Source organism: Macrobrachium rosenbergii, chromosome 52 (assembly GCF_040412425.1).
Source record: "Macrobrachium rosenbergii isolate ZJJX-2024 chromosome 52, ASM4041242v1, whole genome shotgun sequence".
In the NCBI taxonomy this organism is placed as follows: Eukaryota; Metazoa; Arthropoda; class Malacostraca; order Decapoda; family Palaemonidae; genus Macrobrachium; species Macrobrachium rosenbergii.
In genome coordinates, this window is record NC_089792.1 from 11,219,070 (window position 1) to 11,289,076 (window position 70,007).

General features: G+C 38.0%; 1 protein-coding gene across 1 annotated transcript; it reads left to right on the top strand.

The window, feature by feature from the left end:
- The first annotated feature begins 13,348 nt into the window (after window positions 1–13,348).
- Window positions 13,349–57,311, top strand: Axud1 (AXIN1 up-regulated 1). Its single transcript, XM_067095872.1, is given in 10 exon segments — window positions 13,349–13,610; window positions 19,181–19,762; window positions 19,764–20,733; window positions 34,076–34,305; window positions 34,482–34,598; window positions 38,152–38,331; window positions 38,536–38,889; window positions 41,286–41,391; window positions 53,201–53,790; window positions 53,792–57,311. Coding segments are annotated over 10 exon segments (3,546 nt in total). The 5' UTR covers window positions 13,349–13,433; the 3' UTR covers window positions 54,032–57,311.
- The last annotated feature ends 12,696 nt before the right edge of the window (window positions 57,312–70,007 follow it).

The window sequence follows — 70,007 nt, forward strand, 5'->3', positions numbered from 1 at the left end:
AGGACTCCTATTAGTGTATATTTATATATATATATATAATCATATATATATATATATATATATATATATAATAATATATATATATATATATATATATATATATATATATATATATATATATATATATATATATATATGTATATATATATGCGTGTATCGTCATATAACGTTTATTTTAGTTGCATGAAGAGAAATGAGAGATAAAAATTAAATCCAGTGATTAACGCGCAAGATTTTATGTAACCGCTGAAAGACTGTATTAACGCGCAAGATTTTATGTAACTGCTGAAAGATTGTTATCGTATAATGGAATTTGCTGTCAGCATCTACTCAATAAAATAAAAACAAAACTAACCAAAATATAGGAAAGCAAATAATCCTACAAACTAAGTTTATGCATTACTATTCATTGAGCCTACACTAGGAGTTAGTCTCAACTTCTATACAGAATTGCCTGTGCAGGCCATAATATTCTAGAGCTCAGGAAATGAACTGTCATTCTAGAAATGGTACAGTATTTCTAGACCAATCTAGTCTATATGTTGGAAAAACGGCAGCCGAGACAGTGCCTTTTAAACTGGCTTAATGTTTGTTGCTTCTCAATCTATATCTACATGGCTTATACCCGATGGTTGTCTATCATTTGTACATCCTAAAAGCAACCTAATAAGGCTTGTCAAACCTTATAATTGGAGGAATAGAAGTTTGTTATACGAGGATAAACTAGAAGAAATGGGCTATTTACTCAGGAGAGTCTGTTTTATGTCGACAGTTTGGTGTAACATCATAAGTGGGTGGTCACCAGACTACCTCTATACCAGTGGATCTTAACTTTGGGGACGCAGCCCCCTGGGGAGGTGTCAGCAATTTCCAGGCGAAAAATTAAAAATTCTCTAATTATATTCGTTATTCTCTTAACAAGAGTGTGGAACTAATATTCAGAAGTTTATGAAAAATGGCAAACGTACCGCCTCATAACGTTAGTTCCCTATAGTCTACTACTCTGGTTAGACTCATTGGGCTTCCCATGTTTTGTAATTATTTACCTCCCTCCCTATCCCTCGAAACCCCTTCTTTTTTTAACTTTTTATTCTCCTTTAAATCTGGGAGGGAATTTTACTCATAGATGCAAGAGGGGCGTGGAGGGAATGGTACCAACTCTTAGAGGGGACGTGATAATAAAAAATGTTAAGAACCACTGATCAACACTCTCCCAATTTAGAAATGTACGGCATGTAAAGGGACATTATTATGAAGCTACATAATTCATGCTATTTTTATTGAGGTCACTGTAACACTGAAATTGGAAATAATATAGTATGTCGTCCAAATTTATTTAAATGAAAATCTAAGAGGACTCGCAGCAGCGATCACAAACAGCCATCTTTGTTTCCATTGTGCGTCGTCATTCAAGATGAAGAGGAGAAAAACAAAAGCGCATCGCCAAGACGATGGCAAGGTGCTTGAGATGGTGATCGTTGATGAAATGCTTCCTAGCCAATTAATATAATACAAGGTGGGTTTCATGCGTGATTTTATAAAGAGAAGAGATGTGTTGGTGGCAGAAGTGTTTTGGGAATAGTAAATGTTGGCAGGAAATAATATAATTTGAATTTAAGGCGATTTAATTTGTCGTTGGTGCCCTTGTTACCCGGAACAGGGTTAATCTTTAGATACATTAGGAGTTCCAAGACATATTCCTTCGTAGAGCGGCATAACAGAGCAGTCATATCTCTCTACGCATGGAGGCCCACCACAAAGAAATACTGGTCGTATATGGCGTACCCATATACGACCGAAATTTATGCATAGCCGCACAAGAAAGTTCTAAATTATAATATGAATATATTATTTGATAGAATAACCTTCCTTTTGACACAAATGGCGTTTTAACATGACACGTCGAGCTGTTTTGCGATCAGCGAAGTTAAGCTGCTTTGGGTGTGGTCAGGTAACTGGATGGGTGACCGCCACTGAATCCCTGTTTTACGCTCTTTCTCGGCTTTTAAGAGGGTTCTTTTGTTTCATTATGAGAATCTGTTGTATATATGTATGTATTTATACACAAATAATTTATAAAATGAAGAATTAAAGAAAAAAAACTGACGTCCGTGGTGGGAATCGAACCATTACCCTATAGTGTCTTAGGTGGTTAAGGCAAGATCTTGTTGATGTGCAGGATTCGAGTCCATCACAGAATTCAGTTCCTTTTTGGTTATTCTTCATTTTATAAATTATTTATGTGTATATTTACATGCATAATACACTTCTGATGATGAAACTAAGCAACACTTTTCATACGAAAGAGAGCATAAAACAAGTTCTCAGTGGCAGTCACCCATCCAGTTACTGACCACAACCAAAGCAGCTTTACTTCGCTGATTGCAGAACAGCTGTCGTGTCTGTTAAAACGCCATTAGTGAAGTAAAAGGAAGGTTATTCCATCAAATAATATATTCACAACAAGTAACTTTCTTGTGCAGCTGTGCAAAAACTGTCCAAATAAAACAACGACTCTTCAGAGTAAATAGCCCATTTCTTCTATTTTATTCTCGTTTATCATATTACTTCTAAACAAACCTCTATTCCTCTAATTATAAGGTTTGACGAGCCTTATTAGGCTGCATTTAGAATGTACAAAGATAGAGAACCATCGGGTATAAGCCAAATAGATATAGTTTGAGAAGCAACAAACATTAAGCCACTTTAAAAGACATTATCTAGGCTGCCATTTTTTCAACATATAGACTAGATTCGTCTAGAAATACTGTACCATTTCTAGAAAGAAAGTTCATTTCCTCAGTTCTAGAATATAATGGCCTGCACAAGCAAGTTTCTATAGAAGTTGACATTAGTTCATAGTGTGGACTCGATTAACAGACATGCAAAGCCTTGGTTTGTAGGACTATATGCTTTTATATTTTTGTTTAGTTTTGTTTTAATTTGAATGAATGGTTCCAGCTTTGATCTGGTTCTAGGGAATTTTTCGTAGAGCAACTTCATCATGAATTTATGACGCGTATTTCACAAGGAAGATAAATCAGCTGATGCTCGATGTCTTAGAACATATTTTTCTATACCTGACCTGACGGTAATCCAACATGAGTGTAAGAAAATCAGTACTTGTTAGCGCAAATATATTCTGCTTTTCTCTGTCAAAGAAACCTTGTGCAAAAAGATGTATACTGTCTTCCGCATAGCCTATTCTCTCTCTTCTGGTTTGTCCGAATTTCACCATGAGATAATCTTTTGCGACAATACTTCATGGAGAACTGCTACCCAGCTAAGGTTTCTTTCAACACCTCTCCAAGTTCCTAAATAATAAATTAATAGGGAAAAATATCAGATCAACTGTAACAGGAATGCCATTCTACGCTGGTGTCCCGTTTATCACTGACACAACGTTTTATACACAAATTAAACGTTTAATATGTGAACATTGTCCAGCCATAAAATGCGAATTAATCTTAAGAAAAGAAACTCATTAACTATTGGGTCCGTATTTAGATATAAAGGAAAACTGAGCCCTCGTTTGACATCGAATGCTGTCTATTTATTTTCCTGTCCCAGATGTAGTTTGGGAAATTATGTCAGGGCCTCCCAGGCTTCTTAAGGTGAGTTATCGAACAGATGTTCGGTTGTCATCTCCAGAATTCTCGAACATTCGAGAACATACAAAGAAATGCAAATTTAATGTAATTTAGAATATAAAAGTTTTAAATCATTACTCGGGCTTCTTCCCCGCAACAACTTGTGGTCTTCGAATCGCTTTTCATAAAAACAACCAAACTACAGCAACCCATTTTCACCTGACATAACCATATTTTCTTGGGACCTTTCGCTTCTTCTTCTTCTTCTTCTAGTCCCTCGTCTTCTTCCCTTTCCTTGAAATGGTTATTCTCTTAGCTCTTTGTGTTTATTTTTTGTGAATTTTCTTATAAATGTATGCTGGCGATTAGGATGAGTTTTCATTATGTTTTATTATATGTTTTAATAAAGCTGTTCGTCGTTGTACAGCTGTGATGATAGGGCTGAAATATACACTGTCGCTTAATAAATATATTTATATAAAATCACCACAAAACGTTTATATATATTTCCTTATATAATATATATATATATATATATATATATATATATATATATATATAAATATTTTCCGTTAAAAGCAAAGCAGAATCCCCAGCCATCTTTGTTTACACTGGATGTAAGATGAGAAGGAAAACTGCTGGAAAATAAAGCTATATTTCAGAGACCGAACTGTCTCTCTCCTCTATTTTCCTTTTTAGTTTCATTTCGGCGCTTCCATCAAACATGGGCTCCTGTGGAAAATAAAAACTTATTTTCCACATTTTGGCGTTTCCATGGACTTCTGCTGCTTAACAGAAAAATATTTCACAGTCATCTTTAGCCCATTGCGGAAGTCAATCGTCTTTCTACATTTATATAAATACCTCATTTCTGTAGCTTTTTCTCATTCACTATTCGCCTGAGGAGAGAGACACTTCGGTCTCTGAAATATAGCCTTTACTTTGCACATTTTGGCGTTTCTATGGGCTCTCTTATATTTGATGGATTCTGTTTTAACAGAAAATATTTCACAGTCTCATATATATATATATATATATATATATATATATATATATATATATATATATATATATATATATATATATATATATATATATATATCTGGTAATTAGGCAGCTACTTGAAATCTTAGCTTAATGATAAATAATACTGCCAAGACCAGGAAGAACATTCTTATTATATGAGCTTTCGAGGTATAAAACCTCATCATCAGGCTGAAAAACCGACAAGGATGAGAATCAACGAAATTATAGTAAAATTAACTGTAATAATAAATCTTCAGCAAAAATACTAACCAAATATATGAAACGAACGGAAAATACAAACTAGAAGGGCGAAACGCAAAATAACGAAAAATTAAAAACGAACACAAACATAAAAATATGAAAATAAAAATAAGGTGAAATGTAAACAAACTGCCACTCACAAAATAAAATATTTAACGACCCAATTGTGTACCTACTATGAAATTACACAATAGCTAGTTGTAATTGCCTTACCTTGGTCAAAGTAGCGATATGGTCCGAAAAAAGTTACAAGAAATACTTAAGCATTGTTTCCCTCAAATTAGTTTCCGGTTTGTTTTCAATAATCCTTTTACTATAAGATCACTTTTGAGGGGGAAGCCTACTCTGACCGTGGACCTTAATTCCTGTGTCGTTTACTTGTTCTCTTGTTTGCAGTGTGGTCTGAGATACGTGGGATCCAGTTCCCGCTGGCTCAGACGCGGAATTTTGGGAACACAGAGGCCTTTCTGTTAGAACTATAGGTTTCCTCTTTTTGAAACCACCCTTTTCTGCCATTAGGGAACTTTAGACTTCAGTTGCTGGTTATTAAAAAGATGAAAGGTGAACCATCCCTTATTCAACTGACCTGGACTTTGAGGTACTGTCTTTTTGTTCAAATAGACCGTGACCTGGTTTTGACATTTCAGATTTTTATTTTCTATTTTTATGTTTGTAAACAAATGAAACCTTTTAGGTATTTTTGTCAACTTTGGTTTGGTATTCAACAATTCTATCGTTATAATTTCATTGGTACACAACCTTGTCGGGTCGTTAAATATTTTACGTTGTGAGTGGTAGTTTGTTTGCATTTCACCTTATTTTTTATTTTAACAATTTTTATGTTTGTGTTCATTTTAGTATTCTGTTATTTTCGGTCTCATCCTTTTAGTTTGTATTTTTGTTAACAAGTTTTCTATGTTTGGTTTAGGGGTTTAACTGAAGATTAATATGACAATTCATGTTATTATAATCTCATTGCTTTATCATTGAGCTATATACTGTCGGTTTATACCTCGAAAGCTATATATAATAAAGAATATTCTTCTTGGTCCTGGCAATATTATTTATCATTATATATATATACTGTATATATATACATATACATATATATATACAGTATATGTATATATATATATATATATATATATATATATATATATATATATATATATATATAAAAAATAAAAAAAATACAGTATCATGATTCTCAGTTATCTACGGTAGGATCCACAGTATAGCTATCTTGATGATAAAGACAAAATGTATTTATAAAAATATGTACAGATCTTAAAGCTTTCGTCCATCCCTCTGCGGGCTTGATCACTAAACTAAAAAGAGACATACAACAATGGTGAAGAAAGAGAACAAAACATAAACAAAATAAGAATGATAAACAAGGTTAAAAACAAGCCTTCTCGTCACTGAGCCATATTTCTTCCCAGAATTCTCAGTGATCTGGGAGTCGGGACAAAACGCTGCTCGTTTCTGGAACGATGTCTTGAGGGTCGTTAACCAAAATGGAAGTTTGATCCACAGAGTCTGGAACAGGCGAAAGGTGGTTATCAACATTAACAGACTGAAGATGGCGATACACATTTTTGAAGTTCTTAATTCTGGTCCTTTTTTGAGTCCCTTCAGTTAAAGGAGACCCCGCCTTACCCACTTGCGACTCTTGCTGATGTGCTGGGCAGGGGTTCCAATCCCACCACGGACGTCAGTTTTTTCTTTCTTGATTTTATAGATTATTTATGTGGGTATATACATACATATATACAATCGATTCTCATAACGAAGCAAGAGAACCCTTTTAAAAACCGAGAGAGAGCATAAAACAAGGATGCAGTGGCGGTCACCCGTCCGGTTACTGACCGCACCCAAAGCAGCCTATTCTTAAAACGCCATTAGTGTAGCAAAGGGAAGTTATTCTATCAAATAATATATTCATATTATGTAACTTTCTTATTCGGCTGTGCATAAATTCATATCGTACAGAGAAACGCCTTGTAAGATCAGTATCTATTTAGTCCATGATCCTACTGGAAAAAAAGTATTACGACTCAGTTATGCCGCTCTGCGAATGATAATGTCTTGGAACTTCTACTGTATCTAAAGATTAACCCTATTCCGGGTAACAAGGACTCCAACGCCAGACCAAATTGCCTTCAGATTCCAATTATGTTACTTCCTGCCAACATTTCTTACTCCCAAAACACTTCTGCCACCAATACATCTCTTTTCTTTAGAAAATCACGCACGAAATCCACCTTGTATTATATTAATTGCATAGAAAGCATTTCATCAAATCCCATCGTCTTTCGGTGGGTTTTTTATCTTGAATACTTCAGTGTAAACAAAGATGTTTGTCATCAACGGTCACTATCTTTTTTTTTTTGCATTTCCTCAGTCTCTCTCTCTTGCTCATCGTCTTTCGATGCGTTTTTGTTTTTTTTTTTTTATTATCATCTTGAATATTCTAGTATAAACAAAGATGAGACTTATGGTGAGTATATCAGTTTGGAGGCTTTTTTTTTTTTTTTTTTTTTTTTTTTGCAAGTAAATTTCTTTCTTTAATGTTTTTTTTTTCTGATAATCATGCAAATTTTTGATATCAACCATAATAGATCAGTATTTCCTCTGTGCTTTCATGTAATTTATGAAGTTAGCTATTCTCGTATAGTTGTCTAAAAGTGACCATCCTTTGTAGTACCGACTTTATGGAAGAATAAATTTCCAATATTGTATCTTTTTTGTTTTAGTCACAATCATCAACAAAATTTCTATCTTTGCTTAATCTTGTTCATATTTGCTGGAGAAGACAGCGAAATTAAAAGCGTCTTTGCTACATAACTTGTCAGCTCTTAGCCCTATTATTACATAAGATGGTAGGTATGTATATATATGCATATAGATACATCAACACACACACCCACACACACACACTATATATATATATATATATACAATATATACATATATGCATATATATATATATATATATATATATATATATATATATATGTATATATATATATATACACAGGAGGCAGGTATATATGTCAAGATCCGAAGGGGGAGAGGAACAGGCATGTTGATAATATCATGACTTTATTAAAGTTCTTTCTGGACCACAAGTCCCATTTTCAAGGCTAAAAAGACAAACAAATTCGCGTCATTAAAATTAACAAGAGTTCTGTTGTTATTAAATGACAAGTTGAAGTACAGAATAGAAGTATGAAGAAAGACAGACAGCCCAGTCAGTTTGGAACACTCACGTTTTTTTTTTTCAGTTTAAAAATAATGATTCTATAACCGATTGGTCATTTCAAGTAATATTTCAAAATCATCATTAATGTTTCGTTTTTCAGATAATTCTCACCTTTAGCAGCTTCCATGTGCAACCGACATACGTCCCCAGGTTTGATATCATATTACACCGGTCATTAGTTAATTTTTTGTATTTAAATAGAGAGCCAATCGTCATTTCCTCTGGAATATGGCGACTGATGATTTTGTATAATTCTTCATAAAAGACTTTTATGTATTAGTGAAGACTTAAAAGCTTGGACGGGAAGTATTACTTTTGGAGATACATTGTCTAAAAGAGATCCATCCTTTTTAAAATTAAAAAGCACTAGTCCCAAAACGTTTTTTTCTAAAATGGAAGAATTAATTCCTAAAACTAAATAAAAAAGATTATATCTTTTTGTTTTGCTAAAAAGCTATCACATCTTCAGCAAAATTTCTGTCTTTGTCTTCTAATGTGCTTGAGAGCACATTTAGCAAAGGTGGGATACACCATCGATTTGCTGGAGACTTACCATTAAAGCGAAGGCAGTGTGCAGCACTGCCAGTCGAAACAACTTAAAAATTGTGTTTTTCTATCTAAAATTATGCGAATGGTCTTCCACAGGTAGCCCATTATTATTACATCCAAGCTAACCAAAAACAAATCGGGATCCTGACATAAAGCTGCAACTCTCATAGAATCTTGTTCATATTTGCTGATATATACCTTGGCAGCGCTATCTATCATTACACAAGATGGTAGGTATGTAAGATATATGTAATAGATAAAAACACACACACACACACACACACATATATATATATATATATATATATATATATATATATATATATATATATATATATATATATATATATATATATATACAGTATACACTATATGGATTAAAGGTAATTTTGTTCAGACGATAAAGCAACCTACTATATATATATATATATATATATATATATATATATACACATATACACACACACACACACACATGTTCTTCAAGAAAAGTCTGTCTTTGTTATATCTCCTCAGTAGCAGTTAACTCTTTTTTTCATTATACCAAAATGACTCATCTCAATAGCGTGCATGTTCCACTTTACAAACTCTGCCGAGTCAAGAAAAAGATTAGGGAAGGTCGAGAATCCTATATTTACATAGTTATTCATTGCCGCACTACGTCCATTCACCTCTCACGTCCTAGTACTTCATAGTAGTACTCAGTGACGTTATATCAATCAAGTAAATTATCCACACGCACTTACCAAGGAGTGCTCGAACTTTTGTTTGCAATATTCATGTTGCCATCTCATTGTGTCGTCTCTTCCCCATTATGCTGGATAATGGACACATCACTCGAACAGTTGCTCTAGCTTCCTGACAGCTGACGCTTATTCCCCACGTCGGATATTTCCCCAGAAATATTTATGACTGGCGTCTCGGAGTTAAAGGGATGCGGGACGTCGATTTTATTAATGTTTGATGCTGTTTGATTATTTCGTATTGAAGGTCTTGCGTTTTTTTTTTTATTTTAAGAGAAGGCCAATAATATGAATTATCTGACGTTTATGTCGTGACCTGGGCCAAGAGAAAACATGTTTGGGATAAGGGTAATATTTGCTTAGTATAATGTGTAATTTTATATTGACAATGACAATGCAACGATGTCCAAAAGATTTATCGATCTGAGAATGAAGATTTAGGGAGAATGCTAGGAGGCAGATGGCAGAATAGATTGAGAAATGATACCATAAGTTCCGGATGTAGATGAGATAATGAAGTTTAGAGAAGTGGTTTGGAAGTGTCCTTTGCACAATTTTAGGAGAATAGTACGTGATTGTGTCAACTGGGCATCAGAAAAGTTGGGAAACCTGACATCCTAGGAAGAGAGTCGGGAGACTGAATGGAGATGTGTGGAGGATAAAGCACAGGAAAGACGTGAGAGTGGGAATTCCACGGAGGCCCTTTGCGTTATTTTATACATCACGTCACCGACACACACACGTCACGTCAAATTTCTTGTTCACACCATCACGTCACGTCACCATCAAGCACACGGCATCCACCGTCACATCACGACAAGTTTTTTTTGGAAAGAACATTTTGACGTGACGTGACGTGACGACGGGATTGTGATGGATAGTGTGAATACGAGGCACGACTGACAGGACGATGACGTGACGTGATGTGTCGGTGACACGATGGTATAATGTGAATCAGCCTTACTCGGCGTCGGAGGCGCGACAATGAGGGTCAAGACCTAAAGTATTCTCTAGACCCTGACGAAGGTAATACTAATGTCGCCATGCTTTAATCAATTTATTTTTAGTTTTATCAATTTTCAACCCGGTTATCTGCTGTCAGCCAAATTCCAGTATACCTCACCGACGCAAATATAAAGATAGACTGTAAATATAGCCTAGCCATATTCACGCGTCGTGAGATAGAGTAAGAGAAGCCAAGAGGTTGATGCTGGAGTTACTAATTTCGCGATTTCTGACCCGTCTACCTATTTCAGTCCTACGCGCCTGCAACCTTGATTTCATGATACGTCTATATTCTAAATAACTTGAATAACTTCAGTAACCTTATCACCACCGTTGGCAAATGAAAACCTTCTTGACTCTTAGCCCTGAATATGGATGCAAGGGTTGTATAATCCATTGTATTCAGTTAGTGCACTAGACCCTAAGTAAAAGAAAACAAACAAGGAATGCGTGATGTCGGCGTCTTGATAAGTCTGCTTCCTCCAGGGCAAAGATAAAAACATATCGATAAAATCTTATTGTTATGCCAACGTTTAACAAAAGCAAGGGCTACACTTCTATTACTGTGATGCTGCAAAAAATCATATGTATTTATTTGCGTTGAAGACGATACGATAACTCAGTTAGGCAAGTGTACCATGTATGTATGTATATATATATATATATATATATATATATATATATATATATATATATATATATATATATATATATATATATATATATATATTGTAGGTGCCTAGCCCGGTTTTTCTCTAGCACTGCTTCTATCCAGTTCCCCCATCATGCCGGATGTCACTTCGTCCTTTGTCAATGTCTAAAAAGTCCTGACTTTCCTGACCCAACAGGGCTAAAAATGAATATTCATATATTTCATTCCTTTCTTTATGCTATGAGGACTCGTATGAAGCTGAAAGTTGTTTCAAACGCACCAGAATAATAAAAGGAAAATCACCACTGAATATCATTCGTCACAGAGTTGTGATATCTAATAAATCGACAAGTTTTCTGTGACTGAAGTGTTTCTTATAAAACTTTTAAACTTTTATTCATTTTCAGCTCAATATTAAACTTGCTGACGTGTCGAAAATGTGATACAAAAACTTAGAATTGCCATTCTTCATCCTTTAACGAAAAAACGCTACGGAAATACCTTTTAAGAAGGAAAAATTTGAAAGAAAATGTTGATTTTAAACAAATTATGCAATGAATATAAGCAAAAATTGATAGCTGAAATAAGAATAGTCACTCCATCATCACTGACAAGGATATAAAATTTAAAAAAAAATGGAGAGAAATGTTATGAATTAAAAAAGGACTTGAAAAACAGCTAAAAAAATATATATATATATAAAATATATATATATATATATATATATATATATATATATATATATATACATATATTTTATTAGAAATTTGACACAGTACCGGTTTCAGTCCAAATAAATATAAGACTTATATATATATATATATATATATATATATATATATATATATATATATATATATATATATATATATATATATACTAGAGAGAGAGAGAGAGAGAGAAAACTTAAACCCATTTTGATTCAATACTGTCAGTCTTACGAGTTAGTTTATCAGCCTTTAGTTATAAATTTTGTTAGGACTTCATAGGAAAAGAACAGCAAAATTATATATATATAAAAATAGAAATGAGTTTCTTCAACAACGAAGCAAGCTACAGAGCTTTACCCTCAGACGCTGGAACCCGCATGCAAGCTGTACGTTGCCCTAATTTAAAGAACATCGTGGCTATTGAACGAGTGACGTTCGTACGCATGACAAAAAACAAAAAAATCCTTACTAATCATCTTACTGTATATACAAAGAGGGTCTCCTTAATCTGCTACACAACCTCTTTGCGCATGAAGTTCATTTGACAGATGTTCACGGAATCAGGAAAATGTGTGTAGAAATATTTTTGTTATTTGTCATCGCTCAATTCAGGTCTGACCAAGTTTGGGTGACACTCTTGGCCAACTGCCTTTCAGCAGTGAAGATGTGAGAAGCTTGTGGCCTATTTAAGATTAATGTTACGTGACAAAATCGTTTTGGTCATTCACTGTTTAATAATGCATAATCTGAAAGAAAAATCTGCTTGTAAACAGCTTTTGTTTGCCCAGAACGAGAATATATTAAAAAGAAGTTAGTCTATTTCAGAAGTTGTATAGATTTTAGGGTAATGTAAACTGTAAACCACGAACAACAACGAATAAATAACCATTGAGGGTGAATAATAAAAGTGCATAGATTTAATTTTACCTTTGCCGAAGTATCGTGTGTGGAGACAAATCTGGATATTGACGTCATGAGATTTGAACGATGATTGGCTAACATGTAATGACGTCATAAATACGTGACTCCCAATTGGTTATCAACGTATGACGTTTTTAAATGTGTCCGTCATCTGTTTACTGTTCGTAAGCCTCACTGTTGGCTTGAACTGGTATTAACCTTTAAAGAAATGCGCATTTGTGAAATTTGTTGCTTTTATTTAATTCCAATCGTACAAAGTGTCATTTTTTGTATATTTAAAAACATATTATGGTTTTTCAGATAAATTAAACTGTATTGATTAATCAAAAGGCTGCAGTACAGACCGAACGTCTTATTTAGAGTAACTGAAAACACCGTAAAGTTCACCAGCGTCTCTGTGCCTCTACTCGATAGTGAAAAGTTTCGTTCTTTTTCAAAATTCCAAACTATATAGTGATATATGTTTACTAATAGTAAGTGCGCTGAACACGTTGATATTCCTACCACTTTAGTGAAGGCAGTCTGAGATCTCTAAATCAAGGGAGAGTTAATTAAGGGTTGCTCTTCGGGGAGGAGGGGTTCAAGCCAGGTAGAGAGGCTTCGTGGGGGCACCACAGGGTTTATAGCTTGCAAGCAGAGGCGGAGCCCTTGCAAGCACATATGGTCGAGCGCAGGTGTTAAGAAGGCTATTTTGCAATTTTACTCAACTAAATGTATAGTCACAGGGAAGTGGGTCTGGGTACGAACGTGATTCTGTCTTGTGGCTTGTGTGAAACCCCTGCTGTGGTCATGTTACCACAAATTTCTCAAGGTTGCCTCATGAAAGTGGTATCGTTTGTTGCTTATGTATTTGGTTTACAAAGGCTTGCCCAAAATTATTACCCAGGGGTAAGTAAGTAGCGTACGTGACAATAACTTATCCAAACCATTTACCGACCTTTTTTAACACATAGAGGGAAGTGCCAACAGTGCCCCATACGCTGTGCACTGTAAGCTTTATTCAAGTTCTTGACAGCATCCCTTCAACCCTTAGCTGCAACCCCTTTCATTCCTTTCTTATTCTCTTTCTTTCATCTTTCCACCATCTCCTAACAACTGTTTCACAGTTGCTTTCTTATTCTTTCTTTCATCTTTCCACCCTCTCCTGACAACTGTTTCACAGTGCAACTGCAAGATTTTCCTCCTGTCACACCTTTAAAACCTTCTTTACTTTCAGTTTCCCATTTAGCACTGAATGACCTCATAGGACATAGTGCTTGGGCATTGGCCTAAATTTTATATTCCATTCCAGACTAGGCTGTTTATTGAGAATCTACAGTGGTGTGAGTAGGCTATGCAGGCTATCCCCTGTGATGCTTTATTCCACACTGAGTGTAGCCTGGCTGGAAACTATAGCTCCAGTAATCCAGGCCAAAGTTAGCACCTAAATGAAATAAAGGAATGGCTTAGACCTAACAATGAAGGAAAGAACTAGCCACCTACCTCATAAAAGAAGGAAAGTTATTCCTGTTCTGTAGCTTAAAGAGCAAAAGTTATCTCTGTCTACAGGCTAGGAGGAGAGTACAGTATTAGATTAGGCTTTTAACTGGACCGTACAGTCTACGGATTGTTTAGTTATAAAATGCGACTTGCTGGTAATTGAGGCCAACCTTATATGATATAAATTCTGTTTTGTGATGTATGTGTTTTTTTGTTTTTTTTTTTACCCTGGGTCCCAGTGGTGGAAGACAGAAAAGAACAGTGTCAGGTTATGATTATGTTTTGTGGAAGGTGGACACTGGGCACAAAAGAAAAAGTGGTAGTTGGAGTGAAAGGTTAAAAACTTACAAAAAAGTAAATTTACTCTACGGTAAATTGTTTATGATGATGATTGAAAATTGCTGAAAGGTCATCAAAACTAAAATTTGAAATCTTGGGAAAAGAATTTAGGGCAGGTACCATGTTGCCATAAAGTTAGAGGAAGTGCAAGATAAAAGGCACTGGTAAAATTACTGGTACATCTGATGTATTGAGTGAAGAGTCAAAAGGAAGTTCTTATAATCATCCCAATTGCATGACTTGAAATTTGCAGACTGTCAAGAATATTGAAAGCGTAATTTGAAGCATTTTTGATAAGCCAGGTGCTGGAAATACCAGGCTTTGCATATTAAAGTGTGGTCCAGTTGTGAAAGACTTCATTTTCATAAGAATTATGATAAAATCAGACTTGATTGGGGGACAGCTAATATAAGAAACTTTTGTCACATTCTGTTATTATTATTACTACTACTACTACTACTACTACTAGCCAGGCTGCATCCCTAGCTGGAAAAGCAGAATGCTACAAGGCCAAGAGTCCTAAGAGTAAAAGTAGCCTGGTACAGAAAGGAGATTGAGAAATAAATGATAACTATGAAAGAGGAATAAGTAAAAAACAATAGCCTTTGGTAAATAACATGATGGAAGTGCAGAAGTTCCATTGACTCACTTGCAGGATACAGTTACGATATTCAACAGTTTGTTCACAACAGGGATAAAGCTTGTAGAAAAATGTGTTGAACCTCACAAAAGAAAAGACAAGACTTAGAATTACTGTAATTGAAATCTAGCATCACGTGTTTGTATGGTATAGCCTGGGAAGATCTGAATGAAAATGATGGATCACAAATACGAAATATGTTCTACAGCATGCACAGTAAGCTATTTAAGTGACTGTGCCAGAGATGTATATCAAGATGATGGGGAAGAAATTTATCAGGCTTAAAGTTTTTATGCAACAATTCAGCCATTTTGTCTTTTGAACTTGTGTAGTTTTTAAATGGCAGTATTGTACTCCAGTATAAATGTTCCAAGTACATAGTACGTTAAATGTGATACTCCTTCGGTAACAAGCTGTGTAAGTACTCTTGAGTAGTAAATTAGTTGATGACAATAGTGTAAATGTGCCAAGGGGCCTAGTCAATTACTGTACTCACTGAACAACCAGTAAACTCGAGTGATTCAGCTTATCCGTCTCTTATCAGTAAAAGTCAGATCATACAGTAAATCTATGGAGGAGGTAAGGAAATAAACCTCAAAATCATTCAAATCACATCATAATACAACAGAAAACCTATATTTTATGAAAGAACAATGACATTTTGATAAAATAGAAAATCATGTGACTAACATACATAAAAGTTATTCACATGGACTTCAAAATTAATGTTAAATTGTCTATTGTATATAGACTGTTTCCCTTGTAAGGTATTTTATTTAATTTTTTCCCTTAAAGAACCAGTGGTGAAAATTCTGAAGAGATGTAATTACAAAAGACTGAAAATCTGGGATTATGTTGCCAAATGAGGAGAGAGACAGTTGGTTGACGAATGGTAGAAATGAAAGTGTCAGCACACCAATCACTGAGAAGCCTCACAGATGATTATGGAGTACAGTATAGCTTAATGAAAACTTGGATCACATGGAATATTGGCAGTGTTTATATACAACAGAAGGCCATGTAAGTTCTTTGATTCCTGAAGGGAAATATAGAATCTCAAAAAATAATGGGTGTTGATTCATATGCAAATGTTAGATTGTTGTTTATTAGTGATCTGAATGTGATGTGGTTTCACATATCACAATAAAAACAAGAAGCTTTGTAAAAATGATTACTAATCCCCAGTGTTTACTATACAATAGGCTGAAATTGAACAGCTTTGTAACAAAGTTGTTACATAGAATACCTTTGCCACCTAAAAAAAAGTAACTAACATTGAAAGACCCATGTTTATGTGGCAAATTTTAACCCTTTTTTATTTTTCAGTGTTTATTTTAAAGTAAAAAAAATGTTGGATGAAAAATATTTATATTTTTACATACTAAACCATCTTCTGGTTAGAAAAACTTGCAAACAATAAGAAACTTGCATTACATAATAAAATAATGAAAATGTGCGGAGTCATACCTATTGTCCTTAACAGGATGTAAGGTTCACAAAAACTTCTTTTTTTACTCTTAAATATTTGATGGGGGGAGGGGGTTTGATAATGGACTAAGCTTCAGGTGAGCTCAAATGTTGGGTAGCTTTAGACCCAAGGGATTCCATTGGACTTGGGAAGATATTCTATTTATACTAAAGATAAATTCTGTTAATTTTATACAGTGAAATACATTATTTTACATGAAAATACATATTATTTATGTGCAGTTAACAAATAAAAACTAAAAAAGTAAATAGCAGATTATAAACAAATCATAATATTTAATTTTCAGATTGCTCTGGCCTGGAATGACAAATGTGACACCTAACAGTTAAATATAAAAAGTGCAGATACTGATGAGCGTAGGGATAAATAAACATTAAGTAAACTTAAAAAAATAAATTACTGTCAAACAAGAAATTAACTGCTACAACCAAATGTCATAAAACATCCCAATATCTTCACTGTATTCCATTAAATTAAAACTTGTAAAATCTACAGAACCAAAAGCACTAAAAAAAGGAGACAAAATTCTGTCAAATTATGGGATGGAAAAAGAATTAAATATTAATACCAGACAGATAAAGTAAACACAGGGAGAATATTTCTATTGAATTTCTTAAGACTCCTCTATGATCGAGAAAAGTTTTCACAAGCGTAAGTCTCACCATAGAATCAATATAAATCACTTTCCCCTGATTAAACTTACATGAAAATGATTGGCATTGCCCATGTTTGTGTTGAGTGGTTTTATGAAATGAAAAAATACCTCATTATAGGGAAATAGCATTAGTATAGACATTATTCCTCTAAAACTTCAGATCCCAGGGCTTGGCCTTTGGCTTAAATTCTGTATTTCATTCCATTCTAAAACTTCCAAGGAAATTCTTGTAAATGCATTGTTGGTAATTTTTCAAGAAAATATCACTGCAAGAAAGCATTAACCTATGGTGTTGAAAAATCTGTTTTCTATGATAATATGAAAAAGCTTCATTGCTAAAGGATTAAGAGGGGAAAACCTCACCGAAGAGGAGGAAAAGTCAGATTGTGGATTGTTACGTCATGGGAAAGTGACTGACAGTAGATTCTATGGTGTCACTTATGCTTGTGAAAGGTTTTCTTGATCATAGAGGAGTCTCTTAAGAAATTCAATAGAAACATTCTTCCTCTGTTTACTTTATCTGTCTTATTTTTAATGTTTAATTCTTTTTCCATCCCATAATTTGACAATTTTATGTCACCTTTCTTGTAATGCTTTTGGTTCTGTAGATTTTTAAGGTTTTAATTTAATGGAATACTGTGAAGATTTTGGGGTTTTTTATGGCTTTGGGTGTAACAGAGTTATATAATTTCTTGTTGAATAGTAATTTATTTTTTTTATGTTTTATTTAATGCTGATTTATCTCCACGCTTATCAGTACTGTATCTGAAGTTTTTATATTTAACTGTTAGGTGTCATATTTGTCATTCCTAGGATTAGATGTGAAAGGAGTTACTTCACCCTCATTTGTTTTCTGCACATTGAATGTGGATCTGGTGTAGGTCTTTATGGATGCCCATTTTCTCATGATTTTCTTTTCTGTTTTATTGGTCATCAGCAAACTGCTTCCCTATTGACCTCTTGACTATGATTCTGACTGGTATCCTCATCCAAACTAACAGTCAGTTTTCCAGTTGCTGTACACCTAATCACTCCACAGCTTCCTCGTTTGTAGCACAGTCTTCCCACCTAGTGAATTTTGGCTTATCAGTCTTCATATCTCTGCCACATATAGCTAGTTATTGTTTTGACTAGTTAAATGAGACCACTGAGGTAAATCTCTAGATTCTCACAGGGCTCATTCAAAGGATTTGTTCTCAAATGAGATGTAAAAGTTGGAGATCGGTTAAGTTTAGGAAGTGAGACATTAATAAAGAGAGCAAATGGAACAGAAAATGTACTGTATGGGGAAGAGAGCAATGCACTTGCGATCAAAGGGACACTCCAAAGAGCCTTTTGTATAATCTGTCGTGAGCTATGTAAGGCACTCAGAAGTGATATCCCACTGTGGGGAGAGAAGCTAGTACAATCCTTATTTATTCATCATAAAGTTTTGCCCTGGGGTACTCTTATTTACCTGCTTCATAATTCAGTACATCACCAAGGTAACCAAAAATATTTTCAAGGAATTAGGATGTAGTGGCGAGAACACTATATGATATTTCATTTTGTTTAATGATGCTGAGAATTTTATATTTAATGTTATTACCATTAAAAAAATTTTTATTTTATGCAGTATGGCCAACTTTGTTACCTGTAGCCTATCTATCATACCAAATATACTATACATACTTACCTTTCCCTGATAGGCTATATTAAACCTGCTCTGTTAGGCTTCTGTAGATTCCAGTGTATAGTCTACCCCAATGTATATTTTATACTAGTGTGTATTTTATAAGTACTGTATTATGAATTACTGATTTTCCTTAAATATTTTGTGCTTTTTCAAACCATTAATAGTTCCTTGTTTGCTTCAGGTCGCTACTATGTCGGAACAAGAAACCAGCAGAAGCTCTCAAAGCACAACCCTGAGTGTGGAAGTCAATTTGAAGGCCACCAAAGATTTAAAAGATTTCCAAGACACACAAAGTTGTTCAAATTTAAGTAGCCCAGACAGTGGTATGGGAAACACAATCTTTTCTTCGCCTGAAAAGTCTGATAAGGAGGGAAGTGACAGCTTGGACAATAAGGATCGAGATGTTTCGGGAAGGAACAGTCCTGGTACTCCACAAAGGATAAAGCTTGCAAGAAATAATGTGTATGGGGCAGGAAGTAAGAGCAATTCAAATACGTCAAAGGATTTTACGAGTTGGAATCATTTGGTTAATAATGCAAGTCATCTTACAAGCAACCTCTGTGCTCTGAAGTGTTCTGACAAGGCAAAACAGAATACAAGTCCAGAACGTAATCATGGCCTTTTTAGCTCTGCTCAGGAACTTCAGAGTGAATCATTTGTCTCAAATAATTTAAAAGAAACCAGTCCTGGTGATCACTGTGTGAAGAAGGTGCCTGACAGTAGAAATGAATTGCCTTTACTGGACTACCCTCTTTTAGCAGGGTAAAAATGTTGAGAGTAACACTAAGGTAGAAAGGCCAACATCAAATGCAGAGAATAGAAAAGAATTTGTGAAAGAAGAGTCACTAGTAAGAAATGATAGTGATAAGTTTGAAAAGTCAGAGGAGAAGGAGTTAAATGTAAAATCTGGTGTTAATGTGGATGCCAGTACATCAAGCAAAAATGGAGGTAGTATTTGGCAAATTACTGCCATATCCAGTGAATTAGAGGAATCTCTAGATAATAGAAAAGGAAATGACAGTGCTGTGAGTGGAGATGGTGCATTTAGAGAATGTTTCCAAGTGATACCTTTAAATGGCAATACAGACAGAAGCCAAGAATTCAGACCAATCATTGGCATTTCTAGCACTGATCATAAAGGTGATGGAGAGAGTTCTCTGGAAAATCCCAAAGATGCCAATCAAAAGCCATCCATAGATAGTCATATAAGAATGGAAAATGTGAGTCCACAGATTGTTTTCCAACCCAACAAAGAACCAAATTTACAGAGGGAAAATGATGCGGTAGAAGAAGGTATACTAAGCAGTTATGCAAACAGTACCTTACAGGAAAGTGAACCAAGTGAAAAACTGAAAAGTGATGTGAAGGAGATGGGCAGTGTAGAGAAAATTGAAGTGAACTGTACTCATAATGAAAACAAAAATTTATTGTGTGATAACGAAAGGCTTAAACCAAAGGAGATTCTTGACGTAGATGTGAACATGGGGATTGACCTAGATGCCATAAGGGATACAGACTCTGAAGCAGGTGAATCATGTTGTAGTGAAGACCAAGATATGTGTGAAGGGGAAAATGGGTGTATTCACCAAGATGGTGTTTGCAGTACAGAACAGAACTGGGATTACCTCATGGATGAAGAGTTTAACGTCCCTAAAAAGCCAATCCTGAATGGATCTGCTGATCAGCTCGAACGACGGAGTAGCCTCAAGCGTAAAGCAACGGAGGAAGCTGAAGGTAAGAGTTTTGTTAAGACTTAGTTAATATAACCGCTCAGAAATCAAGGGATTTGATGCTATAAGAAATAGTATTGCAACACACTCCCTGAACACCTGAAGTCGCCCTTAATCCCACTAGCCCGAACAACTCTCAATTACCAATCCCCCTATTGGGAATTTTAACGGCCAGCGTTACCAGCGCTGCAGGTAAAGTCTTGTCACTTGAGCTACCATAACAAACGGTTGGCAACGCTGACACAGGTGTGCGCCGACACTCCCACTTTTGGCAATTGCTTTTTGTTCACGCTGCTGGAAGGTTGTTTCCTTCTGTAGTGTGAGGTTTTAATCCTATTGCCCGACTTCTCTCTGTATTTTTGACTTCTGGTAAAGACCTGGATTGTATTTACCGGCTTTTTCTCCTGGATTTTCTGGATATCTTCGATGTGGAACGTCCTTTAGAATTGGACTTGCTGGTCCCCGGGCTCAATTGGTCATCATGGACTCTTTCACCTTCTATTATTGCGCCTTCAGCTTTGACATCGACCTCGACTGCCCCTACGACTGTGGATGCTGGAGCTTATCGATGCTTCTTCCTGCCAGAGACGGATGAGTACCTTGAGACATGATAGACATTCTGTCAGGTATGTTAAGCTGTGATGTGCAGAGTCATTGCAATGAATGTTCTGATTGGAAGGCACAAGAGATGGAGGATTACATTCGTCATCGCAAGTCTTTGGCTAGTAAGGGCGGCAGACGTCCGTCAGAGTCTCATTGCCTCAAGTGTCTCAGGCTTCTGCTATGGATCAGTTGATGGATTTAGCGAGTTCAGAGGTAGTCAAACAGATAGAGGATAGGATTGCAAGTAGTATGAAAAATTTAATAGCTAGTCTTCTTCAACATTTCTCAGATACGGATAGGAGTAGTGTTAGGATGTCTAATCATTCTTCCTTTACAGCGCCCCTGCCTGTTCCAGAACCAGCCCTAACGGGTGCTGAGGGTAATGGCAGAACCGCAAGCCTCCGAGTGGGTAGGGTCTGCCGGCCCCCCTGGTGCAGAGCAGGCTGTGAAGGATCCCCCCCCACCCAACCCCATTGTAGCATTGATAAATTTAATTTTCATAATGTTAGTCAGGATCAAGATCTAGGTGTGATAAAGGAGGATAGGTCTGGGTTAGGTAATGAGGAGAAGGTATCAAGGGTGCAAAGTCGTTCTCCTGGACAGATTCCGGTTTCGGGTTCGAGTGGTTTTTGTGCTCTGGCAAGAGTTCCGCCTTCATCGCTTCTTTTCGGTCTGGCTCAGTCTCAAGTCAGTGTTTCAGTTCCAGTGGTGCAGAATCCTTCTGCCCTAACTCCTAACTCACTTCCGACTGTTTCTGAATCTTCTACAGTGGTTTCCCCCTTCTCTGTTTTTTACTCCTCCATCTAGTAAAGCAGATTCTGATGTGTTTTTCAGCTTCTAAAAGTAGTTTGCAGGACATGCAGTTGGATGTGGCGGAATATAAGGCAAATTTGCTGGGTCTTTCAACGGGTACAGACCTATAGTGAGAGGTTGTTTTTTTGAATGGTTTCGCTAACATTAGAGAGTATGTGATACAGTAGTGTCCAGAATTCATGTCGGATATGTTTTAGGATTACCAAGGGGGGGCGGATTCGGTGTACCTTTAGTCCTTTCATGCTAAGTTTTCTTCTAGGTTATCTGTCGCTTCATCTCCTGCTCCCACATTCTCTGTTGCTCCTTTTTCAGTCTCCTCTTCGGTCTCTTCTTCTTCTGCTCTGGTCTTTCTTGCGGCTTCCGCATCTTCCGTTTTCCCTCCTTTGACTTTGGCTTTCCTCCTCTCGGGTAACTTTTTTTATGCGCCTGCTATTCATCTGCCTCCCACCTTTCCTTCCTCAGTACAGTCTTCTCCGGTAGGAGGAGCTTCCGGACAGGTGAAAACAGTTTCGGCAGAATTTGGCCGCAGGCATTTCATGTTCCATCCCTTCGGGTATGCGCAACCCCTTGCTTCCGCTTCAAGCGGCTGTTCCAGTAGTATCAGGTATTTCACAGGGTTTGCCTGTCACTTCCAGCTCGGGTTTGTGCTCCTCAGTTTTGGCAGGGCTTGTGGTGCCTTCTTCGAGCGGTCCGCGGCTTGCATCACCTGTATTTTCCGCGGCACTAACTCTGAGGGTAGCTTCTACCTCTTTCATTCTCCCTCCTTCTTTATCTTCTTCTGTCCCTCTGCAAGTGGTTTCATTTGCACATCCTCCCCCAGGGTTTAGCAGTGTGGGTTTGGCTACTCTCACTCGTCTTCCCCTTGGTAATAATGGGGAATCGGCTCCGGGTTTTTTCTCGGTTCAGCCTTCTCTTCTTCCCGGCGGGTTCAACTATGCGGATTCAGCTCCGGGTACCTGATTAGGTGTGGGTGCTCAACATTCTGGTGGGTGGTCCGCTTGCGGACTCTTCATAGTTGTCCAGGCTTCATTCAGTTCCTCCTCCTTCGTCGGTCATAGACCGTTTGGACATTGCAGAACAGGATTCTTATCCGGAGGTGCAGGAGATTCTGGCGGACTAAGAATATCCTCTTGCCAGCAGTAATGATTATGGACACATGCTTGAGTATGCTACTTCTTTGTACCCTCAAGCAAGAGCTCCGGACCTCCTGATTTTGTCAATTCAGTCTTTTTTTTTTTTTTTTTTTTTTTATGCCACTAAGCCAGCTCCTGCCTCTTTTTCGTGTTGGCTGGTTTGGTTCAGTCGGGTTAGACAGGCTTTGGAGGAGGTGGACGGTCATTTAGCGTTGGTAGTGGCTTCTAATAGACAGGACTCTTCTCTTCTCTTTCCGCGTAAGACGATTTACGCAGTTCGTGGTAACCCTTCAGCAGGTGTCAGGTTGCCATTCAACGAATCGGAATCGGTTGAGGCAATCCTGTCTAAGTCTCTGGCGTCATCTCTGCTCGTAGGGACTTCTCTTAGAGAAGCAGGTGCTTGAGGATGTGTTGCGCAATCAGACTGAGGCTCTTGCGCACTCTCTCTGGATGATGTTGGGTTTACTCTAAGGGGGTTCTAAAAGAGTGACAGCTATGTCCCTTCGGATCCATGGCTGTTTGCAGCCTAATAAATTTGTCTCGAGGGGTCTAGCTCACCAGGTGAATGCTTCGGCTTCATCTACAACATTTGGAGCAGAAAAGTCAAAATTTCTATTTTGTTCATCTTCCCCCCTCAGTATCCGGATGTTCATAAGGGGGATTGCTTAGAACACCTTAGCCGTAGCTAATTCTTTGTTTAAGGATGATGACGTAGCCAGTATGACGAACATGGTTGCATCTAACACACGTCTCCAGTGTCAGCAATCATGCATCATCGATGGTACAGAGTTTTGAGGTATCTAGACAATTGGTTGATCCTTGCCTCCGCTTTCTAGAGGAGCTAGCAAGAGAGAGGGAATTCTTATGGAATTTTTAACCTATTCAGGTAGGAGGATTCTCTGTCTTCCTTTGAGGTTTTTCCCAACCCTGGGGAGGATCCAGTCATTCCTTCAACAGGTAGAAGGGTTCCTGTCCAGCAGGGAACGGCCGGTACCAGTTTGGAGAAACCTCTTAGGGAGAATGTCTCTCTCTCTTTTAATTCTAGGGTCTTGTCTCCGGATGTGCTCTCTTCAGGTATGTCTTAGGAATCGCTGGGACTTCCGCAACGAGAACGCAGTTATAGTCGGGAGCGATTCTTGCCTGTTGGATCGTTTTTGGTAGTCAGAAGAAGTGCATCTGACACCGAGTCTATCGACTCCCCTCTTCCCAACATTTGTCTGTACACAGATGCCTCAGATCAAGGTTGGGGAACAACCTTGGAGGAAACCCAGGCCTAGGGCCTCTAGGGGATTCGGGAACGAGAGGAGTCAATAAATCTTCAGGAAATCAAGGCTGTAAAGGAAGCCCTCAGTTGTTTTCAGTCCTAGTGTGCAACAGAGTAGTGGCTATGTTTAGCGACAGCATAATTGCCATGTCATATCTGAAGAACTCAGGAGTGGGTGGGGGAACAGGCTCAACAGGACTAAATATTATAGCACAGAGATTCCTGAGAGGGTGCGAAGAACAAAAAGTGTCTCTTCTTCCCCAATTTATATCAGGGAGTCTCTTATATCAGGGAGTCTCAATGTATGTACTGGCCAGTTCGCTAAGTCGCTCCTGTCGGGTATTTGGGGGGAGAGTGGACTTTGCCTCTGGATGAAATATGTCAGGTTCTCCAGAAGTGGCCAGCAACTGTGGACTTATTCGTGACGTGATTAAACCATTGTCATCCGGTTTATTTCTCACCAGTGGTGGTCCCCATGTCGATAGGCACCGATGTGACGTTACAAATTGGAATCACATGCAGGTGTATTCCTTTCCTCCATCGGGTCTCATCCATCAGGTAATAAGGAAATTGCGGGAGTGTCAAAACATCTATAACTCTAATAGTTCCCTGCTCGCCCTAACATGCTTGGTTTCCTGAACTCCTAGAGCTCCTTACAGAAGTCCCGATGTTCCTACCCTTGCGAAAATTCTTCTCAGACGACCGCACTCTCACCATTATCATCCAAACCCTCGCGTGCTGTACCTAGTTGCAGGGCGACTGTAGAGAGAGCAGCTAGACAGTCCGGACTCCCTAAAGCGGTGGCTAGACAGCTTTCTTTCAGCTTGAGAAAGTCAACCTGTAAGCCTTACCAGGTTCAGCTGGACAAGGTGTAGAAGTAAATATCTTAAGGAAGGTCATTCCATCTCTAGACCTTCCATAGCCAAAATAGCTGATTTTCCTTTATTCCTTCGGAAAGTCAAGGGTCTTTCATATTCTAGTAGTAAGATAATCGATGATTTATTACATTCTTTTAAGATTGAACGTCCTGTCTTGCCGACTCGGGCCCCTCCGTGGGACTTGTCAGAAGTACTTCAATATTTTTCTTGCGTTCCTCTGCCTTTGAACCCATTGTAGCTATAACGTTAAGACACTGACTAAGGAGTTTCTTTTTCCTACAGCTTTAGCTTCAGCTAGAGGGTTGGGCGAGCTTCAGGCAGTTTCTAGGTTGGGTTCCCATGTGAGAAATGATACATATTTGTCTGTCTTCCGGAATTTGTGGCAGAGACAGAGTTGGAGGTTAAAGTTCTTTATCTGCAAGTGTTCGTTACTGGCGATCCAGCGGAGATATCTTTATGTCCGGTACAAGCATTAAAGTCTATTTATAAAAGGTTGAGAAACTCCGTCAGCTTCCGCGTACACTTCTTGTCTCTCTGCGGAATCCTCCCTGTCTGCTGTCAAAGAATGCGATTAGTTACTTTCGGAGGGAGGTGATTACCCAGGCTGCTTCTTCGTCGTCTTCAGCTCTGTATTTCCCCGACCGCACAGTATTTGGAGTATGTCCACTTCATCTTCTTTTCTGAGGAATTATTCAGTGCCTTTTATTCTGGAGGCAGCTACTTGGAAGTCCATCTCGGTGTTTACTTCCTTTACTTAAGAGACGTTTAATTCGCTTCATAGCGTGTAGCAGCGAAGTCTACTATCTAGGGTGCGTTCATTTAGCTGAGGTGGTATTCGCTTAGTGCGGAGGTTCGGAGGGTTATTCTCTTAGTCCGCGTGTAGCGGCGAAGTCTGTTATGTAGGGTGCATTCATTTAGCTGAGGTGGTATTCGCTTAGTGCGAAGGTTTGGAAGGTTATTCTCTTAGTCCACATGCAGCGGCGAAGTCTATTATCTAGGGTGCGTTCATTTAGCTGAGGTGGTATTCATTTAGTGAGGAGATTCTTAGGTTAACCAGATAGAGGAATTCCTTTTAGTCTTTAGAATTCTTAGGCAACAGTGGTAGTATAATCACATGAACTTAGGTTTAGTACATTTTAAGTAGCCTAGTCTTTGATAGTTTCCCTACGAGAGTCCAAGGGGTTGCTCTAGTAGGCTAGGCTATTTCATTGGTGCTGAGAAACTTATTCACTTGTCGATTGTTGGGCCTTACCCGGAGGATCAGTGGCTTGGCGCACTGCTTCATTTCCCTCCATACATGAGAGGCTATGAATAGCCACATGGGAGGTTCACTGTACTCCTCCGTACATGAGAGGTTCTGAAGAACCACATGGGAGGTCGACGAACTGATGGTACTGACCTGACTGTCGATCAAAGTACTCTCCAACATGCCTCTTCACTGAAAGCATTGATTGATATAGTGAGTGTATGACTAAACGGATATGTTATGCAGAGCAGATTGGTGAGCTACCATCTCTGCGGTTGTCAAAAGGCATGCAATAGAATTGATCCCTCCTCCTCTAAATGTTGTTAATCAGGCGAATTCAGGTGTTCAGGGAGTGTATTGCAATATGAAGTTTTCATAATTTTGACCTTGAATAAAGTAGTTGACGAAAGTGGCAGTGTCAGCACACACCTGTGTCAGCGTTGCCAACCGTTTGTTATGGTAGCTCAAATGACACGATTTTACCTGCAGTGTTGGTAATGCTGGCTGTTAAAATTCCCAACAGTGGATTGGTAATTGAGAGTTGTTCGGATTAAGGGCGAATTCAGGTGTTCAGGTAAGTATTACAATATTAGTTTTATTATGAAAACTTCATTTTATACAAATACAAACCATAGCTTTACCAAACTCTTTACTTCTGACGTTTGTTGAAATAGTAAGTTAAGGATTATAACAGATATTAAATGGCATTTAAGGGGTAAGTGTGCACCCTTTGGGTAAGGTAGCCACTTACCAGTATAAGGTGTGCTTTCAGTACATATCTGTATTTTGAAGAATGCAAAACATTTAGGGACAGCGTGTTCACTTGACATTGAATACGTGTGGCAGTTTGTACTACTGTATATATGTTCTGTGCCTTCCGATAGCGTGAGTAGTTGATTAAATTGAATTGAATTACCTATCAAATAATATTTCTTTTACTATGTCGGTAAGAAACATATATAACCAGCCTAGTATGATCTGCCCCATGTATGTATCATGTGGAGTTATTTCATCTTATTTATATTACTGAATTTTTTCATTATACACAGACTGAGGTAACATGTCCATAAATTATCCATTAAAATTACCATGAACAGCTTAGCTGTGTTCTTTACAATGCATTTGAAGTATTTGTGCACATCATACAAGTAACTACAGTGTTGTTTCTCAGCGAGCTGTCAGACAGTGGTAACGCTTGACATGTTGTAAAATTGGGGATATACTGTATTTTAAATGAAAATTCATGTAATGTAATGAACTATATTTTCTGTATAGGCTACATACATTAAATGGTAAATTACAATAAAAGCCTGATTAGGATAAATGTTAAGCCAAGCTCCTATAGCTACTGAATAAAGACAAATTTCTCATGAATCTGGTGATTTCTGGGTGCATACACGTATGGGAACCAAAAATTTCCAAATTAAATTTTTGCATGTTTTTATACAGAATTTTTTGTATTGAAAAAAAAAAAGCCAGTGGATATTAACTATGAATTTGTGTAATACAGTGAATATTAAGTCTGGACAGTGTACTCACCCTAAGCAATAAACCTGACACAGGCAGTCCTGTGTTAGCCAGATGATGGTGGGGCAACATCAAGTTGGAGGATTTGGAGATCAGTGATGTAGCATTTGATATGCTTTCTTGTCTTTCCTTTGATAGCAGGGAAGATGATAAGATTTTATTTTATACTGGTACATGCACTCCCTGCTGAATCCTGATATTCATGGTCCTCATACTTCTGGAGTGGAGTAGAGCACCTGCATGCTTTGCGAGCATGATGAAATTGAAAGGTAGTCATCTACACGAGCACTTGCCTATTGACAGCCTTGTGTAGAGTACTGGTGTCACTATGTCATTCTCTTCTAATTTTGGTTCTGGTTTAGTGACTGCTTGCACCTCTGAAACAATCTCATCAGACTGGAAATGATAAACAAGATCCTTAGTTTCAAGTTCAAATCAGTTAATGATGTCCTCATCACTGATATCATATTCTCCTACTGTGTGTAATATCATAATGTACCCATCTTTAGTGAAGCCCTAAAAACCAACAACAGCCTCTGCTTTCTCTTACTAGATGGTATAATTTAATGCCAAAATTACTTTTAGGCTATGGATATGGGGTAGCTTACCCTAGGCTAAGCATATAACCCTTTACTTAATCTTTTTCAGTTTTCCACATGTCCTTTGGACATGTTGTTGGAAAAGAGATACAGATTCATGCACGTTGATCATACTATAATGGAGAAGCAATAGTATGGTTTAGCAGATGTAGCCAAAAAAAAGTGGAATAATTATTTGTGTAATATTGCCTCTGACTAGTCTATACTTTTGTTCCCAACAATCATGAGCCTGATCTTCAAAGAGCTGTCTGTTTTGGGCACAGGAGGATTGAGATCCAGGACTCATTTTATGACCTAGTACAGAAGATGGAGACAACATAACCTTGTTGTTCTGTAGATCTTTCAAAGGAAGCCAGTCCTACAGGTTGGCCTCTCTGGATACTGTACAGGCAGTCCCCTCGTTAACGGGGGGCTTGGTTAACACCGATCCGGTTTTATGGGGCTTGTCTAGCGACGAAAATTGGCAATTTTCGGCGCTGATAACCCCTGAAAATCGCCGAAATCGCCGATTTTCGGTTATCATTACACCCTCAGAAACAGAACCCCGCCGATAACCGGGAACTGCCTGTATTCAGATCCTCACATTCTACATTAGAACTGACCCTTTCATTATCTTCAGTATGGTAGTATTGATAGTTTTCTTTGCATACATTTTCCTTACATGTTCCCTTTGTTCTTGAATGATGCTTTCCAATTTCTAAAGTTTTATTTTGCTCCCCATTGCAAGTCTAGAAAAATTACTCTCTTGTAAACTAATTTATGATATTAATTATCTTTTTATCCCACAATCGGCCTTGTTATGTTGAGTGGAGAACTGTGCTAGCCATCCATCACTTTTCAGTTCCCAGCTATAAAGCAAACTTTTTCTATGGAGCATTTAATTCAGTTTCCTTCATATGTAGTCCTATGGCCCTTTACTGCTTACACCAGCTGTACAGAGCAGCCACAGCATTTTTATGGGTGGAATTTTTCTTGGACTATTGTAGGCTTTTGGATTTAGACCTTGTACCAGAGAAAGTCTCAGCTTTCAACTCATAATCCTTTCTTATATTATAGGCTAGGCTTCTCCTACTCTTTTAGCCCATTATAGCGGTAATAATTACCCCAGCCTCAGGTTTGACAACTCTTTCAAGTTTGTGGGCTGTTATTAAGCACTTCATAGAATCTTTGATTGGGCTATCTTTGTTCAATGGTATCTTGGACATAAAGGTGACAGTTACACATATAGGACATACACTAAAGTAATAATTTAAAAATAACACTGTAAAGCCTTCAAGTTTTGTCTAGCTGAAGGTATTTTGCTTCTCTTAAACAAAGTAAAAATAACTTGCATAACTTTTCATATTGAATTTCTCAGTGCTACAAATTACTTAAGGCAAAAAATCTCACCACATGAGATTTTTTATGAATACTGTATGCTAAACAACAGTGGTGTTGTCTTATCATAATTGATAGGCTTTGTGATTGAATGCACATTGTCATGGACTTGGTTGCCAACTGATATCTGCAAAGATTGGTTCCACAACCATTTTTGAAAGCTCATCCATTATCAAAGAAAGATGGTTGGCATTGCCAATTAAGGCTCTCATTGTCTACAGTATCTGCCTATGTAGTCATTTGTGGAGAATGGTTATATTAGGTGTAATTTTTTTTTTCCTCTTGAAACAGTTGCTATCATTCAGCCCATAGACCAAAGTAATTTTGTAGTAACAAAGATGCATTACTAAAAGTGATGAATTGGTGGATCAATAAAGGGAAATGCCTTATATCTTATCTGGAAGTTTGATTTACATTACTAGAGTGATTAGTATCCAGGGTTTGAGGATATAGGCTTTCATTGCTGGTTGCCCAGGTTGTATTAGTGTATTTTATAAGTCTGACCGCATTTATCTCACACATAGTCTTTTCTGTGTTTCCTATTAGTTTTTCTGGAGATGGTGTGTGCAGGAGTGTTCAGAGGACAAAGAAAACATTTGAAAATTTGTCTTTCTTTTAATTAAATTATCATTTTGCTAAGATGCAACTTAGCACAATACTAATGGAATGACAAAAAAAAGGAAGGATGAATTCTGTGCATACACAGAAAATGGATTACAGTCAAGTGTGTTGTCTCTCATTCTGGACTCTGATAGGTGGTTTGATCCAGCAGTGGAATTTGCTCTTTCCTCTTGTTTTGGATTCTGATTTGTCGTCTTCTTGCTGTTGAATCCACCTCTTTCTTTCAGCCATGACATTCTCTTTATGTAACCTTGTGTAACAGGACGGGGGAAGGGATATGTGAATTGGCATGACCTCCATTGATGCTGGTGTGGCCATTCAATGTGACATCTGTTTGCACGTTTGGCACATCGGTTTTCTGACATCTCCAGATGTAAGTTGGAAGGAAGTAACTTCTCTTTTTGTGTTTGTCAGCTTCTTTTCCTTTACTGTATATGCAAGGCCTGTAGGAGACAAAACTGGCAACAATCAGGTGTGAAGTGAAGGAACTCTGTGGAGTAGAGTAATTCTGTCTATTCAAGGTGTCGTACATGTTATTTTAGGCAATGATTCTAGAATGTTGACTTCATTCATTTGGGATGAGAGAGACTTGGAGAGGCGGGTAGAGGTCATTGCTAAGCAGTTTTGACAGCATCTGTTAAAGGAGCATTCAACGAGTACACCGCAATCTATCTCTTCGGGTCATCTGCAATAGCTCACTGTTTTTTAGATTCTTGTAATGAATAATGACCTAGATGGTATTTTCTGGGCAGACAAAGGTTACATTAATGGCAATTATCCATGTGAGGGCACCTTTTATCATTGCATTTTTCATGCTTTATGCTTTTGTTGAAAATCTATTGGTGTTAGTGTTTACTTGTTTTCTCATTCTCAGATTGCCCCAGACCTCGCAGTTTGAGAAACTACTGTTGGTATTTGGGTAGACAACAATTTCCTTGATAGTTCCCCTCCAATATGAATATTGCGTTAGCACTAACCTAACGAAAGTGTTTACCATTGAAGCATAGGCCTGGGTTCATGGGATTTTTGTGGACAAGAGTTGAAGTAGGCTTTCTGGAGGATTTGCTTCCCTTGTACATCAAGTAATAAGAGGATGGTGTCATGGCTTCACCTACAGGTGACTTTAAGGAGCAAGCATTCTTCAGAGGTTTTTAAGATTGCTACTTGTCTTCACTCTGTATACTTGTATGAAGTTTGTCAATTTAGCAGCGATAAATTGGTGTGGTGGGGATTTCTTTAAGCCCGCTTCCACTCTTCCCATGTAGAAATTAATGGAAAGGACCCCTAGGAGGATCCCATCATGACCTCATCTTTTTGGCTGCAAAAGTGGCCCACTGAGTTTTAAAGGGAGCCTTCTTTGTATAGTACTCTAACTGGAACCTGAGTACTTATTTAGGAATGTTAAGGATTGGTGGGTTGTCCCTCCCTGGGTGGTCCTTTTTGCTAATTTCTATGTCAAAGTATTGACAAATCTGAGGAAATAAAAATGTCCACCTTGTAAGCTTATCACAGCTATGTTGACAAAACTCAGGCCATTGCAGTCAGTAGCAGAAAACAGAATTTAACTTCTCCCCAAAGTAAGTACAGTATTGAAATCAGCAGGAAGAGTAAAGAGGCCTGCCTGTCATTATCCTGCACCTTAGCCAAGATGATGACAGTGCAGTCAAGAATATTACATAGAGCATGTTATCTAAGTGGATTATGATAGATAAAACAATACACTGCCATACCTCTAGGAATGGCATCACATTTAAGGAGTGTGGGTTTCTTGAAGCAACAAGATTTTTTGATTATAGTAAAATTATCAAACTGGCCATATGCAACATTAAGGTCACAAATATTGCCGTGTAATCCAAGACTGGTCTGTTGTTATAAGTCAAATAGCAACTGATGCTGTTTAGAGCACTTAGTGGGCCAAGATTTTGCTCATTATCTCCAGCCTTCATGAGAATAAGAAACAATAAAAGTTACATCATGCTTAAATACAAAATTAACAAAAATTATAGCATTAACAATATGAACCATATTTCTTCCGCATTTCGGATCGTCGGCAGCATGCTGTATATATAAAAATTTAGAGAGGATCCATACATAAGGTAACAAATGTCAGATGAGAACTGGTCAGCATGTTGGAGCAAACATGCCAGTAAGGCAAAGTACCCTTCAGTATAACATTTTTGATCGGTTAGATGGCTGCAGTTGTAATCATGGCTACTGAATTCGTCTAAAAAATAAAGAGCTGCATTAATGATGCTATTGATGCCAAGGATGATAATGCCTTTATTCCTGATATCAATAAGCTTAGGCAAGGACAGGTCATTGCTCAAAATCCTCATTGTTTGCTTACTCTGTAACTGGGCCAGAGCTGAGGTAGGGTAGCCTAGGTTACAGAGTGATTGTTTACACATAGGTTATCTTTACTTAATGGTTTCTTTTTAGCTTCTGATTTAGTCTTAGATGATTCAGTGAGTTTAGTATGCAATATCATACTGGCTATCTGTGTCTTTCATGTTGATGGTAATCAGTTGTAGTGCTTTTAATGTGCTAACTGTCCGACTGTGACAGGGTGGTTGATGTAGTTATGAGCATCACTTTGTGTTGGCTTTTAAGAAAAATTGTGTATTTTACCCTAAAATTCTTAGTAATAAAGTTTGACGGTTGAATTACTTCACCTTTGTTAAACTTAACATTTAGTAAGATTAGATGAATGGTTTTAAAAAATTACATCATGAACTGTCATAAACATGATTCATCAGTTTCCGAATGCCATCTTTACAGTTCGAGTATTGTAAATTGTCACCATTTGACATTGTACAATGCATGTTATTGTTTTATTTAATGTAAAATTACTGTTTTAAAAGTGGTGTCCACTGGGCATAGTGTAAGCAATGCCCTCAAATAAGGAATTTAATGCATCATTGACTCATTATACAAATATAAAAAAAAATGTCCAAACTCACTCATTTGCACATGCAAATTAGTTTATTGGACAGTGTTCCTAAGGAAAAACTTTTGTGTGGTACGTATTTGTACTAAAGAACTGTGCTGAACATTACAGTACCCTTTTGCTTTGTATTTTATGAGTTTTATTAACTAAAAAGTGCAGTATTTTATATAGTTAACAAGGCTAGGCTAAGGTTAGGAGTTGGCTAGTCAGAGCTGGAGGCTGAGTCATATGCATTGTAGTTATTTCAATAGAGGATTGTGTAAGAGAAGTATTAGGATACCTAAAGAGTACTATAGTAAATTAAATTGTAATGTATATAATATATGCATATTTTACAGAGGCAACACCAACAAAGTGCAAAAGAGGCATCCAGTTTGAGGGAGTGACAGTATTTTACTTCCCTCGGTCTCAAGGCTTCACGTGTGTCCCATCGCAAGGAGGCTCAACCTTAGGGATGTCCAGGCGTCATGCTTATATCCGTCAATTCTCTCTCGCTGAACATGCTGTAGAACAGAGAAGAGCTCATCGTGAATATCTTTTAAGACTGAGACAGCAACGATCTGCAAGGGTAATAACTTGGGAAATTTTAGGGAGTGTTTGTGGTCAGTGAGCTGAGTAATGTTATTTGATATATGCATGTCTTGTTTTAAGTAATGAAACATTTTATCATACCAAGGAAGAGGATTTGAATTATAAGGTAATGCCAGTCAGAGTTTGATTTGATTGTGTACTTTTTTGCACCAGGAACGAGGAGATAGTAGCAGCAGAGGAAGTAGTTCAGAAGACAGCGAAGAAAACAGCGAAGAAGCCAGTGATCTTTCAGATTCAGAGTTAGACGCAGATTCATATTTTTTTCTACAGGTAAGGTTTTTCTTTTAGGATGAAATTGGAGCTTTAATTTGAGTGCTGTAGTACTTTTTGATAAGATAGAGCTGTCAGTTAGTAATTTTCTAGTATTGCCTGGAAAGTAGAAACATGTTATTGCTACCTTCTTTTAGTTGTGAGAAACTTCATTTATACCATCATCTCCCTGAAATAATTTGCTTCCCTTGTCATCAGTTCTTATTTGGCCCATCAGGGGAACCCTATGTTTCATATAAGTAACTTACCAGGTAATTACATCGCTGTACAAGCAGTCCTCGGTTATCAGCGGGGTTCTGTTTCTGAGGGTCTGATGATAACCGAAAATTGCCTTTAAATTGGCGATTTCGGGGTTATCAGCCCGATTTTTCGGTTGTTGGCGCCTCTGGTATGTAATGGCTTCAAGCAGAAATCGGAATTTTCAGGTGATTTTCGCCGCTAGACAAGATAAAACCAGATCGCTGTTAACCGAGCCCACCATTAACCGGGACTGCCTGGTTTCAACTGGGACAGCAGCCTTTAATCTGAAAATCACGGTAGTACTTTGATGGGTTGATGTAGATGATAAACCCCGCCCACTACGGCAGCACTGGGAACGACTTAGCCGGTAGTGTCATTCTGTTTCTGTTTTTCAGCTGAGCTGCGCTTTTGTTTACTGATTTTCGTTTGAATGGTTGGATTTCAGTGAAGTATTATCGGTTATTTGAGTAGCCTTCAAGCTTTAATAGCTTTCAGGATCATTTTTTTTTTTTTTTCTAGTTCTTTGGGTACCATGTCTTCAAGTTCACCTGTTTTTGCTATTGTAGCAAAAGTTGCATACCAGATTAATCAATCTACTTATAACTCTCATACAATTTGCAGTTAATATAATGGGCAGAATGTAGTAAGGAGAAAACTTGTGCTAAATGTAATGGTTAGCAAGAGTAGAAGGTACTTAAATCTCAACTAGACAAGCTAGAGAGGGATAGACAGGAAAGCAGCCTCTAGAGCCAAGAAACGAGCTTCCCATAGCCTAGAATTCTACCCTGGCCTAGCCTAGGCCAGAAGATAGCTCTGCTGTTCCTTCTTCCCCCCCCTTCCCGCCTTTTTCTCCTGCTACTAGCCCTCCTACTTTTAATCCACCTACTCCCGTGCCTGGCTCCCTCACTTCCGAACCCGATGCCATTGTCAGCCTAAAGTGTAAGTTTCACAAGAAAATTATCCTTGTAGTGTATTGAGTGGCAAAGTTAGGTGTGTCACTGTAGGCATTTATGGGAAAAGGTTTTCAGATGGCGCCACTTCCCGCAAAGTGACTAGTGAAAGTGTTATGCAAGTGGAGGAGGTGGCTTCTTGTCCCACCAGTTCTTTCTAGAAACTCCTCAAGATCTCTGTCCTGCTCCCAAACCTGGGAGAAGACATCCTTTTGGCTAAGTCCAAGGAAGGCTGATGGGGTTTGCTCAGTGATTGCCTTCAACTGGCCAGCTCCCTCTTGAACATGCAGTTGATAAGGGGACGGTCACGATAGTCTATTTCTCAACACACCTTGAGCTGTTGCTGTTCGGCTCTGTCTTTATGGACCATGGGCAACTAATTAGGACTTCTTCGGGTGTTTGATACTTCAGTCTCTTGGAAAACATCACTTCATCCGGCCAAGTGAAAGTTTAGCAACAATTGGGTCTGGGTTTATCACTAAGAGACGCCTTTTGCATTCTTGGTTAGCAACGTTGGGGCTTAGAAACATACTTGAATTAAGTGTCATCCTTAGGAACTAAAGATGCTGTTTGGTCTGTTAGGAGACGTTTTCCTGTGCATCCATGATTCAAGGCTTTTCTGGACTTGCTCCCAAGTTTTCTGCATCTTCATTAGTTGGGTGATCAACAGTGTATGATGCATGTTCAAAAGTTTGCAATATCTTTGTAGTATTTTGGCTCCTTTAGTCTGAAGGCCTTTTGTATTTGACTCACTGAGGACATCACCTCCAAAACTTTTAGTCAAAACTTATTTGGTTAGTGTCTTAGCCTAGTGAACTTTGTCTAGGAATCCATTTGGGTTTTTTTACTTTATGTAAATGATCAAACGGATGTACACCACAGCACATGGTTTAACACAAAATGTTCTTTCCAAAACTCATGAGATTTACTTATGCCAAAATTTGGTCAGGGTATTGTATCTGCCCCTAGCATTCAGGAAGAACCTGTCGGACAGGTACTAAGGACGGAATGTGGTCACAACAGACCACATTAACCTCCTTTTCACTTGGGGTACATTGCCCATAGATCCTCGGACTTGTTTTTCCTTGGTGTCTGTGGTGGCTGCTTAACAGTCTTGTAAATCACCCAGCTTTTAATTCTTCAGCATTTTCACTTTTGTACGGCTGCAAAAGAGGGGGTGTGTTCTGCACTGGCCTGTGCCTGTCACTTTTATACCCTTCTAAGGGACCTGGTTAGCAAACTGTCACTAGTTCTGGTACGTTTTGTACCATGCAGCCGCTAACTAATGACTGAGTATCCTGTCTATAATCTAGCCACCTTTTGGATTATTAGATGTTCAGCCCTTATCTAGCAAGGGGAATGGGATTGACTTATGAACAGGCCCTTTGGGTTATCTTTAGCATTGTTGTCCCCTAACAGTGACAAGTTCATCCAGGTTTATCTCCGCAAATCAATGACATTACCTTTCATTAATTTGAAGGGCCAGAAGTCTGGCAGTTGAACATCACATGTGTTCAGCAGATCAAAGGCTTGGGTCTCCTTCCTTTGCTCTTACATGAGCAGGCAAGAGTTCCCAAGGTGAGGCGAACTACCAGTCAGTTCAGGGATTTGCTCAGAATCTTCCCACCAAGGAGTAAGTTTCCCCTATGTAAAGACTGAGGGTTTGTATATGTGTAGAAACAAATGACAGATTTTTTAAGTAATTTGTATTTTCCTTAACATACAAATCTGAGGTCTTTACATAAATGGCCCACTTGTAGTCACCCCTCGTTCTGCTTCCTGGGCCAAAAGGTACAGTGAACGCATACCAACTGGATGGCAGGGATTCCTCCCCTTCTGTCAGTAGCCAGCTACCAGTATCCACCTTGTTTTAAGTTAAACGGCTGGTTCCAGCTTGTGCTGAAAGTAAATTCCCTATGTAAGTAAGTATACCTTAGTTTAACCAGACCACTGAGCTGATTAACAGCTCTCCTAGGGCTGGCCCAAAGGATTAGACTTATTTTACATGGCTAAGAACCAATTGGTTACCTAGCAACAGGACCTACAGCTTATTGTGGAATCCAAACCACATTATAGCAAGAAATGAATTTCTATCACCAGAAATAAACTCCTCTAATTCTTCATTGGCTGGCCAGAGATTCGAATTCAGGCCCTGCAGAGTGCTAGCCGAGAACGGTACCGATCAGTCCAACGAGGAACTAATTCCCTATGTAAAGACCTCAGGTTTGTATGTTAGGAAAAATACTGATTGCTTTAAAAATTTGTCATTTTTCATTCATATTCAGTAATCTTCAGGTCTTTTAGTATTTACCAACAATGTTTTTGAACTGATGACTAATGTTTTAAATGTTTAATTTTTACAGCCTTTGCCAATTCGTCAACGTCGTGCTCTGTTACGCCAGGCTGGTATTTGTCATATTGAAGGGCTAGAAAAAGAAGAATGCAAGGACATTAGGGTTTCTCGGGAATTATGTGGCTGTCAATGTAAAGTATATTGTGATCCAGATACTTGCGAATGTGCAGAAGCGGGAATTAGGTGTCAGGTGAGGTTTAGTAACTATAGCTAAGTTAATGTTGCTTACAGATCTGCTATAGAGGGCATGTTGCAGTATTGTTACATTCTATTTAAAATTATTAGGATTTTTAGTTCACCCAATTTAAAGTGGATATATAAATCAATGTTTCTTGATTTTTTCTCAGTGAAATACTGTACTGTATATTTAGAAAAGTTTTTCTCTTTTTTGTAGGTTGACCGGCACAATTTCCCTTGTGGATGCTCAAGAGAAGGCTGTGGTAATACGTATGGGAGAATAGAGTTTAATCCCATTAGGGTGCGAACACATTTTATCCATACATTAATGCGTTTAGAGATTGAAAAAAGACAACACCAGCAACATCAACAACAACAGCAGCAACAGCAGCAGTGGCAGGATCAGCAACGAGCCAAGTGGCTTGCTACTACGTCTGCATCGACTAATGGCTTTAGTAGTGGTAGTGGTGGTGGCGTAGCTGCAGGGAACTTGCCATTCTTTGAAAGCAGTGGTAGAGAAGCAACTACTCTGGCTGTTACAGATCTCAACAAATTCACCTCCACTGTCGAGGTAAAGACTTCTTTCTACACTGTTTCCTTTATGTTGTTTTAATTATAAGTAATTTTTCCTTATATGTTATTTTTTTAGGGCCTTGGCCATCAGAACAAGTTTGTATGGCAGATGTATTTTTTAATAACCGAGTTCTGTAATTTTTTCCATGCAAATTGCAAACTTTTTCACTTAAGACTTAATGCTAGCCATGGCAAACAAACTGACTCTTGTTTGTTGCTAAAACAAACTTAATGACAGGTAGACAGTAGGTGAGAGGTAGACAGTAGGTGAGACCTCCATCTCCTTGTTAATTAATCTCATCTTTTACTTACAATAGAGACTAATTTTACGTACCATTAAAAAAAGTGTTTTGCCTACCTGCTTGCTTTATTCTATAATTCCTTGTAGTTGACAACTTATAAAATGCCTTGGGTAGTGCACTGTTAACAGGTGAGGTCTTATGAAAAGGAATGGGCACTCCTGGAGATTTTTTCATAGCTGTAGAAGCAGGCACTAATGGAGGTAGCAGTGGTTGTTCCTCACTGACTTAGTGACTGCACATTCAGTTATGACTCCTCCTTTTCTGGTGACCTTCAGTAGTGACTGTGCAGTAGAGGCTTGAGGTTCAGTCATCAGCGTTTGTTACTTGCTGAAGGTCTGAATCCAGTTGAGAGACAAATGGAGATTTACAGGCCTTCCTCCTTCCACTCAAACAGATTGACCCCTAATATGTAGTGGTTGCCCCATATTGAAGCTCCCTAGTAAAGAGGGTAGAAGGAAATGAAAACATGATTTCTTTACAGGTAGTTCTTTATCCAGCCCAGGCTTACCACCAGAAATTTGGGAGATAGAACCCCAACCAGGGTGATAAAAGGCATGAGGGCTAGTTACTGATCCCCTTTGTGGAGATAATCCTCATTCTCATTGTAGCCAGTAGACTTTGTGACACATATCAACAACTCTGGGTAGTTCCAAGCCCAGGACTGTGAGGTGATGTCAGTGTTGCAGAAGCATGTGATTGAGTATGTGCCAGGTAGATTGTGTGGGTTCTAAAGTCATGTGTTTTGGTGCCTAAGGTGAAATTAGGAAGGTGGCCAATAATTGACTTGAGCAAGCTTTGTATGGTAAACTCCCTTCTGATGTAGTTAAATCAATACCACGATGCATCAGGAATGGGGATTTCTTGCCGTTCCTGGACCTTAAGAATGCATGCTTTCATGGCCCAGTCCTTGTCATCAGAAGGTTTCTCCCCGCCATAGGGGAGGTTACTTAAGGTTCTTTTCAGCCCCTCTTCACCCCTTAGCTTCAACCCATTTTATTCCTTTCACTATACCTCTGTTCATATTATCTTTCTTCCATCTAACTTTCCACCCTCCCCTAACAATTTTTTCATAGTGCAACTGTGATGTTTTCCTCAAGTTGCATCATTAAAACTTCTCATGCTCTCAGTGCATGGCCTTTGGCCTAAATTGTATGCAGTATTAATATTTCAATTCAGAAGGTTTTCGTTTTTAGTCGTGTTTGTCTGTAATCTGCTCTGCATGTCTTTATTTGAACCTTGGTAAGCTACAATGTAGGCACATAAGAATGTTGTAAAAAATTGGAGACATAGTACTTCAACAATTAATTAGATATGGCAGCAACTGCAGCAGAATTATGATGATATCTAGTTCTGCTATGCTTTGTCAACACCTGGAATGCAGGTCAATGGGGAGAAGTTGAACAAAGCACTGTACCTTCAGCAAAAGCTACTTAGCCTGGTATAAACATTGACTGGAAGGTTATCGTGAAAATTTCAGATGAATGCAGTGTGTAAGGGTGCCACTTTGCAAGAGGAAGGCCTTTGTTTCAAACATGTATTTTGCTGCTTTGTAATTAAAAGATGTTATTAACAAATGGTGTGATTTATATTTGTTTGGACTCGTAACTGCAACAGGTCAAGTGTTTTTGTAGGGAGATCTTTAGGATCCTTCATCTTCCACCTCCTCATAGCTTCATCTTCACTTATTCCTTCATTCATGATAACTAGAGATGTAGACTTCAGGGAATTGTAATTCTTTAGTAAACCTCGAGAAACTTAATGAGCACGCATTCCTTGCTTTACAGCAGCCAAAGCAACAATCATTTTGCTAGATCCAATAAACCTGTTCTGTCAGTGGATTGTTACTGTTATTCTCTACACCTGTCTCTAAAACTCACAGACTTTAGTAAATGGCAGGCTGGAAAAAAAGTTTAATGTAAACTAATCAGTCATTGAACCAGGTGAAACTTAGATTTGAAATTGGAATTAATAGGAAGTTGAGATTTGGAAATTTACCCATAAAGGAAGAGTATTATACCTAAAGTTGATTTACTTGTGCAGAGTAAAGTATTCAAAAGCCTGACATTGAATGTAGTCTTTTATTTATTTACAGATGGCATCTTGTGTTGGGTCAATGAGTACTCCACTCTACCCTCATTTTGAATCCCGCCAAATGATAGGTCCTGGGGCCCCTCCACCCACACCATATGTTCAACAAGGTAAGAATTTTTCTAATTTCTCTTGATTTATTAAAATAACTTTATTATTTTAGGAAAAATATGTTAGCAGTAATGTTTCATAACATTTTCACATAACAGAAAGACTCATCAAGCTAGTGATGTTACTGTTACCATAACACGACCTAGAGTGAAGACAGTGACGGGTATCTGAAAAATTTGAGGTAAATGTTGGTGTGTAACCAATCCAAAAGTCTTTGGTGATTGAGAGTTCAGGAAAAAAAAAAGAACAGGGCAGAGAAGTGTAGCAAGAACTCTTCTAACCCCTTGCAGAAAAAAGCTGATGTAATGATGTGTACGATAATGATTTCTAAAGAATAGCAAGAACACTTCTAACCTCTTACCGAGAAAAGCTGATGTAGTAATGTTTATGATAATGATTTCTCTAGAGTTGATTGGGGATCCTCATCACCACCCAAACACATATTTCAGCTCTGTAACCTTTTAGTTGATGGATTAGCTGTGCATTTTCCTAAAGCTGGAAGATCAATAGATCTTCCCTTTACAACTCTTTTTTGTGAAATATGTGAAATGGGATTAACCACTGTGTATTTTGCTGCTCCATAGCTTTCATTCCAAAACAAGATGCAAAGTTGACCTCTACTTATCCTGTCAGAGGAGTTCCTCCACATCTTTTGGTTTATGGGGAACCAGGATTTTTTCTTGTTTTTCACATTCAGAGGCATATGAAGCAAGAACAGTTTCTTACATGGGTTGCTTTTGAGGCAGAGGTTTTGAAAATTGGCAAACAAGTCTTTGGTCTTTGTCCATAAGATATGAGTTGTTTCAATTTTTCTTAGTGATCACAATTATATTTTGGCATGCTCAACAGTGGACAGGTGGGAGTGTCATAAGTTTGCTGCCCTGTTCTCAAGGATCTCAAGGATGTACTAATGCAAATTTAGTTTATAAGGTCAGTGTTCCATACGGGAACCTGTTCTTGGTGTTAGTTTATAATGTCTGTGTGGTTTATCATTGACTCAGCTCTCAAAGGATTATAAACTTTTCACTTTAGTATTGTTTCCAATATTTTTTTTTACCAGTATTGTTTCCAATATTTTTTTTTACCTATTCCAGGCTCTCATTCTCTCTTTGGCATAAGCAGAAATTGGATGCTGTAACTTAGTATCTCATTTTAAGGTTCCTGTCCCTAACACAATTCCAGTAGCTATGTCTCTAAAAGACAAGGGTTCTGATACTGATAGTAATCTTTCAGCAGAATCTGCTGGTCCCAGTTAGTCAGTCTGGGGTTTAGCAGCTTAGTGTTTCCCAGCTGCTTTGCAATTCAGGCAATTTTAAGTCTTGGGTTCCATGTTAAACCAATTTAATATTTCAAAAACAAAAAGTAAATTTTTCAATATAAACCCATTACTTACAAGATTTTCTTCTCCGAACTCTTCTTTTTCTTGCAGCTTATGGTTAGGACTACAGGGATACTGACTGTGATCATTGCTAAAGAATCTGTCTGTGTGTGACTTTGGTATTGACCTGCTTAATCTTTCTCAAAGCAGTTATATATTTTGTTCACAATTCCTTTGACCATGAATGTACAAGTATTTAATTACATATGCTGCACCACCACCACCACCACCTCCTCCTCCTCCTCCCCTCCTCCTCCTCCTCCTCCTCCTCCTCCTCCTCCTCCTCCTCCTCCTCCTCCTCCTCCTCCTCCTCCTCCTCCTCCTCCTCCTCCTCCTCCTCCTCCTCCTCCCCTCCTCCTCCTCCTCCTCCTCCTCCTCCTCCTCCTCCTCCTCCTCCTCCTCCTCCTCCTCCTCCTCCTCCTCCTCCCTCCTCCTCCTCCTCCTCCTCCTCCTCCTCCTCCTCCTCCTCCTCCCTCCTCCTCCTCCTCCTCCTCCTCCTCCTCCTCCTCCTCCTCCTCCTCCTCCCTCCTCCTCCTCCTCCTCCCTCCTCCTCCTCCTCCTCCTCCTCCCTCCTCCTCCTCCTCCTCCTCCTCCTCTCCTCCTCCTCCTCCTCCTCCTCCTCCTCCTCCTCCTCCTCCTCCAGGATAAAAGGGACAATCACCACAGTAATTTTGATAAAGGGGTGATGACTAGTAAATCCAGGTATTACTGTGATGACTGTCCCTTTTATATAGGTATTACTGTCCTGTCTGTCCCCTTTGTCCAGGTATTACTGTGATGACTACCCCTTTATCAAAAATTACTGTGGTGACTGTCCCTTTTATCCTGGTATTACTGTTCTGTCTATCCCCCCAGATATTACCGGACTGTCTTTCCCCTTTATCCAGTTATTACTGTAATGATGACTGTCCCTTATATCAAGAAATTACTGTGGTGAATCCCTTATATCCAGGTATTCAGGAGGAGGCTGGATAAAAGGGACAGACAGAACAGTAATACCTGGATAAAAGGGACAGTCACCACAGTAATGCCTGTTAGTTCACCCACGACTGTTCAAAGGGTGAATGTTTGCATGAAAAAAGTAGAACTGTCAGTCGGACTGTCAACACAAACCCTTCCCCCTCTTCCGTCTCCCTCCCCCTCCCCTTTCCCTTTTCCCTCCCATACACGTAGACTATCATTTAGAGTTTGCCCAGGCAGTGCCAGATTGGTCAGCTGGATATATATATAGTATATACATTATATATATAATATATATATAGAGACACACACACAAGTACCATCCGACATAGGTCCACTCGTCCTTACAACCATATTTCTGGCAGCGGGGCTGGGCAGCCTGATGCATAAGAGTACACACTGCATGACAGTTGACCACTGAGTTACTTGGCAATTAGCCATCTCGGGAGAGCTCTCCTATCACTCAGGCAGCATCAGTTTGATTTACCCTGCCCTATCAGCAGCATCATATGGTATTAATTGTACTGTAGACTGAATTGCAAACCGATTTACGTTAAAATTGACTTCCAACATGCATGCAAGAACCTAACCCCATTGTAACTCGATGCCTACCTGTACATAATAATACATTACGTAAATGATTAATATATCAATAGAAGTACATTATGGTAAAAAGATTGAAATAATGATTGTACATTACATTACAGTACTATGTAGGTACTTTATATAGCAAAGGTTTGATATTATGCCCTACCCAGTATGTCGGCCACTTTCTATGGTTCAGCTTACATCCATTTTGATTTTTTTTTTTTTTTTTAATACAATTTTGGGAAGGTGGGCCCATCCCCCAAACTTGCTGAGATATGTAGGCTTTAATGTCTTCTCTGTAACAGTAATTTGAATACTGGTGGTAAGAAGCTTCAGAGTAACTTTTGGGGGTGTACATTGTTATAAAATTATAAAATGATTTGTTTAACCAGACCTCTGAACTCTTTTAGGGTTCTTCTCAGGCTTAAGAGAATTGAAGATATTATTATTTATTTTAGAATCTCTCCCCTTAAGTTAGGGTGTGTCTTATATGCTGGTGCTCCTTATTTTTTGTTTTGAGATTTATCTTCTTGTCAGTGTGACGCAACAGTATTCACCATGGTTTTTTCCATGCATGCCTCACTTTTAGCTCTGTGGAACTAATGTGAAGCTGGTGATTTAAAGAAAGTGGTATTGTACTCATGTTCCTCATGGAGTATACAGTATGTACTCAATACAATATAGTTTTCTATATATTGAAATTAAATGAGAAATTATTGTATGCTAAATCAAGACTAATGCAGGCGTTAGCTTTTTAATCCCAAAGAAACTAACCAGTCTGTATTTTAAATAGAAATTGGTCAAAGTAATGTTATCCAACTTAATTTGTAGGGTAGTTGGCTGTGTTAGTGGAGTCAGTCAGTTGAGGTGGAAGTGATGTTTTGAGGGATGTCTCAGTTTGCTCAGTAAACAGTCAAGAGATTATTTCAGCAAACTTCACCATTCATCACAAACTATTTAGTAGGTAACTTGTTAGGTGAATTATTAATGTGAGCATGAAACTTCCAACTTGTTACATGTTGCTATCTGTGTGAAGTTCTTTTTAAAAGAAGTTGAAAGAACAAAAAAAAAAAATCCAAAGCCCCTTGTGGTAAATTGTGGATGTTTTGGGGGTTTTCTTCCGCTTTTTATTTTTTTGTGCAGTAATCACTCGTAATCTTTATTAATTAGTCATTGTGCAAGGCAAGTAATTCCTCAGTATTGTCATCCTTCATCACTTTCCAAAGTGTCCTTACCAACAACTCTTTTTTGCTTGCCTAATCTAAATCCTGTAACATTAATGAAATAGGAACAACTATTGCTACATTGCCTTCTTGTGGGTAGACAGCTTGATTGTTTATATGAGTTTCAAGTTACTTTACCCTTAGTTTCATCATATTTCACTGTTTTTATCTGTGGAAAGATATGTTGCAGGTAGGGTGCATAGCCTTTGGTTCATTGGTTACAATTGGTTAAATAACACCTAAAATTTTTCTATAAAAAAAAGTGTGGCCATTCCTGTGAGAGTCAAGAATTTTAACTATTTACTAATTATACTGATCAGTTACAGTAGCAGTGAGTCCTTCCAGGATGGTACAGTAGACAACTTGAAGATAAGAGTGAAAGTCGTTAAGAACATTGTTGATATTAAGAAGAATGCTGATTGGAATATCTTTTTTTCTGACAAATTATGGTATGGTTGCACAGGTAATAATTTTCAAAAGCAGCACACCTTACCAATTAATGTTATTAGTCCCTCTAAAATATGAGATGTTTAGTTCAAGTATTGTGAGGCTTTTTATGTTATGTATGACTATGACTTAAGTTCATGTTAAATATATGAATGTTTCCTTTCCACAGTAATTTGTGCAAAACCATTTGCTGCATAATCTCAGTGAAATTTGTAGGGGACTCCTTAGCAGGATTGAATTTCCACATGTGTGTTTCTCATGACTAATGTGTTGGTGAGATCAGTTCTGTGCTGACTGTTGAACCATCCATAACTTGTTCTTAAACACCCATCCTATACATTACCCATCTTCTATATGTCAATGTGCAGAGACACACATTAATGAGTGCTGTAATAAGATCACTGAAGTAGTTGGAGGTTACCTTGGCTGCCCTAGAAAGTAGCACTATAGAATGTTAGGAATATTAAGGAGATTCTTTCATTATTTCAACCCTTGAGACTACTGAGCACACACTTTGCTTGGCATACTGAAGACAGCACTAAAGGATCTCTGCTGTATCCTTCAGCCCTTGTTCAATTGCTCTGCTTTTTACTTAACAGCTGTTCTCTTAGGCCACTTCTCGCTAGTTGTTTAACCTCAAACGCCTACTGGACGTATCATGTGCGACTAAAATTGTCTGTTGGGTGCCAAGTGGACGTACCTTACGCCGACTACAAAATTTTCAACCTTCGTCAACTTTGACTCAACCAAAATGGTCGAAAAAACGCAAATTGTAAGCTAAAACTCTTTACATTCTAGTAATATTCAATCATGTACCTTCATTTTGCAACAAATTGGAAGTCTCTAGCACAATATTTCGATTTATGGTGAATTTTTGAAAAAACTTTTTCTTACGCTCAGCGGTAACTCGGCCGAAAATTTCAGAAATTCTTTTCGTCATTTTGTCGTAATTTTTGCACTGTTCTATATTAGCCGTTACATAAAGTTTTATATATGAAAATGTGCAATTTCATGTACAATACAACAGAAAATAACTCATGGTTGTAGCTTTTATCAGTTTTGAAATATTTTCATATAAATCACGATAACTGCCAAAATTTCAACCTTCGGTCAACTTTGACTCGACCGAAATGGTAAAACGCAATTGTAAGCTAAAACTCTTACATTCTAGTAATATTCAATCATTTACCTTCATTTTGCAACAAATTGGAAGTCTCTAGCACAATATTTCGATTTATGGTGAATTTTTTAAAAAAACTTTTTCCTTATGTCCGCCCAGAAATTCTTTCACACGTTGTCGTAATGTTTGCACTGTTTTATATTAGTCGTTACATAAAGTTTTATATATGGAAATGTGTGCAATTTCATGTAGAATACAACAGAAAATAACTCATGGTTGTAGCTTTTATCAGTTTTGAAATATTTTCATATAAATCACGATAACTGCAAAAATTTCAAGCTTCAGTCAACTTTAACTCTACCGGGAAATGGTAAAAACGCAATTATAAGCTAAAACTCTTACATTCTAGTAATATTCAATCATGTACCTTCATTTTGCAACAAACTGGAAGTCTCTAGCACAATATTTCGATTTATGGTGAATTTCTGAAAAAAAAAAACTTTTTCCTTACGTTTGCATGCAGTAACTCTGCCGAACATCTCAGAAATTCTTTCGTCATGTTGTCGTAATGTTTGCATCGTTTTACATTAGTCGTTACATAAACTTTTATATATGAAAATGTGCGCAATTTCATGTAGAATACAACAGAAGATAGCTCATGGTTGTAGCTTTTTATCAGTTTTGAAATATTTTCACATAAATCACGATAACTGCCAAAATTTCAACCTTCGGTCAACTTTAACTCGACCGAAATGGTCAAAACGCAATTGTAAGCTAAAACTCTTACATTCTAGTAATATTCAATCGTTTACCTTCATTTTGCAATAAATTGGAAGTCTCTAGCACAATATTTCGATTTATGGTGAATTTTTTGAAAAACATTTTCCTTACGTCTGCGCTGTAAACTCGGCCGAACATCTCAGAAATTCTTTCGCCTCGTTGTCGTAATATTTGCACCGTTTTATATTAGTTGTTACATAAAGTTTTATATATGAAAATGTGCGCAATTTCATGTACAATACAACAGAAAATAACTCATGGTTGTAGCTTTTATCAGTTTTGAAATATTTTCATATAAATCACGATAAATAGAAAAAATTCGACTTTCGGTCAACTTTAACTCGACCGGAAATGGTCGAAAACTGCAATTGTAAGCTAAAACACTTACAGTCTAGTAATATTCAACCAATTAGCTTCATTTTTCAACAAACGGGAAGTCTCTAGCACAATATTTCGATTTATGGTGAATTTTTTAAAAAACATTTTTTTACGTCCGCGTTCATTTAATTCATGCATCATTTTGTGATAATATTTTCTCTGTGTTGCTTTGATCGTTTTACAATTTGTTATATACCAAAATCATCGCAATTTAGTGTACAATACAACTAAAAAATTAACTCATTAGCTTTAACCGTTGTGCTTACAGCGATTTGTATACAATTATATGAGTTTTTTTGCTGTCATATATTCCAATATTTATATATGATAATTTTTTTCATTTCTGATGGTTGCATACTAAACTTCAGGCAATGACAAAAAGGAGCCAAAAATGAACTCTAATCTTAAAAACTAAGCGTGCTGTGATTTTTTGAAAAAAACTTTTTTCCGTTCGGCACTAACTCACCGAACGCCACGTATACGGGAGACATTTTTGTAAATAGAGGCTCAGCGTTTGGGGTTAACATCATTAACTATACCTTGTTCCATTTTTAATTTTCATTTAAGAACAAATCCCGTAGCTAAATCTGAGTCTAGTAGTGGAACTTAATGGTTCAGTTAAACAGCTTTTCAAAAAACAAGGAATAGTCGAGTTCAGAAATATTCAGGATAAAAATACCCTTAAATATGAGTGTTTTAGATGTCACAATAACCTTCAACTCATAAGCTTTTTCAAAACTCCAGTTTCATTCTTCAGAGAGAATGGAATAGATACTGTGGAATGAGTCAGATACTGGGCAGCATATCTCCTCAGAAATGTACTGTCTTCTCTGGTGATTAAAAAGCTTTCCATTATGTCTTTGGCAGCAGGAGCAACACTTTCGTAGGCTTGGCAAGAGATTTGGTAGGTTGGATAATTTCAGAAAGTCTCTTGATTGTAATCATTTAAACTCATAAATCATTTTGCAGAAAAAATTATTAATGACAAGTCATCCAAGAAAAGGATTTGTATGAGTTTGTGACAGATGCAAGGCCAGACTCCGAAACGACCTATCCTGCCACACCTCCCCGAACCTACATAGCCATTGCTGCTACTGCTGAAGATAATCCTTGAATGGGAAGCATTTTAATCATCAGGGAAGACAGCATACTTCATGTTAGATGGTCTTACTGGTATTCCATATTTATTCCATTCTTTCTGAAGAAGGAAGTTGGAGTTTCCAAAAAGCTGAGGAGTTGATCGCAGTTTATATCAATACATCTCAAGCACTTAAATTTTTAAGGTTCGTTCTATCCTGCAATAGTGATTACTGTATCTTCTTTTGATCTTAAACTATCCTTGTCATCTTGCCCCACACTTCCTGTTACTTGCCATATTTTTTTTTTAACCAAGGCCACTGTGGTAATATATATTTATCATAAATTACTAAAGTTATTTAGACCACAGAATCATAATTATATATACATGGGACTGGCCTGAAGGATTTCCTAACATTGAGATTTCAAGGACATTGTGCAAATTTCATACCTTGAGGTTTTGATGCTGTCATCTGTAGAAAAAATGTTCAAATAAATGCTCTATCAGGCATAAACAGTCATAGTCAGCATATTAGAGGAAAGATTTTTAAAAATATTTGCAGAAACTGAATAAAATTTTGTTTTCCAGAGACTTCAGTGTATCATTCTGTATAAATAATTTTGTTAATATATTTTAATTCTAAATAATTTTATTTTTCAATTTTATTTCTGGTTTAATTATCACTCTTGCAACTAAGGGCTGTTAAAGGGAATTGTCATGAAACCAGTCCAAAACCTCAGAAATTTTTTCATATTTTTCCTCATTTTTAGATGGCATCAGTATAAAATAAAAGTATTGAAAAGGAAATGTGCTATACATTTTTCATGACAAAGTGAATTTCTGAATGCCCGTTATACTTTGTTTACAAAAAGTAAAGAAATTTTTGTTTTTGGCTAACTTAAATGCACCATTTTGACAATATGATTTTATTTTACATCTGCAAAGATACACACATAAAGTACAAATACTGTATTTGGTTTCAACATGGCACCAAAACCAGTATTCTGTCATGAAAAACAAACTTACAGCAGATAAAGAAAATTTCCTTAAATTTCAGAAGGTACATACCAGAACAGTTACTTTATTAAAGACAAACTATGGACTCCCCAAAAATCTCAAAGGGTTAATTTGGTGTTATAAATGAATTTCTGTGTATACTTAACTCTGAAGCTGCTTCTTATCTTTTCATTTCTGTTTGTCCACACTAATTCTGAACATCCATATTTGGTATTAATTTGCTTAAATACTATTAACCATCTGTGACTAAAGAATGTATTCCTCAAAGAAAAGTACAGTGCTTGGTTGTAATCTTCCCAAAAGCAAAATTTTGTCAAGACCCAATTAAGGTAAAGTAATTTCAGTGAATAAAGTGTTAATGTTTGGTTGACCTGTTAAATAAATCTTCAGGTCCAGACCCCTTACTCCAGCTCACTGAAGAACATAAAGTAGGGCAGTTGGAGATTGCAGTGCTCTGCTATTGAAAGTAGCATAAGTACTAAAATTTGCTCTGCCATTTACCGTTTTCCTCAGTGTGCAAAAAACTGCTTCTTTATTTGAATGTACATCATTGACTGTTATTTTACAGTAGTTAATAATTTTCACAAAATTTTAAAAAGTAAATTAATGAGTTTTTACATAGTCTTGATGAAAACTTTGAGACAAATCAGGTGGGAATCATAATCTTGCCAGAGATATAAATACTCTAGGCTCATCATTTACCTTGCTTTAGAGATCATATGTGTAGAAGATTCAGATATAAATAATTATTTTATGTCCAAAAAGCTTATGGTTGTACTTGAAGATGCTGTTCATGTACATGAAATCTTGCAGCTTTCAAGTGCATCGGTAGTACATAAAATGAAGGCATGAACTCTGCTACTGACTGGAATGATTAATGAGCACATAAAATGTAAAGAGTATTAGACAGTTAGAGACTGAACATCCAGTAGAAGTGTGATTTGGGCAAGATATGACTTTTGTGTCAAGCTGTCTTGAACAGCCAAAGCTGTTGTTATGAGCTGTTCTGCCGGTTAGTGTGATTGTTTGTTGTGTGCTTGACATTAATATGGATAAAATAGCAATAGCCATTGACAATGATCACTACTGGACATTCCCTTCTATTACCTAGGGACTGTTCACTGAGCAAGTATGTCACAGCACAATGATAGCTTCATGTAACAATGCAGCACAGTTGATACAGAGATGTCACCATTTGACATAGAGAGTTATAGACTGAGGGCAGGGTTCAGACTTTAGCAGTTAGAGGTTTGATGGAAATAGTGAGTAGGAAATATGATGAGGGTGCTGAAATCCAATTGAACAATAAATGTTATCAGGCACAAATAAGCCCTTCACTGGTAATCCATTGGTAGTGACACTGATTATGAAAGTTACTTCTTGTGCCTAGGAAACTGTAAAAGTAATGCAAGGTTTAAGAGAAATGCCAGCTAGATTGTTGTTCTGCACTGACTTTCTGTGTTGGCTAATTTTAAGGTGTCTTTTTCGAGGTGTGTTCTCATCGTTATTATCCATTAGTAATCAGAGACCAATTTCCTTAAGCAGCATATCATTGTGGCTGTGAAATTATCACTAGGGCCTCTCATTCAAGTGCTGAATGTAGGCCATGCCTTTATTACTATTAGTTTATGCTACATAAGAGCAAGTACACTTGTGTATTCTACATGCAGACTTGCCAATTTGTAGGTATTTAAAGGCAGAAGCTAGTAGCTTCTACCTTATCTTTTGCTCTAGGAAGTTCCAAGTTCTCGTGAGTCAGGCAGGGTATGTTGCTTGATTCATATTTCATTAATTCTTTGATCTGCCTTGTTTGGGGATGCAAGATGACCATTAGACATAGCCAAGATGTAAAGAGGTGAAGTTTTGGTAGTGTTTTGGGTTAACACGTGTTCTGATCCTTAGCACCTGACTTTACATCAGCTTTGTTTGTTGAGGGTGTGTCGTTACTACTATTGTGGTTCCCTGTTTCTATCCATAGCTGTACCTTAGTGTTATCATTAAGATTTATCATGTTCTCACTGAAACTGTTATTAACCATTTTCAGGATGGGTTCTGTTGCTTCAGCACAGTGGATAGTCATCTGTTGGTTAAAATAAGTTGTTTGGGTATATGAAGAAAAATATCTAAAATTTTAAGATCAGTTATAGTGACCAATAAGAACCCTTTATTTGAAATTAAATACTTTATGAGCCTGTGTTATGAGTTGTGGGCTAATTAGCAGGTCTTTCATCTATACATGGTAGTTAATACTTTTGTAATATACTAATATGTATGAAGAGGTTTTACTGTATGAAAAGTCTTAAGCTTTTATGTGCATGTATCAGTACAGTATTACACTATGGTGTGTTTCTTCAGATTTTAATTTGTGCTAATGTGCTTACTGGCTTTTTCAAAAGTGTGTATTTACGGAAAATCCTTTTAAATGTATATCTAAAGAAAAAAATTTAATGTTATTTGAGAGGTAAATAAATGCAGTCAGGAAGTGTTTTGATATGAAAGAGATTTCTAATTTTTCATTGCAAAACTGTTTCAAGTAGAGTGCTACAAGTGTAGGTCACACACAGATTGCATGCATTTACAATGTGCCGGTCCACCTTTGTCAGATTCCAAACTATACTCTCTCTTCCTTTTCTGTCCTATCTTTGTTTAGTTAATGTATTTGGATTGCTGTATATATAAAGTTATTAGCACTATATTTTCTTAATTCCTGTATTGTTGTGCCCTTAACTAGTAATTTACTTTAGTAATCAGTTTTCTGTAAAACTTATGAAGTAACCTTTTAGATGTCTATACTAAGGCTCCTCTATGTTAGTGTAATAGATGCTTGCTCTTCTTACAGACAGTGTAGGTGACTTCAACTCTGGGACTTGCTCTGTGTTTGGGGGACTGGGTACGACCTTTGACCCAGCTTCCCCATATGGAGCCTGCCATAGCTTTCCTTCTTCTAGTGTGGTACCGCCCCAGGTAGTAACTCCACAGGTGGCGCCACCGGTGGCCCCACAGTCTACTCCTGAGCCCTACAACTCTCTCTCCAAGTTTGCCAACACAGCCAATTTAGTATCTACTTCTTTCCCATATTCTGGTGCTCTTGTTCCCGTCAATTGCTCTAACACTCATAATAACAATAACAACAATAACTTTTGTGTACCAGGAGTACATGATAACTCTGCAACCACTGTTTTTGGACATTACCATGAGCATGGCACTGTAACACAAAACCTTTTTAAGGCTAGTATAAATGATTGCAGTGATTTCCAACCAAATTTCGAAGCCATTTCTTCTTCTTCTGCTTCTTCAGACAAGACCATCAGGTACATCCCTGCAGCAGCTTCATTGATGGAACCAAGCAAAGATGCATGCAATGAGTATGCCACCTCAGAAGCAAACATTACCAGTTGTTCCTCAGTTGGTGAAAACAACTATGAAATAGGGAAATTTAACCACACCATCAAGTGCTCAAGATCACATAGCTGTAGTAGGCACAGAGATTATCGAAAGACAGTTAACATCACTCCCTGTTTCTTCTCATTCGTCACCCTTAACTTTAGATACGAGTCACATTGCTAGTTCAAGTAAAGATCTCACAAATCCAGCAGGAGAATCAACTGAAACAACAGAGAACTTGGGAGAAATTGTCAAGAAATCCATAGTAGAAACAGTCTCTGCGTGAGCATTCAAAAATGGTGATATTTTTTTATTTTGTCTAGGTCATAACTAGCTTTGTTTAGTAAAAGAAATAAGTAAGAATGAGGAAGTTCTATTGTTGTATCATGAAGCACAGTGCAGTATTATGTGGATGATTACTATTTTAATTGGATTAAACCAGTGTAATTTTAAGTTTAGTTTTTTCTTAATTTATGTTATACCCTGAAGCTCGGTGGCTGTGTCTTGCTGCTATATGTAGAACTCGTTGAGAATGATTGATTTTCAGCTTTAAGTATAAAATCTGCAAAATGTTTCATTCTTCATAGCCATGAGTTGTATGTTGTAAGAGAAGCACATCACTGGTTCAGAAAACTTTCCTTATCTGTTTTACAATTTGAGACCCTACAACTGGATCATTACAAACTTTTTCTTACACTCAATGAGAATAATTGAGGCCTCTTGAATGTAAGTATACATTATGGTTTTTTATGTCATTGGTTTATGTTCTGTAAATCTTTTTTTTTTTCTCTCTCTTTTTAATTAGCACAAAATTTTGTACTGTGCTTTGTAAATTAAAATTTTATGTTGGCATAGACTTACAGACAATGGTAGGGTATTATCTCTATGGTTAACCAAATAATATTTGTGTGTACACATTTTTATATCATAGCTCATCTTTGTTAGTACAAATTGTACGAAGATGTTTTGCATATTTTTATGAAATTTTTCTTTTTACGAGTACACATGGTTTTGTTTTACATTCCTTAGAAATCTCAACCTTTAGCTATTTTCAGTGAAATATCATGTGTTGCAACTTATCAGAAATTGCATTCCTTTTTGCTTAAATAGGTTGTCTTATCGAGTTGACATCTGATGATAGAATTATTTAGATTTTGCATGCAAGAATAGAGACCAAAGTGACAGTAGAAAATACCCTGATTTTAGGCAAAAAAACGTAAAGTTCTTAGAACTGTATGTTGGGAAAAGTTTGTAGTGATGCAAGTGGGACCTCCACACATATGGTATAACATATATCTGTTGAAAAAAGGAAACATGCCAAAATGTATGGGGATAATAGATCACCAAGAGATTTTGTAAGCAATTCATGGTGGGACAGCACCATTCTTTCAAGGTACTCAAGATTTATTGAATAAATGCTTTAATGACATGCTACTAAATTTTTAGCTTAAAATAATTTGGAGGTCATATGTAATAAATTTTTATCTAAAAGGTGAGTATTACTTTGTGGCCAATGTTAAGTATATATTACTGTGCATATTTCTATGTTTTTCAGTGTTCTTGATTTTGATTTATGTTAACAGATACATTTCATTTTACTAATACACTATTTAATTTATAATTTATAGAGAACATTAGCAAACTCAACAGTATAAAGGAAAAATTGAGTGCTGACTAAGTGAAGAATTCATGTTTATAAATGTCTACTTGCTGGTACAGCTAGCTTCACGAGTTTTGGTACACATTTAACAACTCCTTACACAATGTACCAGTAAGATCCCTTTGTTTTAGAAATGAAAAGCTGACGGCAATGTTGCCTGTGAAACAAAGTTGCAAAGCTTGTAGACACGTAGCAAAAAGCATGTTTGCCAAATGACAAAACAGTGTTAATTAACAATATAAAGGTAACTTGGTGGAGTTGCCAGTTTTCTTAGTTTGTCATGATGTTTACCAAAATTCATAGAGCCAACTTACAGAATCAGTCAGAGAAAGCAAACTGCAGTTTAAGTTAAACAGATTTTTGTATAACATCAGTATGATGGGATGAAGGCATCAGAATATTTTTCTAAAAGCAGATCTCAAAGTTCTTATGAACAAATGTTAATTGAAAACCATTTCACTTTTCCATAAAGTTTTACAAATACAGGGTATCGAAATATTTTTTAGAACTCTGTTTCTGTCTTCTTATAAGAGTTAGAGGCTAATATACCTTCAAGAATGTTTGCTCTACTGAAATTGATTAGATACATGGGCATAAATGGTACGAGGTTCTTGGAATTTTTAATGTAAACTTCATTTTAGGGTCATTGGATGACTTGAGCCTTAATGACAATGTTAAAAACTTTTTAAATGCATAAGTTTTTATAGAAATAGCATTTTTATATCATGGGCATATGTCCCACTCACCAGGGTCCCACTTTTTATTAATATAAAGAAATTGAAATAGAATGGTGAATGTAATGCAGAGATATTGTTGCTGTTGTTTCAAGGTGCAGCATATGCTGTACTAAATGCATATAAGATAGCAGTTTTTATATGAAGTTATTACTGTTGCCATTTGGAGGGTACAGGCATATAGTAATAGCTGTTAATAGTGGTCATATTATCTGTCAATAAGCACTCCCATTGATCTTCTTGATTTATGCTTAATACCGCTTTTGGGGATGGAACATATTTTACATTAGACTGTGCTTTTTATTTTCTGGAATGAACGAATCACAAATATTTTTGTTCAGTTAAATGCATTTAGTTGGAATAAGCAATTTTTATGTAGATTTCATTCATTAGGAAGTCAGGAGTGGACTTAAGTTTTGTTGTTCCTGTTAACCTCTAGTTTGTTACTCCAAGCATAAGAAATAGTAGTTACAATTATTATGGTGCTCCTAGTTTACATTTAATAAGTCTTACATTTTCTCAAAATTGTGAGAGAAATGCTGGATTTTTTGTTTTTACTGATTTCCTTAGTTTTGAAGCTGTCTTTGTATTATTATCTCCTGTAAATATTTTTCATCACATTGTCTTGATGGCAGTGGTTTAGATTGCTAATTTCTTGAAAGCCTCATGTAAATATGCTTTTTCTTCCAATGCTGTCCCAACTTATGAAAAGAATCTGGGGTAAAATTCCTTGGCAGATTGAGCTGTACTATGGAGAATGCTGGAAGTGCAGTATTAGCCACCATTTCATACATACAGTGAAATGTTGTTATTGTAAAGACATGAAAGTGCACTTTTTACCTATGATGTTAATTTACAATTGAAATATAGTCATTGACTTGAGATCATTTTAAGGTAACTTTCATTCTGTATATGAATTTGACCCCATAAAAAGTATGCCACAGCCATCATTAAGAAGATTAATACTTAGATTCAGGACAGTTTTCTTCTAATAGATTGAGCAAAGAATTAGTTGAAATCAGTTTTAAGGAATCATAATATTCTTGAGGAGAAGCAATGAGGAGTAAGTTATGGCATGTTCATATTGTACAATAAATGTCTTGTGTATATGGAGATCATCTCAGAGGTGCAATTTTTTATGTGAAAATACTTTTTAAAAGTATATTGTTTGATACCTGTTTTCTTGACCTACAAATAGATATTGCATATCTAATCTCAATCAGTGGTGGTGCGTCATTCAGTGCTATTAATAATTTGCAGGCCATCTTATATTTCAAGGGAAATGTAATGCTATGGAATGGGTATTTTAGGAGAATGATGGAAAGACACTGAAACATAATTTAACATGCTTGGAATTTAAAAAGAAGTGGTACTGATTAAATTAAGAGGCCATAAAGTACAAAATATTTGGGATAATTCATAAATGAGAGTACAATATTTGTATTATGTATAACATATCCTGGTACTGTGATAAGTTCTAGTGCTATTGTGACTTCCACCTTGAAATTTGGAGCTACAGTTGTTAATGTTTTTTACTCTTCAGTCTGTTATCATTGTTGATGTTTTGTATGTTGTTGTATAAGCATGCTTAAGAAACAAGGTAGAAACCTGGTAACCATTAAGAGCAAGAGGTTTAAATACCTTTCTAACGAACAAACTTAAAAATTATTTGAGCAATTTTAAAATTCAGATCAGAAGTTAATCATGAAAATGGCATTGTTCCTACATGTATACAAAAATTATTTGAGCAATTTTAAAATTCAGATCAGAAGTTAATCATGAAAATGGCATTGTTCCTACATGTATACAAAAAAATTATTTGAGCAATTTTAAAATTCAGATCAGAAGTTAATCATGAAAATGGCATTGTTCCTACATGTATACAAAAAAATTATTTGAGCAATTTTAAAATTCAGATCAGAAGTTAATCATGAAAATGGCATTGTTCCTACATGTATACAAAAAAATTATTTGAGCAATTTTAAAATTCAGATCAGAAGTTAATCATGAAAATGGCATTGTTCCTACATGTATACAAAAAAATTATTTGAGCTTCAGATCAGTTAATCATGAAAATGGCATTGTTCACATGTATACAAAAAAATTATTTGAGCAATTTTAAAATTCAGATCAGAAGTTAATCATGAAAATGGCATTGTTCCTACATGTATACAAGCCCTTGGTCTTTACATGGGATTTACTTTCAGCACAAGCTGGAGCCGGCCATGTAAATAAAAACAAGGTGGATATTGGTAGTTGGCTACTGATGTTAGGGTAGGAATCCCTGCCATCCAGTTGGTACGCATTCACTTTACCTTTTGCCCGCGTCAGAGACAGACGTTTGCTGCCTGCCATTCAACTTAATTCTTAATTATTCTTTTCATTTTTTAATATTTTTGTTTTTAGATATTTTGCCTATTTTGAAATAATACAAATGCAACAAGTTCTATTCTGTTACATTTTGATATTTTTGCTCTTTCTTGCTGTGTTGTTATTCTTAAACATATAAGTATGCTACGTACAGTAGTTGCTATCAACTCATTTTAGCCTATGAGCCTTTCTCTTTAATTCCCCCTCTAACTTGATTTTGCCTTTTGATATAACGCAAATCTAGCTCCGTCTTCTTTCCTGCCTCTCAAGGTGATGTTGGGTGGCAAAACACAGTGACTGGAGGAAGAATACTCACCATCAGAGCGACAGCCAATGAGACGCGTTCAGCCAGCCGATTTCGGTTCAGGTGTGTGTGCTTTGTTGCTGTGTGTCATACATTCAAGATCCACTTCATCTCCCCCGGCTTTCAACGTTGGTTTTGCAGGAGTTGAGCCTTCCCCTTCGTCTTTTGCTATAGGCCACAACCATGTCTTCCTTGGACATACCTCCCCGTCCGTGCTTCTGCGGTTAGTGCTGCTCCACCCAGACTGTCGTCTTCCCCCTTCCTTCCATCGTCCTTCGGTACACAGACAAGCGTATCTTCAGTGCCAGAGTAGTTCCGGGATGCCGTTTTCAGCAATGCCACCACAGTTTTCTGGACGTCTTTAGCTGAGATATGCTCTCCAAGGAAGGAAGAATTTGCGGCCGTGTAATGTTGCATGACCATGTTTTTTGCTTCATGTTGTACAAGGGGGAGGAAAGAGGCCCTGGGGAGGCAGATGTAGCCTTGCCCTTGCCACAACGTTGCACAGCCGTGACTTTTGATGCTGCAGTTTACGGAACATCCTTAGCCGAAGGTTTGCTCCCCAAAGATGAAGATGCACAATCGTGCAGATGTTTCACTACCATGTCCTTTCTACGATTGTTGCACGACCGAGATACAACTCTTGTTTGTTTCGCTGTTTTCTTCCTCCCTGTCTATGGATGTAGACTTGGAGATTCTTCTACTTAGCCTGAGTGAGTGTCAAGTATATGGGTGTTTCTTCATTCCTTCACATTCCCGCTCGGGAACATTGCCTCAGCAGGCCACATTCAGGGCTGCGCCCCCATCCACATTCACATTAGAGAAGAACGGGATGACTCTTTTAAGGGTTTTTTCCCTTGTTCATGAGAAGGTTTCTTAGTAGATGGACCACTCTTTAGAGAGTGTTTCCCGCCACAACAGTTGGCTGACATCTGTGGGACGCCTGTAACATTCACGAGGCTGTGATGAAGATCATCAACATCTCCATGGCACTGTGGGATAGTGCCTCCACTCTACCTCGCAAGAAGAGCCCTCTGGCGAACGAGATCGCCCTTCTGAGAGCAACCTAACCTAGCCTAAACTAAACCTAATCTGCACCTCAATATCCTGAATCTTCTTAGCTCTTCAAGCCTCAGGTTCTGAGGATATGCATTATGTGGTGTTGTTAGGGGATGGTACCACAGTAGTTCCATGGTCAACAAGAGGAGGGGGCAAGTGTCCTTTCATCTCCTCAACTGATGATGCAGGTGCACAGGTTTGCAGCAGCACACTCAGCACAGTGGTCAACCAGACACATTCCAGGGAAGATGGCTGTATGACAGACACGTTCGGTCACTAGGGTTGGTGTTAGCATCAGTCGGTCTTGACACCTTGACGTTCTGAAGGATTGTTTGATCTAGGAAGATGATTGGGTTAGTCCTTCAGTCTCGACACACCGAAGCTCTTACTGTTCAGCTCTACTTCCTGATCGTGGGCATAACAGCCAACAACCATATTACATTGAAAACATCACTTCTCATCCGATCAGTGAAGTTTAGCAACATTTAATTCTGGTCCGTACATGGATAGTTAACCTCCAGGGAACTCCAGATGCTGTTGGCATCTAGGAGACATCTTTCAAATCCGTGATTCAAGTCTTGGGCTTACAACTTCACATTATTCTGCCTGATTTGCTGGGTGATCAACAGTGTATGAGCATTTCATTTCTAAGGACCCTAAAGGTTACTAAATGCCCGAAGGCCTTTTGCATTACCATTTAAGGACTTCACCTCCAAGCTAGGTGCCAACAACTTATTAATTATGGCTCAGCCAAGAAATGGTGTCCAAGAGCTCCATTTCTTTGACTTTATGTAATGATCAAACGAATGTACTCCACAGCTGATGTGGTGGACAACAGTATGTTCCAGGCGAGATTTCACAAGGTCAGGGGCATTGGTCTGTCCCTAGCATTCAAGAAGAACCTATCGGACAGGTACTGAGGATGGGAATGCTGCAAAAGAGGGGATGAGTGTGGGACTCTCCACCTACCTTCTCTTTTATACCCAAGGGACAGTTAGCAAACTGTCACGTGCTGGACGGGCATGCAAGCATGCATTCTAGATGACCGAGTATCCTCTCTATAATCTAGCTCTTTTTGGATTAATAGATGCAACTCCTACCTTCTCGCTAGTAAGGGGAGACCTCTGAGGGACTGGCAATGAACAGACCCATTGGTATCTTCAGCTTTATTGTCACCAACATTATGGGTTCATCCAAACCTATCTTTGAATCAATCACGTTACATTCCATTTATTCGAAAGGCCCATAAGTCTGCCAGTTGAACATCACACATGTTCAACAGATCAGAGAGTATGGAGTCTCCCTTCTAACTCTTACATGACCAGGAAAGAACTGCCCAGGTCAGGGTGAACTACCAGTCAGTTAAGAGATTTGCTCCAGAATCCTCCACCCAGAGGAATAAGTCTCCCCAAGAGGTTTGTATACATGTAGGAACAAATGACAAATTTTAAATTTAAATTGTATTTTCCTAACATACAAACCTGAGGTCTTTATATAAATGGTCCACCTCTAGCCACCCCTCATTCTGCTTCCTGGGCCAAAAGGTAAAGTGAATGCGTATCAGCTGGATGGTGGGGATTCCTCCCCTACCATCAGTAGCCAGCTACCAATGAACACCTTGTTTTTAGTTGAACTGCTGGCTCCAGCTTGTGCTGAAAGTAAATCCCCTATGTAAAAATCTCAGGTTTGTATGTTAGGAAAAATACAAATTACTAAAAAATTTGTCAGCTAACCAGGGTAGAAATGAACTGGGAAAAATAGAACAAAAGTCATTGACAAATGAGAATACTCTTGAGGAAAAATAAGGAAAAAAATTTAATAAATTCGCCTCAACAGCCTCTAAGTACCTCTCATTTGTTTGAAAATCTGTCAGATATGGAAGAGTTCACTGTGGACAATTTCTGATGATAATGCAATGGCCAACCAAAGAAACAAAATTATAAAGAGGATGTGCAAGAATGCATCCCATCCTGCAGTAACGAAATATTTTGAAAAATCTGACAATCTAAAGTCTAACAGACCCTAAACTATCAATAACAAAAAAAAAAAATTATGTATTAAAGAAAATATTTTCACCAGTGTTCCAGCAAAATTTAATACCTAAACAACAAATTCCCAAGACATTCTAACAAAAGTCCCTTTATGTTCCTTGCTGGAGGGTAAGGTACATACAGTAAGTAGTGGTAAACCTGTTGCGTTGTATAAACTAGAAGCACCACCACTAAAGAAAATACAGCAGGACAAAAGTTTGCCCGTGGAGAAATGAGGATGCTAAGATGGATGAGGGGAGTGATGAGAAGACATGAGAGGCAAAAGAATGGCTAAAGGGAGGACACATGATAGAAAAACCTAAACGACTCATAAACAGCAACCTCAACTACGGATTAAGCTGGAGAAAAGAAAAGACCTGCTTTAGATAAAAATTTACACAGGACAATTTCAGGAATGAAATATCCAGATTACTAAAACTAAAAAATGTAATTAAAGAAGGCATGCAGATGTGCCTCATTTTAATAATACAAAAAAATAAGTAATTAGTACTCCCTGGCTTCATTTTTAATTCCTGGAGATGGAACCCAAGGACTGATAAAGTAACACTTACCAAAATTAGTATCTCGCACTTTAAATTTCATTAGTTAAAACTTCTTTCAACAAATAATTTTGTCATTTGTAACATCTACAATCATCCTAGAAAGAATTATAACCTCAATCAAATCTCTCCCAGTACTAAATCAATTTCAATAACTTTGGTAGTAGGATTTTAATGCCCATAGTTCAATGCAGGATACAGTACAAATTTCCAATCTTCAAATGCCCTCCAGATTACAAATTGAATATTTATTGAAAAGACCACAACTTATGTTTTTTAATTGTAATAAGACAGGTACTTATTTCCCAGACCTCATTATTCTCAACATAAAATATTAATTTATGTTAATTGAACATCACCGACAACGTTGGTTGGAATGCAACCTATTATCTTTAGTAAGACCATTTCTTAACTATGTTTACATAGCAACCACATGAAGCTAGGCCTTTTTGTCACCTGTCAATTTTTTTTATGCTCTTTTGAGGATGAACAGTGGCTACACTATCAAAAAACTAAGTTTTGACAAAGGGAAAACCTATTTTTGGTAGCCACTGCAATTCCTCAAACCCACCCACTTTCCCTGACAAAAAGGTATGGGAATTTGTGGGTAGTAGTAGTTCTTTCACAGACCAGGAAAGTCATGGGGATCTTAGCCAGTTTGTGCGCTGTTGCCATGTGTGTGGAGCAGGGTGAAGGAAAACTGGGTAATTGCTGTAGGCAAAGGAAAGAGCCCACTTACCTCAAGTCCTTTTACATTCTGTCACTGTGTCTGTCAAAGGAACTGTTTTGGCCAAGACCAACTATGAGAGAATTCTCTGAAATATACCAAGACAAAATGCTTGAAAGCATTGACTACTGAAAGCTCTGTCCCACACTTTGTGGGGTACAGACCAAACACAGATGTTGAGACTTTACAAAGCCTTTGTCACAGTCTTTTCTAAATTGACCTATGGTTGTGAAGTGTACACCTCGGCAGAGTCCAATCGCCTTAAAATGCTTAATTCAATTCATCATGGAGTAGTAAGATTAGCTACAGCAGCATTCAAGTCATCTACTGAGAGCATGCTTGTAGACAGTGAGATGCCTCTGGCTCTTCATTACCAGCGTCTGCTGATTCAGCAGTGGGTACAGATTTCAAAGGCTCCCAAATCTTTAAACAGCAATTGTATCAGAAATGAAAGGTACTGGCAATTATATGAAAATCACCCCAAGCAACCTGAACCATTTGCATTTAGAGTAAAATGTATAACAGGCAACTGAACATGCCAAGGATGGAGGTTTTACCAGCTAGGTATTCAGTTACCCTACCTTGGAACCTTCCAGGGTAACATTTTGTAGATATTTTCATTCAACAAAAGCAGAAATGGCCAATGAGGCAATGAAACCAGTATTTTTAGATCATTCCTCTCCACGATAACTCAGCTTTGGAGTGACCTTCTCTGATGTAAAATAAGAAGTGGGAGGTTTTGCATCTATTTCTACAGTAGAACTGCACGCAATTTTAAAGGCCATAAAGGAACTTTTATTAACTCAGAATGGAAATAGTTTTACTATATATTGTGACTCAAGAAGTGTTTTTCAGTCTTTGGAATCTTTTACCCCTTTACAACCATTGATTTTAGAGATAGTATTGGAATGGTCGCTTTTAGTGAAAAGAAAAGGTAAAGAAGTAAATTTTTGCTGGGTGCCTTCCCATGTTGAGGTTCTTGGGAATGAGCAAGCCGATCAACTTGCTAAGTCGGCAGTCACCTCACCAGAACCCAGAGGATGCCTACTACCATATCAGAATGTATATCTTCTTGTTGATCAGAAAATGAAAAACCTTTGCCAGTCCCTTTGGGAAGGAATTGAAAGAAATCAAAAGATGCACAGTATTACATCATGCAGGCTAAGGATTGGACATACAAGACTCACTCATGGGTTCTTGATGTGAGAAAATCCTTCATTCTATGATGACTGTATTGTGCCCTTGACTCTGAGAATTTAACACACAGGCTCCTCTCTTGGGAACGTGACAGAGATGGACACTATTGTAGCTACGATTCTAGGGGAGGACTGTAAAACAGAGCAGCTATATATCTTTATTAGGGAGGCAGGCCTCAACAAAATTTAGATCATATACATATACAGTACAGTACATGTATGTATGGATAGTATATTTGATATATACACAGGCAGTCTCCGGTTATCGGTGGGGTTCTGTTCCCGATATCATGATGATAATGGAAAATCTGTGATAATAGCACTGATCCCTGGTTATCGGCACCGATAACCGGTTATCAGCGACAAAAATCTGGTTATCGTCGTCGCTAGACATGCGCCATAAAACCAGATCGCCGGTAACCAAGGCTGCCGATAACCGGGGACTGCCTGTGTGTATATATATATATACATAAACATACAGGCAGTCCCGGATTCTCCGGCAGGTTCCGTTCTGACAGTTTGACAATAACCGAAAAATCGGGTGATAATAGCGCCCGATCCTCGGTTATCGGCACCGATAACCGGAGATCAGTGTTGAAAATCCGGTTGTTGGTGTTCGCTAGACAAGCGCCCGTAAACCCGATTTATTTAATAAATGAGGACTGCCTGTATATGTATATATATATATATATATATATATATATATTATATATATATATATATATATATATATTATATAATACATACAGTAAATGCCCTGTATTAGCTCTCTCGATTCGGGATCATTCGCATTGTATCAGTTACTCTGTGGAACATATTCGCAGAAAATTTGCCCCTTCACGGTATTTTTCACTGAGAAATATTGACTAACTACTGTATTTTCATATAATTTTCATGAATAAATGCACTTTTTGTGATAAAACTATTAAAATACTCAAGTATAAGTATTTTTACAGAGTTTTTGTGTTTAAACTATCAAAATGGGCAGTTCTAAGTGTTTTTAGAGGGGTTTTAAGTATTTGCGAATTTTATCTATTCGCGAGGGGTGCGGTACGCATCCCCTGCGAATACGGGGGGTTCACTGTGTATATATATATAATTCAGATATTGCTTATTGTAACTCCTTTTGAACTTTTATTTTAGTTTCCTATTTAATTTTATTATGGCGTCAATAACCTAGATATTGTGATGCCAGTTTTAGTAGACATAAATCAATCAAAAAATGGTTGTCCTATGTAGCCTTGGGGGAACCATAAGATTAACTCCCTTGATGACTCACAGTAGCTACATTACCAAAAACACCAAGTTAGACCCAGAAATGCTCATACTATATCTGTATATTTTTATGATTTTCCCTGGTTTTCTGGATTTGTAGAATATTTTAACAGGTCAGCAATTTTACTCACTTGGCCTTGAAAATCTGACTTTATGGTCCAGGGAATCATAAAAAGAAAAGAAAAGAGGGATGTTTCATAAGAGCTTAGGGCTCTACTTCACAAGGGAATGTTACGTAAACACTGGGGTTAAGTAATTGTATTTACAATGAAAGGATAAAAAAAAATGGAAAAGTAACTAATATTGAGGCTTGCAAAGCCTGGAGGTCTTCCTACTGGAGACCTGAATGGTCACAAGGCACAGCCCAAGAACAGTCCACAGCAAATGGGTCCCTCTGCAAGAGATTTTAGGATTACATGCCAGTAAGGGAAAATATAAAACATACAGATGGATCAAGACTGCACTGAGGGTGCCAAGGTCTCAAGGAATGAATGAACACTTAACACTGGAACCCAAAACACTTGAAATAGCACTGGATAAAATGGCACAATGGATACAGAGATATACTGGCACTCAAACACTTAAGGGCAAAATGTCGTGACTGAAAAGCCTTCACTTGTACTTAATCTTGGGAGGGGGGGGTTCTCTGGTGAAGAATGACGAAGGGCGATCGCACTCGTGGCACTGTACACTAGTTCACATGGAATGTCCGTTCATGTGGTGACGAAGGAACTGAATCAGAGTCAGGAGGGTCAGGTGGTGATGGGGGGGGGTTCCTCTCAGAGTCTCATAGCGATCTCCCGCGCATGTCTGGCTAACTGCAAAGATCTTCCTGTCCTGGCTCCTTTTAAGGCATCTGCCGAGGGTAGGGGCCCCGATGTCGGGCCCGTATGGTGACTATGCCAAGGCGTCTCATCTTCCAGGTGTCTTGACCATCTGCTTGCATCTCCCCAGGTGTCCTGTGGAAAGACAATTCAGCGCGATCACTCTGCCTCAGAGAATGGTTGTTTTAAGCTGCTTAAGGGAGTGGCACTCAACTCTTATCCTTGCCCCTTTTGACCATGCTATCCAAATGTCTGTCCCAGGTAAAGGGAAGGGACAGATCAGAATACTGATAAGTTTTATGTGTTGGTATCTGGGTCAACTTGGGTTGGCTATGCAGCGACAATCCCACTCTCAACATTCTAAAGGGTCAGCTTATAGTGACTTCTTGCTAATTATAATAGCTCCCCACGGAAGATAACATACACACCTTTGTTTGGGTGCGAATGTTGATAATCAAGAAGTCGGAAAAGATGCTTTACATTACGTTACTAGGATACTCCTTCCAAAACAGACTGATATTACTTTACTGTAATACCATGGCATATTAATTTCATTTGATTCTAAGAGCATGAGTTATTTAAGATTACGAGGTCAAGGTAATTCGAGATGGGTGTCAAAATATTAACAATTAAATTATATATACATATGTCCTTAATTCTAAATAAACAGAGGCATGCGGTTAGTTTGCCTTTAAGAGGCTCTAACATTGGGATACACATCTCGTGTTTTCGCTTTTTAAGTACTGGTGGGCAGTGCCTAGCATGGCACTGCCTTAGTGGCACTGAGTCCTAAGAAATGATTAGGGAAGCAACTCTTTTTCTCACCTGATGACTTAATTTTCATTCAAAGGTTTCAAGGGCTTCTACTTTACACGTAATTGAGCAAGCTAAAACAGAAAAGGGGGTGGAATGAAGTTCCTGGGATTACAATAAGGCAGGGGAACATGCCACCACCATCTGGCTGCCAGGGCCACACCCTGTATTTAAAGTACTGGCTCAGACTCATCTTTTGGCTGTGTAGCCCTGGTTTTTCTTTGCCTGAGATGGAGTTCTGGGCACTTAGTAAGGCCCGGTTATTATTCATATGATGCCGGGATAGGACGTCGGCGATCTTGTTATCAATTGCCTTTGATGTACTGATTCTCCAGTTATAGTCCTGGAGATTGAGGCACCACTGCAGTAAACGTTTATTCTGATTCCTAAATGTAGTTAGATACCGCAGGGGGTTATGATTAGTACAGTATACACCATTAGTGGGAAGGTGTGGTCGGCGTGGTGTGACTCAAAGTGTTTCACCGCCAGTACCATTCCTAGCAATTCGTTTTCGATGGTACTATAATGAGTTTCTGCAGGTTTCAATTTCTTGGCGTAACATGCCACTGGGTGCCTAACTCCCTCTTTCTCCTGGAACATTACCGCTCCAATGCTGACGTCGCTGGCATCTACTGCTAGACAAAAGGGCCGTTCGTAGTCGGGGGTATGCAGTACCAGCCTGGTGATTAAGACGGCCTTCAAATTATCATATGCCCTTTTGCAGTCTTCTGTGCACCTGAAGGGTTGCTTTCCCGGAAGAGGTTTGTGATGGGGGCAGCAGCATCCGCAAAGTTTGGAATAAATCTTCGGAAGTATTGCACCATTCCAACAAAGCGTTGGGCATCCTGTTTGGTTCGTGGGTAGGCAATATTCCTTATGGCTTCTATATTTGCCTCTTTTGGTGCTAGTCGCCCATTTCCTACTTGATGGCCCAAGTACGTAATTTTCCCGATTCCGAACTGGCACTTTTTCAGGTTAATTACTAAACTGGCTTTTCCCAGGGCAGTTAAAATTTGCTCTATCCCTAAGTGCTCTTCCCAGGTGCTGGCGTAGGTGACGATGTCGTCAAAGTATACCACACAGTTCTTTATGCCTGCCAGTACCTCATTCATCAGACGTTGGAAACAGCTGGGAGCACTTTTTAAACCGAATGGCGTAACTCGGCATTGATAGATTCCGCTAGGAGTTATGAACACTGTCCAAGGGTGCGATCCTCAGACAGCAGGACTTGCCAGAAGCCCTTGTCCAAGTCAATCTTGCTTAGATAAGGGGCACCCCAGGCTATCTAAGCAAGCCTCGATCCGGGGAAGGGGGTAAGGTTCCGACTCCATTGCTTCATTCAATTTTCGGAAATCGACGCAAAGTCGATCTCCCCCACCCTCCTTTGGTACTAGAACTACTAGGGAAGCTCAGGGGCTGCAGCTATGTTCTATAAGGCTGAGGTCAAGTTGGAGCTTGACCTGCTCCTCGATCCTACAGGCCTTATCTGGGTTGATGACCCGGTAGTATCCCTGAGCTATGGGTTTTATGCCCTCTCTGATATTTATTGAATGTTGGAGAACGTCCGCGCACACAAGGGTGTTCCGGACGACCCGAGAGTGACAAGTCAATATCTGTCGGATATCCTCCCAGTGGGCGGCAGCGAGACCGGGAGTAATTTCTTCTGTTTTCGAGTACAGTACTTCTGAATTAGTAGTTGGCGTGTGGGTCAGGGCAGCAGTGCCAACTACTGCCCCAAGAGTTGGTGGGTCATCTTCAAGTGCCTCCTCACTACAGGCTTGGTACGATTGTAGGAGATTTATGTGTAGCCACTTGGCCCTCCTTTTCCCGCAGTCTACAAGATAATTTAGGTCCCCATGCTTTCCCAAGATTTTGTGGGGGCCTGAGAAGTGGGTCTCGAGGGGTCTCGTGGCACCTGTCCAGAGGACTAGGACCTGATCTCCTGTCTCTAAGGAGCAAGAGCGGGCTGTCTGGCCAAATCTTATTTTCACCCATTCTTGGGTGACTGCCTCTGTGGCCTGGACCACCACCCAAGCTGCCCGAAGGTTCTTTTGTATTCTGGGCAATTCTTCCACCCAATCCGCCTGAGCGGGGTCCGCCCACGTCATAAAGTATGTCGAGGGGTGCCCGGGTGGAGTGAGCATATAACAGTTCGAAGGGGCTATACCCTGTGGTTTCGGAGGGAGCATGGTGAGCGTCAAAAAGGGCGTATGGAAGGTTGTCCTCCCACAAGCCACCTCCCTCGTGTTCCAATTTCTTGAGCGTCGTGGATAATGATTGGTGAAACCTTTCAATTATCCCTTGGCTCTCAGGAAGGTAGGGTGCTGAGTGAAAATGTTTTATTCCGTGACTGGCCATGCTGTCACGGAACTCTTTTGACATGAAGTGTAGACCCTGGTCTGTTTGTATAGTGGCAGGGAACCCAAACTGACAGAAGAACTTCACTAGGGCCTTCACCACATTCTTCGAGCTTTCACTCCTCACCGGAATTGCCTCTGGATATTGGGTAAAGCGATCTATGATGGTGAGGCAATGGGCGTTTCCCGATTTACTCTTCATTCTCCCCTGCAGAGCAAAATAATCGATGATGACATCCCTGAGGGGGACGCTGGCGGAGGGGATATTCCGGAGGGGGGCTTTTTGGTACTACCACATTAGGGTTTCCCGACACTTGACAGGTCAGGCAGGAGGCAACGAATTGTTTCACACT